General features: G+C 39.7%; 4 protein-coding genes across 10 annotated transcripts; 2 read left to right on the forward strand and 2 right to left on the reverse strand.

Annotated features, from left to right (window-relative positions):
- The first annotated feature begins 1,324 nt into the window (after positions 1-1,324).
- Positions 1,325-26,077, forward strand: trpc4a (transient receptor potential cation channel, subfamily C, member 4a). Its single transcript, XM_033978390.2, has 14 exons — positions 1,325-1,483; positions 2,811-3,029; positions 9,468-9,608; positions 10,081-10,257; positions 10,820-11,020; positions 19,796-20,141; positions 20,619-20,758; positions 20,845-21,045; positions 21,405-21,526; positions 22,209-22,404; positions 22,500-22,694; positions 23,023-23,064; positions 23,819-23,908; positions 25,371-26,077. The coding sequence occupies exons 1-14, from the start codon at positions 1,325-1,327 to the stop codon at positions 25,974-25,976; spliced, it is 2,835 nt and encodes a 944-aa protein (XP_033834281.1). The 3' UTR covers positions 25,977-26,077.
- A 3,887-nt stretch (positions 26,078-29,964) lies between these two features.
- LOC117381012 (periostin-like) lies at positions 29,965-52,233 on the forward strand. Of its 6 annotated transcripts, none has more exons than XM_055226410.1 (26): positions 29,965-30,212; positions 30,740-30,838; positions 37,864-37,928; positions 38,399-38,556; positions 38,693-38,857; positions 39,439-39,585; positions 40,106-40,247; positions 41,322-41,534; positions 41,736-41,870; positions 42,153-42,301; positions 42,923-43,059; positions 43,923-44,053; positions 44,133-44,263; positions 44,916-45,018; positions 45,117-45,184; positions 45,265-45,310; positions 45,382-45,417; positions 47,266-47,493; positions 47,679-47,702; positions 47,971-47,994; positions 48,585-48,692; positions 48,770-48,793; positions 50,575-50,625; positions 51,046-51,132; positions 51,221-51,256; positions 51,878-52,233. In XM_055226410.1, the coding sequence occupies exons 1-26, from the start codon at positions 30,091-30,093 to the stop codon at positions 51,931-51,933; spliced, it is 2,685 nt and encodes an 894-aa protein (XP_055082385.1). In that variant the 5' UTR covers positions 29,965-30,090; the 3' UTR covers positions 51,934-52,233. The 6 variants fall into 6 exon arrangements, with proteins under 6 accessions (XP_055082385.1, XP_055082387.1, XP_055082386.1 ...); XM_055226412.1 differs by having other exon boundaries at positions 48,609-48,692; XM_055226411.1 differs by lacking the exon at positions 47,971-47,994 and having other exon boundaries at positions 29,966-30,212.
- An 8,971-nt stretch (positions 52,234-61,204) lies between these two features.
- On the reverse strand, positions 61,205-65,316 carry LOC117381364 (UDP-glucuronosyltransferase 1-2-like). Of its 2 annotated transcripts, none has more exons than XM_033978320.2 (4): positions 64,308-64,335; positions 63,564-63,856; positions 62,567-63,280; positions 61,205-62,492 (listed from the first exon to the last, which is right to left on the reverse strand). In XM_033978320.2, the coding sequence occupies exons 2-4, from the start codon at positions 63,849-63,851 to the stop codon at positions 61,908-61,910; spliced, it is 1,587 nt and encodes a 528-aa protein (XP_033834211.1). In that variant the 5' UTR covers positions 63,852-63,856; positions 64,308-64,335; the 3' UTR covers positions 61,205-61,907. The 2 variants fall into 2 exon arrangements, with proteins under 2 accessions (XP_033834211.1, XP_055082469.1); XM_055226494.1 differs by lacking the exon at positions 64,308-64,335 and adding an exon at positions 65,247-65,316 and having other exon boundaries at positions 61,652-62,492.
- A 136-nt stretch (positions 65,317-65,452) lies between these two features.
- On the reverse strand, positions 65,453-68,245 carry LOC117381013 (UDP-glucuronosyltransferase 1-2-like). The gene is made up of 4 exons (XM_033977847.2): positions 67,764-68,245; positions 67,378-67,676; positions 66,598-67,302; positions 65,453-66,522 (listed from the first exon to the last, which is right to left on the reverse strand). Exons 1-4 carry the CDS (start codon positions 67,780-67,782, stop codon positions 65,944-65,946), a joined length of 1,602 nt encoding a protein of 533 aa, XP_033833738.2. The 5' UTR covers positions 67,783-68,245; the 3' UTR covers positions 65,453-65,943.
- Between the last annotated feature and the right edge of the window lie 3,571 nt (positions 68,246-71,816).

Below are 71,816 nucleotides of genomic sequence, written 5' to 3' on the forward strand. Positions count from 1 at the left end.
TTCTCTCCTGATTACTTTTGGTGGTGTCAGTTCTAGGGGGCTGTAGGTCCTTGCAGAGTCCAACACAGAAATTTAATAATAATAAATTTCACCACAAAAGATTCAGTTTTACGATCACAGAACCAATTTACAGACCTTTACCCCGCTGTAACAATGACAGGGTAATGTCGACAATCAGCATCTATTTTAGCTCCATCTTCCATAGCCCACATAGACTTCACCTGCTCTGTGATGGTCCACTGTTGCTATGTGATTCATTCAGTGTTGGTGAATAAAGGTTTTCCCCTGGGGCAGTTCCATATGTGATTCCAAGGAAATTGTTTCACCAAGAGGCACCATAAACCATGAACCGCTGGATAAAAAGGCAGCTGATGTGTGCAGTGTCCAATGGGAATATAGAGGTGGCATCATATTTTTACAGTGGGTCTCATTGAAATGAAAGGTCCATGGAAGTGCTCGTAATGGCAGTAATGTGGCAGCTGAGGGGAATAGAATGACAGTGTATGAATTTTGGATCAAAATGTCCTAAAAAAAAAAAAGCAAAACAATGCTATTACTGTGGTATTAAAGTGCACTTGGGAGACGGTCTGGTTGGCAGCTGCAGTTTGACAGATGTACAGTTTCCTGGCTTGAAAGCATACTCCTAATATATTTTATAATTTAGTATGATTTCAAAGCCAGTGGGTTTCTACAGTCAATTATTCTTCTGATATAACCACTGCACTTTTAGTAAGGTGTGGAACATAAATTTTAGGTCTCTATCAAATAGCATTGTTTCAGATATTATTCTTTTTAGGTTAGAATGGAACAAATACTTACTATAGCGGTAAAAAGTAGTGGGTATGACCATTAGGGCCAGTGTAGAAGTATGAGGGCTAACAAAAATTGGTCTGAGGGTTCTTGGTTTATATGTAGTCCTGGGCTTACAAACTTCACTCACTTTGCCAACTCCATTCATATGTCGCCTGCCAGGAGAGCATTCATCATAAAAAATGACAATGGTTTGTTTGTTCTCAGATAACATTCTCACCTCTATAATCCAACATAATATTTGTGATATTTCAGCCTTTAGTTGTGTCTAATCAGACAGTAAATATCAGCTCATTTATCTTCACTTGCAAAATATTTGCCAGACATCCAGTCACTTTCATTCAATGGACTCAGATCTCATTCTTCTGTAGCTCATGAAAACCTGTTTGCCTGTAACGCTAATCCTGTCCTTTTGCCTCTGTTCCCTGCAGACTGTCCCCATTGGGGTTGGGACCAGCTGTAGCCCTGTTAGCCGTGTTCACAGGTTAGCGCTACAGAGCTGAAGCCTGAGGAGATGGCACAGCTGTACTACCGGCGGACCGGTAGCTCGTCATACCGGGACCGCATCCCGCTGAGGATCGTGAGGGCCGAGTCGGAGCTGTCCCCACTGGAGAAGGCCTACCTTGGGGCTGTGGAGAAAGGGGACTATGCCAGTGTCAAACAGGCCCTGGAGGTGTGTATGTGTTTTCAATTAGATAGATTTGGTCACTGCGATGGATCTATTTAAAGTGTGATGGAAAAATAGATGAATGTTAAAGCTACACTATAATTGGGCTGAGATGGAGGAGATGAAGGAGCTTTGCCAGGATGATTTGATTTGTTTCGAGAACATCTGGGGCCTGAATGATTTTCCACAAATGAATTAACAAATTTGCAGATTATGATCAAAATAAACTGCCCTAGAATATTTTAACTGTATTTTATTAAATCTGATCAAATTAAGCAAGAATTAAGTTGAATGTGTTCTTCTGGGTAACTCTTGTCAGATATGAGTAGCAATAGAGTGGTGTCAAAATATGTTTTAAAACTATTTTTCTATAATTCTTTAGAAACATTTTACATCTTTCAATACAACTGTTTTGATTTGTTATGTAATATAACAGTCGTTTCTCTTGATGATGTCCCATATGTAAGTTTAAATGTGTGGTATAGACTGTAGACTGTATAAAGTGGACAAAGGGAGTGTGACATCACCCATTGCATTCAGTTTCAGTCAAATGAAGCTCATCGAGGCTAATTTGGAGCCGAGTTTCATTCATTCTGACCGCAGTATCATAGCAACTAAAAAGCCAATTCAGAACAAGGCTGTTCAAAACTTAGCAACGCTTTAGATCAGACCTGTTGCTTATGCTAGCGGGAGCAACCTCGGGGAAAGAAGGTCCCTGGTTTGTCCATTATGTTCATATCTTGATTTGCAGACACAATAGCTAAATAAAAATACCAGGATCTTGTAGAGCGGGTTAATACGAACATTTTAAGACCAAAATGACAAGTCTGACAGCTGCAGTTACAGTGAGAGGGGTGACAGTTTTTTTTTTGTTTTTTTTTTTATGTAAACTGAATTGGAGTCAGAGTCAATGCAACCAGAAATGCACCCATGGTGCTTCTTGTTTGGAACAGAGTGGCTAGCAGGTTAGCTATGTCCATTTATACATACACTCTATAGTTGATGGTTGTTCTGTTAAATAAAGTCTAAATTATGCAAACAGTAGAACTGAAGAAGTTCCTGTGTACCCCCAAAAGGACCCTGTGTATCACCAGTGGTACACACACCATTGTTTGAGAACCACTGTGCTGTTGCAAACCTCAAAACAGTGGTCACACTCTTGAAATGGGTTTGTGAGCCCCAAATAAAACAAGTCCTTTGCTTTTTTTTTTTTTTTTTTTAAATCAATAGTTACCTCCCTACTGGGTAATCCATCAATATCTTAAATGCCAATGCCAGTGAGGCTTTTATAGGTGAAATGTCTGACTTTTCCGTTACAACCTCACTTTGTCAGGAAGCAGAGATCTACTTCAAGATCAACATCAACTGTATCGACCCACTCGGCCGCACCGCACTCCTCATCGCCATCGAGAACGAGAACCTGGAGATCATCGAACTTCTGCTGAGTTTTAACGTCTATGTCGGGGATGCCCTGCTCCACGCTATCCGCAAAGAGGTGGTGGGTGCTGTGGAGCTGCTGCTGAACCATAAGAAGCCCAGCGGTGGCATGCAGGTACGGACCGGATAAGGGGAGAGAGGAGGGGGTGATTGGTTATTTTGGGATACGTGAGCGTGTCAATGCTGAGATCCAGCTCACTGCCCACACAAGCAAGCCTGACATTAACCTATGGTGCAGTCATGTAATGTATTGTTCATGCATGATTCAAGTCCATGTCTATTAAGTTTATTTTTAACTAGATTGGATTGTATAGCAGCTCAATTACAGAGACACCTTCAAAAGTGAGAATATTAAAGTCTATACTATAATTCTCAGAGCGCACAGATGTGTTATCCTGTCTATTTGAAAAGAGTATGCAACAATGTCTAACATTTGCCAATCCCCATTCCAGATAAACAGAGCAGTCTGCAAAATGAATAAACATAAACAGAACAATAAGGTGCTTGTTTCCATGGAGATGCCATGCCTTTGCCTGGAATGTTCTGCTTCTTTAGCCACAGCTGCCCTGGGGCTGACTGACAGAAACATGGCTGTCAATTTGCACCTATAGCTCTTACAACTATAACTCTTATAATGGTAATGTCAGTGCTCTGTCATATGCAAGCTTGAAGCTGGGGTTAAACCTCCAGTCTGAAAATGCCCTCTAACAGTGCCATACATCATTATATAAACAATTGCATCACAGAAAATGACAGCTTTGTGTTTGCTGGCTAAATGAGAAATTCACAAATAATATATCTGAACAATCTAGTTCTGTGTTGGGCATTTCCAGGAGTTATAGTGTAGAGTTATAGTAGATCTTGTAAGCCTCATGTTACTGCCTACAGTTTCTTGTACTACCCAAAATGATAGCTCTATATTGTTGGCTGCAGCAGAGGCTGACACTTGAAAAAGCTGACTGAATTAGCTTTCGTCTGTCGTTTGGAGAAGCATAGATCTTGCACAAACAGGGATGTAACGAGCCCAGTCAAAAACAGAAGGAAGTGCATGCCGAGTGTGTTCAGGATTTGGGTAAAACCTTTGAGTTTGATGATTCCTAAATAAATCCCTCCTTTGTGTCGTTGAGAGCTGCCTATTTATCCACTTAATTATAGTCATCAAAAATAAATTATGCTATTAATTTTGGATTGGTGCCCTTTAGCGCTGATTGCTCGCTACTCAAGGAGCATTTGTTCAGCAGTGATGTGTCTTATTAATGTGCATAACTGAAACAGTATTGTAACACTAATGACATGTATAATGGTACATACTTTAATAAGCTCTAACTTTGTAATAAGTACACTGTGTTTAGTACGAATGTTCAGGATCAATTTATTGCCATAAATAAGATAATACTAACAATAAAATGATAGAAAAGGAAGCATAGGGCCACCTCCGAACCAACAGTACTAAGTGAAAAAAAGTAGTTAAACAGTAGTTTTCTTAAAAAATAGACTTATAGACATGAGGCTTTGGTTAAAGATACCACTAATAGCAGTGACTCATGGTTACTGCTGAAAAGAAAACTACTTTAAATAAAATTAGCATTGTGTTAATCAACAGTGGTTTGATAAATCAGACAATTGATTAAAAATATTGAATTTCATCCTTTGTGTTTAGAGGTCTAGAGGAAAGGAAGAGACTGTGGCTGTACTAAAAGGGCCTTGTTCAGCTAGATTGAAAGAAGATAAATGTTTTTTTGTTAAAACACTAAATTAAAATTGGGTGTCAGTGTTAACACTGCAGACGATGGAGTCAGATGGACGCAGGTGTAGAACAGTTGAAAGGAGAAGAAAGTCTTTTCATCATGACACCTGTTTGTGAGTGGGAGCTGTTTGAAGCTGGAAAAATGAGCAAGCAATACTCAGTTTGACAAGGTCGTACTGCATAATACAAAGGTCAGAGCAAAACTACAATCCGGCAGAGTTCTTCACTGCTTTTAAAAAAAAAATAATAATAATTTTTCTGTCTCTCAAAAGCAATCTAGGCAAGAACAGCCGGAGAGATTTTTGGAAAAAATTTTAAATGTGATTTTTCTGACAATTATTGGAAGTATGATTAGTCCAATGAGGTTCATCTGGTCTTCCAATAATTTATTACTCTTCGGACATGTCACAACAACATCACCTGACCACAGGAAGAGAGTGGCCACGTGTCCAATCAGCTGATTTAACAGGCTTTGGCCTGTCTTCCTACTGGTGGAGGCAGGACAACAGCGCCATCTGTAGTCCGACTTCTTCAGGACAGTAACCCAGGTGTGTGAGAGCAAAAAGGCCTCCCTGTCCCGCTTTAAAGTCCCATGGCCACATTTCCGTATTTCGATTGCCTCCTTAATCCAGCCATGATGTCTGTTGTCCTTTGAAGATGGAAAAAACACCAGATACAATATAAACACACCAGTAAAACTGGCAACTGAAAACCCAGGCAACTACCCATTCAATGTAATGTCATATACAAAATACCTTGCATGTCTTGCAATAAAACATACATCAAGGAGGGCATTCAGTACATGGAAGAAGGAACATAGGACAGAATGTGAGAAGGAAACAGCGAAGGTGTACACAAAAACAAAAAAACACAAAGCAGAACACATCGCAGCAACATCATGTGATCACTCTGAGGAAGACCTCTAGTGAGCAGTCGAAGCTGTCAGCTATGAAAACAAACTAAACCTTGGTATTGTGATTAGATTTGCACTATTTTTTTTTTTACTTGAATATTCATGCCACACTGCACATTTGAGAAAGGACAACTAAAATTAAACTGATACAAGAATCATTTCAGAACATGTTTTTACATAATAAGAGCCCAGGGAGCTATAATATTTCGTTGTTGGCAGAGGACATTACCTAAATAATTGCAGCCTTTGCGATTTGCTAATTGCGATCATTCAAATTGTAATTTTAATTCTATTCTATGGAGAAAAATCCATCCCTAAACAGTGGAGATATTTTTTATTTATTTATTTTTATCCATAAAGGAGTAAAAAACAATCTGGCTTGTTGTATTTGGGAACATGAAAATGGTCCAGGTGTTTGATCGTACAATGAGGGACAGATGAATCTTGTTTATCTGCTCTGGATGTGGAGCTGGCTGGATATTTGTCAATCCAAAACGCTTGGCTGTGAAGTCTATCAGCCGGCACATTTCCTCTTTACCTAATGTGCTCATAAGATAGTGCCTTGAGCCATCACATGAAATGATGAAATAGATCACTCCTCTGCCACTGAATCTTCAGGAGAAAGTGGCACTCATATTATTAAACGAGAGGTCAGGAATACGCATTATATTGGCTCTTGCTTTATGATTATAGAGATTTATTTTTTATTGCATAGTCTGGTGCGTTTGCCATTTTGTGAGCTGCCTCGTAGACATATTTGTTGCATTATTGCAGTTGCTCTGCTCTATTTGTTTCGTGTTTGGGGCTTGTGGAGTATAGATATGCATCGGGTAGACCGTACTGTGCTTCAAAAACAAGTGCTTTTGGGTTACGCTGCAGCCCACATAGAGCGCACATCAACGAGGTTATGTAAGGGATTCCCTGATAGATTTATATATAACACAGACGACCACATAGACATAATTGTGCGTGCAGTGGATGCTCGCAAATCAGTGTTTTATGCTGTGTCATTCAAATACCAGTTACTTTATGTTCCATTGTTCAGGAATAGATGTGAGGTCTGGTGGGAACGCATGTAGAAGAGTGTGCAAACAAAATCAAATCTCCCTGTCAACCCGCTATTCTGCCAGATGCTAATGCTGCATTTTTAATTAAAATGCTAATGGATGCTCTCCATTCTGACACGTGGAACAAATATATATTACATGTGTGAGTGAGCTGCATGCTGTTTGGCCATATCATTATGACTACTTGCTTGCTCAAATGTAATGACCACCTGTTTAATGTGTAACTCTATAGGCAAAAACATCTATCTTATATATAGACTTATATATGGAGCATAGAATAAACTTAAACTCCCCTGTTGTACAAAGAAATGTTGACTTTGAAACATATAATATTAATAAAAATAATAAATCATCATTATTATTATTATTATTTAATTTTTTTTTCGTTTTAATATTTTTGGTGAATTGAACATGTACATTTTCAGTATAAGTCAAACAATCTTACTACAGCCTACTTGCCAAAAGACTATTCTTATCGAAAAAGAATATTGTAATTTATCTTGTCATTTTGCAGTGTATATTTTCACCAGTTACTTGTTCAATCATGTGACACATTCTTGGATTATGTTGTCAAGAATGTATATTCTAATGCATTCATGCAATCATAGATGAATGTGTTTTGAAACAGCAGAATTGCTGTGTTTTTTTCTGTGTGTGAGCTTTTGTATCCCTTCAGTATCACCTGTCACTTCAGGTTTATTCCTCTTTCGTCGTTTATACCAAGCTTCCACTGTTCACTGTAGACATGTTCTGTGAGTGAACACAAATATTCACTTTGTGGTTTCTCTGCACCACTGTTATCAAAGAGGAGCCGCGGGTCCTGTGGAGGCCTGGGCACTGGCCAAGCTTGTCTGATCCATGTTGTGTGATGTCCCTCCCATTTCTCGCTTCTTAGATAATCCCTTTTTAGGCAAAACATGACAAATGTCTCAGAGTCACTTTCTGGAAAGAAGGTAAACCACTTGTGTAATTAGTGTCCCAATGATACACCATCTGTGGGTTGAACATTAATGCAGAGCTGAAGGAATGTCATTGCTCACTGCTAAGTATATAACAAGAATCTAGTTACCATGAGTGCTATAGTGACGTTGTTTCACTGCTGCTATTTCTGCAACTGCCTTTAATAGATTTAGTCAAAGCTACGGCATACTTCTTTAATCTGCTATTTTACTGTCTCTGATGTATTGGCAGTGTCAGTGAAGTGACTGAGTGCAGGGAACAGTGCCGATTCTACCTTTAGGCAAGACAAATCAAATACTTTAGTAACCAAATCAAATTTTCTACCTAATACCCCATTTTTTAGGCAGGGAACATTTTGATATTTTGGCCATTATAGTGTACATTTAAACAGGCTCAACAGGCTTTTGTCAAACAGACAAAAATGCACAATTGACATTTTCTAAGACATATATTTGTCTGCTTATGGAATGTACACAGTATGGCAATAAACATATCTGTCAATTATTACATTTTTAATTGCTAAAATGGCTTTTTACACATCTCCTCTCCACCAAATTTAACCTGTAGTCCGGTAGCATCATGTGCTTGTCTCCACATATACATAGATTTAATGACATTCTGGGCAACATTCCAGTTAAAATGATAACATCTCCATGGAGACAAGTTGCTGGAAGACCCTCCTCCAGAAAAGTTACATAGTACAACTATCAGTTTAGCTCATCAAATTGTCTAATGCTAAACAATATGTCTTGTCTATCCACTGCACTCGTCCTCTATTGGCCCATGCCCTTTGCCTGCTGTTGCTTTAAGTATCTTATTTGCGCCGTGGTGTGTCCATGGCCACTTGCCTTTTTCAATGTACTGTTCTTGTTCTTGACTCCCTCAGCACCAAATCAGATAGATCAGACCTTCAATTAAAAACGACCAATAGCCAGGGTTTTCCTATAGTGCTGCAGGCTGTTGAGTGACATGGGAACAGCAGAGGAGCTTGAGCTGGAGTGGGTGATAAGGCACTGAAGTAGAATGAGTATTGTTCACTGCATGTTGATTCAAAGTGAAATCCCTGACATGTTATATTGTGCATGGATAAGGGGGGTGGGAAATTGCTTACCAAATTTCAAAAGGTGCAGATTTCATTATAGTTTCAACCCACAGCTACAAAACACCATGACACTGTCAGCTTTTCCCAGAGGCACACCGCAAATAAAAATCCAGTAGGCTCAAGTAGATCCATAAACCAGGTTCTTTATTTCGGCACATTCAAACTGATTCGACACAATCTCCTGATTTTACATCTCCAGAATGGGCTCTATATACTAGTAGCACATGTCACATTCTCTTAATAATTAGCTTGGAATATACAGACATGTACATGTTATCTGGGTTCACTGAAGACAAAGTCAGCATGCTGATCTGGTCTTTCTTAAGAAACACACGTCTTGCACGTCTTGGTACAAAATGCACATAGCATAACACTTCCACGTCCATGTATGTTCCAAGTACATTATGACATTATGACACTGGCACCTATGAAAACACACAGGTCAAAGTATAATATATCATATATATTAATCTCACAACACCAACAACTGCTAGATTCATTTCAGTGCCAAACTCTGAGGTGAGATGAGCTTTTGTAACAAAATCAGTTCCTTCCTCTGATCTTGTCATTTAACCTAGCAGGCTAAAAAGAGAATGTTGTATAATATGTCTCTCGATTATGTAAAAAAAAACAAAAAAAACAACAACTTAATTAAAGTAATACTTTTTTAACTATTGGATTTATTATAATTAGAGAATTCATTAAATTCTGTCCATTTAAACTTTAAAGTCTTTTCATTTGCCCCTTTTTTTTTTTTTTTGCAGGTTCCGCCAATCTTATTGGACAAGCAGTTCTCTGACTTCACCCCTGACATCACTCCCATCATCCTGGCGGCACACACCAACAACTATGAGATTATTAAGCTGTTGGTGCAGAAAGGTGTGTCCATGCCTCAGCCACATGAGGTGAGAAACTGCTACTTCACCACTCAACTACTCCTATAGTGGCAGATATCGTGACCAGTTCAGTGCTAATATTTACTGTGTCATAGGAAATACAAATTATATGTAAACACTAGGATATATTGCTATTGATTTAGGATTAAAGATTCAGTTAAACATTTTTATTTGAGTAATTTTATAGTGTCACAATCATCATACCAGAAGAGCTAGCAATTTGGAGCTCACATAAAGTCAATAATGGAGGCTTACTCATCCGTTTGTGATAAAACAACAATGACATGAAGATGGGAAAACTAAGCAGCGCTGCGGCACAGTGCTGCTCTTTAAAATGACTTCCAAATCCATTATTGCAGCAGTTCTAGTAACATATGCTCCTATAACCACAAAATAGCACACAAACATATAATTGCATCGGTGCTTCGCTGAGCAGTGGTGAATGCTGCTCATTAAACCTGTGCTGTGTTTGATGTTGCAGGTGCGCTGTAACTGTGTGGAGTGTGTTTCCAGTTCAGATGTGGACAGTCTGAGGCACTCGCGCTCTCGCCTCAACATCTACAAAGCCCTGTCCAGCCCCTCGCTAATCGCCCTTTCCAGCGAGGACCCCTTCCTCACAGCCTTCAGACTGAGCTGGGAGCTACAGGAGCTCAGCAAGGTGAGGGCTCCACCGGGTCAGTGCTGACTAAGACTTAACCTTTAATGAGTGCTTTATTTGGTGAACTAAGGGTTTACCAAATTACCAATATAAAAGAATATGTAAAATTATTCAAATCAGGCCTCTAATGGTGATGCCTAAAATGTGCACCTTGAATTTATTAGGCTCATATTTTCTACATGTTACTCTACTATACTCTATATTGCCTTTAGCTATAGTCAAGAGGGTAGGTTCTTATTGCCAGATATAATGTAGACAATACTGCACACGGTAACAGCATTTGTGGTATGGTGGCTGACTGGCCCTGGTTTGCTACCTGTACTGCGTGGGACCATTTTGTGTGGAATTGTTCCCCACTCATCTACATTGGTTTCAGGCCAGTGCTGTAATGTGCTCAGAAAAAACTTGTTCTGACCAAAACCTGATCAACATATGGAGAAGTGAACTAAACTGTCATCAATCTGCTGCTCAGGCAGCTTTGAACAGAGGACCATTTTCCCTCCAGGGAGAATAGTTACTTTATTGTTCATCAAAAATAATAATACTCATCATGTGTTTTAAGGTGGAGAATGAGTTCAAGTCAGAGTATGAGGAGCTGTCCCATCAGTGTAAACAGTTTGCCAAAGACCTGCTGGACCAGACCCGCAGCTCCCGAGAACTGGAGATGATCCTGAACTACAAAGATGACAACAACCTCCTCGAAGAAGAAGGCACCAACGACCTCGCCCGCCTCAAACTGGCTATCAAGTACCATCAGAAAGAGGTAAGCATTTGTTTAAGCCTGTACTGTCTCAGGCCAAGAGACTACAATCTTTTTTTGTGTAATCAAATCAGAAAATCAGCACAGTCACAACCTGAGAATACCGAGTTAACTTGGTTTTGGAAAACTGTACAATGCAATATCCACTTAATTCCTACACATGCTAGTAAGCTACTAATGATGGAATAAATTGAGTTAAGTGTCTTGCTCAAGGATACAATAGTAGTAAGGGGTAAAGTCTCAACAAACTAAGCATCTCCTCCTCTACTAAATAATATGGGGATGTTTTGGGACCATGACGACTTTGGTATTGGTGTTGTTGTTTTGGGCACAGGTATAGTTTGCGATCATAACTGTTAACAGCTGAGTTAGTGATATGTTGTTGCAGATTGCATTTCCCATGGTAGTATGCTGAAACATGCAGCTTATTTATGTATCAGTGCACGTCCTCCCCTGTTGTTACTTGGACTAATGAGAATCACAAAGTTTTGACAACAGACAGTTAATCATGCCGGCTAATCAACAGCTAATTAAAAACTCCCAATTATATGAGGATTTGCACAGCACCTGTTGTGTATACTGTAGAGACCAGTGACTCTGTGTAATTATCTGTTTCAAGTATTTTACAGGTGCCCATAATGGTTTTAATACATGTTCAGGAATAGCACAGTGACTACATACACCAGTTTAAGAGACATGTTTTCCCTGTTATCACTGTTTGTATCTCAGAGCATCTCCATAGGAACAGCTGTGATAGTATTATACATGATGCATGAGTGCTGCTCTTGTCGCGTATTCTCTGGTCTTTTGTGTTATAGCTAGAGGCACCTGGAGTCAGTAGCAGGGGGTTAAAGAGATATTACACTGCACAATTGTTCCTCTGAATATAAAGGTGAGACACTGTGGAATGGTGTACGTTACTCTCCGGAGGACGAATAATTCATCCATCGTTTTTCGCTTCCAGTGCTTTGTCTGGGCACATGCACTCGAGCACCTGGGCCATTTATTCTTCAGTCTCCTCTGTTATAGGACTTAAGCGTGTTGAGCAGAGTTGGACATTATGAAAATCTTGTTTTGGCAGTATCAGTGCTAGTGTTGTCACAATACTAAAATTTCAAACTCGATTGCCAAAAAACACTAGCCTTGGATGAAATTATAAATGGTGTGAATTTTAAAAGCTTGTAATCAACAGATGAAAAAGGCAAATGAAAGAAATATATGAGGCGTACTTAACATTTTAGGATTCATTTACATGTCTCTCCTCATCAAACATGTATTCAGCCATAGTTTTTTTTTTTTTTTTTATCTAGTCAGCTTTGTTTCTGTCTTTAAGCTTTGAATTCAAGTTACTAATCCAAGATCACAATGTACCACTGGCAATGTTACAACTATCTACTACATGGTTCTACATATTACTTTCTTTCTCATCCCATCCCTACACTCATTGACAGACAGCCCTGTTTTACAAGATCTGTTTGTGGTTAGCTGAAGTTAATCCTTGCTCACAGGTCCTCAGGCTGCAGCAGCTCTTCAGGCCAGGCCCACGGCTGTCTTCATTATCCACTCTTCTCATTCATTACACAGCAGCCTTCGATCACACACAGACAGAGATGGAGGGCTGTGTCTCTGATGACTAAAAACCTCTCCAGCTGCCCTTTCAAAGACAAATGACCCCAGTACACAGACTTGGGGGCAGTGCAGAATCACCGCCTGACCTACTCCTCCTGCAGTAGTACAATACAGTAGGTTCATATTATCTGTCTTGGTCAAAGTGACTGACTGTCTACTGTTAAGGAAATCTTTGAAAAAATATGTTAAATTATTTCAGTGGTTTAAACGTTAGCCCACCAACCCAAAAGTCAGTAGTTCGATAGCAGCTCTGACCTCTGACTTGTTGAATCAATCAATCAATGTTTTTTTTTTTTTATTTATTTATTTAGAATCCAGTGAAATTGATGGCCAACAAGCTCTGCCGATATTTATGAGCTGATAAGTATTGCCAATTTAGATTATTTTCCCCTAAATTTGAAATGACTACATAATCATCCACACACATTGATTTACTACAAAGTGGATTCAAGACCTTTTTTGCAGTGTCCTCTTTCTGTGTGCTCAAATAACACATGATCTATATTCTTTAGGCGTATGATTGACCAAAACAAAATATCAACCTCCGAAAGAGATTAAAAGCCAATAGCCAATATGCTAAAAAAAAAAAAAAAAAGTGCAAATGTCAGTATTGGCCTGTCTCTAGTGTATATATTTGGGGCTGATTGTGCCCAGTAAAGCTGAGGCTAGAGAAGAATCTTACTAATAGCTGTAGACTAAATGAAAATCCCAAAGCAAGGTTGTTTGAGTGTCCACAGAATAACTATACAAATGAAACACACATAACTGTATAACTGACAATATTTGGAAAATGTAATGACAATTGTTTTTAAGCTTTAACTATGAAGAGTATTGGCATTTACCATTTGAGCATACAGCCTCTATAATATTACTTTGGCAAGGTAATTTAGGTTAAAAAAACAAAAAAACTTTAATCACTTACTTAATTACACAATTAAAACAAGCTGTGGACTACATTTAGAAATTATTTGAGTCATCTTTCAAACTTTCATACAGTGGAAGTTAACTTTAATGAACTTAAACTTGTATTTTCTTTTCTGGATTGCATTTCATTTTGCTGCAGTAATGAAGACATGAATTATTTGAAAGGTGAAAGTCCTCACAACAGATGACCAGAATGATTCTAGTTGTTTCTTATAGATTGTGAGCAGCATGTGAGCAGTCTAATCACAGAGAGGTACAATGCCATTTGCTGTGATTGCTTTGTTGCTGTGACAGACACCCTTTGGTCCAGACAGGGTCCAGCTCCTGTGATGCGCTCAGGGTTAAGTGGACATTTAGTTGCTGGCAAAAGCCCATTGTCAGTTTTCGCACAGAGCTATTATTGTTGGATGTTTTGGTGAGAGGCGAGGGTCACTGTCAGACTGTGAGAGCAGGTAATTATTGTGACTCCAAATGCATTCAGCCTGTGGTGATAAAGCTGTGTGATTTTAACCTTATCCCATGTTCTGCAGCCCTGCTCTTAATTGTTTGCCCTTTGAGAGAACAGAAATCTATTTAGTTTCCACACAAACCACCTGTGATAGTAAAGGCAAACCACTGCAGTAATAATATATGGATTTGAGAAGATTCAATCTATGACCTCAGGTGTTACGACTGTATTTTAACATCACATTCAAAGTGTTATTGTCTGTGTATCATGCAAATAATGAAAGCATAGAAGATATAACTACAGTAAAAACTACTTTCCCTCTGGCATGCAACAACTTTGTACTTTAAAGGTCCTATATTACATAAAATTGACTCTTGTGAGCTTTAATGTTGTTACCTCCTCAAAAACATACCTGGAGCATCATTTTATTTCATTCATATGTTTAAGTAATCTTGCATTATTAATCAGTTTACATCTCCAAAGTTCAAAATGCCCTGTTCCACCTTGTGATGTCATGTAGCATTAGTTTTCGAGTTAACAGCTCCTTTTACCTTTAGTTCAGTACAGATGGGCAATTCCAGGGCTGAAATTCTCCAACTGATTCTACTGAAGCTGTATGGAGTTTAAAAGCATAGCAGAGCACTTCATGTATCGCTACATGACATCGCAAAGTGGAACAGTGTTTTCTATTTAGAGGAGAACTTAGCTGTAAATATGCAGGGTTTGTGTGTTGAACATGTGTGAATGAAACAAAACACAACTCTAGGTCTGTTTTTGATGAGGAAACAACATTATAACAAAGATCAGAAAATAGTGTTACATACCGTAGGTCTTTTAATAGATACATTATACACAGAAGTAACTTTACTGACTCAGGTTTTTATCACCCAAACAGAAATAATAATAATTGAAAAACATGCATTCTTAATGTGAACTGGCTTGCCCGTCCAAAGATGTGATCTAGAACTTGGCAAGGAGGCACCTGGAGAACCACCCATTCAAATAGTCACGCAGTGCACCTTTAATAGGGCCTGGGTTACAGTATAGCAAACCAAAATCATATTTGATGAGTGATATGAGTGTTGTAATTAGCAGATTTGCAGTTTTCGGTGTGTTTTTCAGCTTGTTTTTTTAGCGATGTGTGTATAAACAATATGGGACAGTCTAAATGGAAACCTCCACAGGCATTTATCTGAAGAGCTGCACTGCTCACAGAGAGATGGGCTCTGATGCAGCGTGAAACCAAATCAGATAAAGCTGATCAGTAACTCACACAATCGGCCATTATCCTCCCAAAGGCTTTCCACATGAAGGATGGGGCTTGAGCTGAAGTCACGGTGAACTGAATATTTGCACTGGGGCTAAATCCTTAATCCTGAGGGCTGCTGACTGTGATTGAGTAGTTTGACATTGCCCCCTTGTGATACTCATCAAAACTGCATCTGGATTTAAAGTTGTATGTTTTCTTTATGGGCTCTGAAATGCCATTCATATTTTTGTAATGCACAACATTTAGCTCACAGTTGGGTGTAAGAAAAACATCACCATTAAAATGTTAAAAGCCTGATCAAGTCAAGCATACGGCATAATATTGTCATTAGTTGTCCAAATCAGTCTATATTTTAGTTATTCATTATTCTCGTTTGAACACAGTACTTTGTAGCTGAACAAACAAAATGAAATCACTTTGCAGAAATGACCATATCTTTACGCCATATGCAGAACAAACCAGTCTAATGGATTCTGTATAACTGGAGAGCTATTACCACCCAAAGCAACAAATATTACTCTTTGTATAACTTATCCAAACGTTTTATAAAGTCACGCATTTTTTAACTGAATCCAAATTTTGTAGAAAAAAAAACCCGATAAAAATAAATGAATAAAATACTACTACTACTACTACTACCACTACTACTACTACTACAACTACTACTACTACTACTACTAATAATAATAATCTAATTCTAAAAACATCTACTCACTTGTGCCATGTTTAGTTGAAAAGTAATTACACTTTTAGTTAAAAAACTATTTATAATTCAAATATACAAATTTCTGGTTTTAAAACATGAGAAAAGCATAACTCATTTGAAAATAAATTATAGTTGGCTTCTCCTTGGATCCAATTTGTATTCTCCTGGGTCAGGCGTGAGCTCTCTATGAAGATAAGTTATGTTATCTGGGAGCAGGACTACACCTCACACTCTCCTGTCCCTGCCCTATTCATACCACCCTCTTCATCCCTGTCTTCTTGTTTAGTGCCCAAACCCAGCTTTCGATATCACTTTGTAAATATCACTTGTCTACCATTATGTCTTGTCTTAATAAAGTCATATTGACGCTGTATTCTGAGGTTGTGATCCTAGTGAAATCTTCTATATTGTTTTAGTAGGCATGCCGGTATCACCTGTTGGACTCTGTGAGTACATTTTTGGAGTTCTGAGTCTGTTTAGTAGCTGACTGGAAGCAGGTTGTTTTACGTGGTTAAAAATACAGGGGAGACTTGGATCCACAGACGGGAGAGGGACTGCCTCGGGTCCTTCACTCAGACAGGCTCTTCCCTCTCTGTTTTAGGACAGCTTTAACTTGATATTGGCAGAAAGATTGTACAGACGCTCATCCAAACTAGACCAGAGAGAGAGACAGAGAGGTTATGTAAACAACACCTCAGGCTGCTCTGGTCTGTCACGGCTGCAGCCATTTGTAAAAAACAATGTGGCAGAAGAGAGGTGTTTTCTCTCCTTCACTGTAATATGAACTGACTACTCGCTGAAACACACTTGAGCACTTTACGTCCAAGTGGCTCAAAGTAAGAGTATATCAAGCACAATTTGTCTATGTCTGATCTAAAAAAAATACTGTTGACCAGGCTTGTCAGGTGGTTATTACAGAGACAGATAAGAACAGTTATATATCTGTATGCATGTAAGTGTTAACTGTGTCTCTATACTTTTTGTATACTCTGTTTATATGATAAGGATGAGAGGAAACACACGAAGAAACAAGACACAAGATTAGATGAGATTTTTATTTTCATCATTTACAGTACATTTTAGCCTTACAATATTTGATTCATTATATATGTTTTTGTAGAATTGCAGCACTGCTGTTAAGAACTACGGCTTTTCAAGAGGTGTAACTCTTTGTGCCTCATCCCTATAATTTACACAAGTATAAGTATGCAACATCCTTGCTCAAACATATTTTGTGAGGCATTATCTGTGTGTGAGTGTGTCAAGCTGATTAAATGATCCTAAATCTTAAGTGGCTCTTATCGAGTGTTTACTCACAGTCATCTCCTCTTTCAACATTTGCAGCAGTAATGTGTCAGTTGTTTTTTACATTCAACGATATCTGAAGTTTTCTGTTTATCAAAGCTTGAGTACACAACAGCCTTCCTGTAAATGAGTACATTTGGTTTTGTTTCCCCCATAGATTGTATCATCTAATATAATCAAATTGTAAAACATTTTATCAGTTGCATCAGAGCCCGTGATGTTGCTAAAACTTTATAGTAGTATAGTTTTGGTAAGTTAAATGTGTTATCTTAATTTGCGTAGATTTATCTTGGCAAGTAAAATGCTCTACCGATGGAACATGACTTTTGTACTTTTTTTCTAAATTTTCATCAGCAATAAAGTAAAATAAGTAAAATAAAGTAATTCCGAGTTTAGGCTAATTCTGATGAATAGATGACAAAAATGCAGCCCATGAGTTCCTGTTTGTAGTGAGGGTGAACAGGGTTGAACTGGCCACAGGTGTAGCCGTTACTAAAGCCAAAACTAGTGGAAATGACAAAACACATTCATTTAGAGTTTATAGACTTAATTATTAGACAACATCTGGACACATCTATTTTCTGCATTTTTCCCCTTAACTGCTGAAGTGTGGACAGAGGATAGAGTTCTGTCTTTTGTGCTCTTTTAAAGCTTTGATAAAGTTATTGGAATCAATCAAAAACTTGAAGACCAGGGTTGTTGTGATATTGTTGTGATATAATACATTGAATTGAAATGTTATAATGTTGGATTAATTGGCTGCTTTAACCTTAAAACCAAATCGAACTCATGGCAAATACTTTATACTTTTAGTTATAGTAAGTATATTTATATTATAGTTTATACTAGTAAATATGTTTTCCCTTCTCTTCTAAAATCCTCTCAAAGTTTTGAGGGGATACTGTTAAGTGTATGTAAATTTGAGCTGTCGACACCAGACTGACGCAGACTGGGATCTGGGGTTTCCATGGTGACGGGCAACAGACTTGGTGAATTGGCAGCGGCTGTTACCGGTCAACACCGCGCCTTTAATGAGTTCTCACGGTGAGATTTCACACGATTTTTGGGACGCACTCAAGTGTTACTGCAAATGAATGTCATTTTACTGAACCAGACATTATCATAATCTCTTATATTCATAAAGCAGATTATAATATTAGATTTTTGTTGTAATGGCAGGTGCGGACCAAGGAGTGCAGACTCAGGGCAAGTTCACAGTGTTTATTCACAATTTGTGCAAAAATATGAGGCAATAGTTCATTAATCACACACAGGGAGCAGGGAGCGGGAGGCCGACCAGACAGGCATAGTGCAGAGCGGGGACGGGAAAGCCAGGACCAGAGCGAGGACAGGATCGGGATGAGACCAGGGCAAGCCGAGCAGGATTAGTCCAGAGAGCGTGGGCCAGGGCAGGAGACGGGAAGCAAGCCGGAGACCAAGACAAGACAGGAGGCGAAGGCAAAGGGTGGACTGTACCGGAGCTGGGGTGTGGAGTCAGGAGCAGGAACGAGCGGGAGAGCAGGAATCTGGAGAGTAGTAAAAATTCCAATTAGCATCGAAAAAGTCAAAATGACAGAATGCAAAAAACGAAGCAAGAGTAGTCACGTTGACACGCGGACGGTCTGGCACCAAGTGTCTGAAGCTCGTCCATCTTAAGCTCGCAGGTGGAGGTGATTGCGCTGATGCAGGAGGAGCCAGCAACTCCGCCCAGCTCCAGACTCAGGCAGGTGTGGGAGGGGGAGAACACACAGGGAGACAAAAAGAGAGACAGATAATGCGTGCCTCATGACAATTTTTTTTAAAATGGGGAAAGATTACACTGCAATAAGTAATATCTTGGTAAGTTTAAAAAAATAAATAAATCTTGAATTAAGAACATATTATCTTGATTTGAGCAGATGTGACTTGGCAAGTAAAATTATCTACCAATAGTCAAGTCAAATCTACTCAAAACAACATAGCGTGTTATGTAATTAAAGATATCTTAACTTACCAAGGTATACATTTTTGCAGTGTTTTCATCTGTGCATGTATGATTGTGTGAGTGAGCCTGTAGTGGTCAGAGAAGACAATGTTCCGATTAGAAACACACTGGTCAGCTTATAGTTGCACTTTTTTAGCATATGTTATTAAGCTATTGGTCTTCAAGCTTAAACATGGGACAGTATTTGGTTCCTGAAAACCTGATTGGAGCTGCTTGAAGCTTTGTGTGAACACTGCTGTCTTTTTTGGTTGTTGCTGCTGTGGATGTCTAAATGTCATTGCTGCAGATATTATTTTATCTTATTATAGTTTTCTTATGTGAAGAGTGGTACACTGTAAAGACACTGACTGAGTTTATAGTTCCATATTCTACAATTTGGGAATGAAATACCCAAATTAGCATAACAGATTGGCCTCACATCACATAATATTTACTTCTAACCACTATGTGCATCTCAATTACTGCTTAAAAGAGGCAAATCACCTCTCTCTGTCCCTCCCCTCCCGCTGTAGTTTGTGGCCCAGCCGAACTGCCAGCAGCTCCTGGCCTCGAGGTGGTATGATGAGTTCCCAGGCTGGAGGAGGCGTCATTGGGCAGGGAAGTTCATCACGTGCGTCTTCATTGGTCTGCTCTTCCCGCTGTTTGCCCTGTGCTACCTCATTGCTCCAAAGAGCCGCTATGGACTCTTCATCCGAAAACCCTTCATCAAGTTCATCTGCCACACCTCGTCCTACCTGACCTTCCTGTTCCTGCTGCTGCTGGCCTCACAGCACATTGTCACCACGGAGCAGGACCGGCAGGACCGACAGGGTCCCCCGCCCACCACCGTGGAGTGGATGATCCTGCCCTGGGTCCTGGGTCAGTAATGAGGGTAAAAGGGGCCACATATAGTATCTGATGCCATATCATTAGATTATATAAAGCTTGAAAGAGAGACGTTATGGCAATACTGAATACAAAGTTAAGTAAAGCAGGGGAAAGTTAGGGAAAGTTATTTTTATTTATTTTTTTCCTGTAATGTATCAGTTGAATATGAATTATTCAGACAGATCTTTTTCTATAAATAATTGATTAGAGTTAAATACGCGTCTGTCTGAATTTCCCAAGTTGACATTTTACAAAAGAAAACACTCCACTTCTCTAAAGGTGTCCTCACTGACATTTACAACAGTACTCAGAAATGATGACGTCTAAGCTCAACCACAATGCACTCTTTATAGCACACTTCATTTCTTTTAATCAGTTCACTTTCTCGCTTCCTTTTTTGCACATTATGATTAATGTCAAATTCACCTACTTTTACACTTATATAATCTAATATAATTTGTATTTCAGGGTTTATCTGGGCTGAGATCAAGCAGATGTGGGACGGTGGATTTCAGGACTACATCCATGACTGGTGGAACCTTATGGACTTTGTCATGAACTCTCTGTATTTAGCCACAATATCCCTCAAGATTGTAGCCTACACCAAAGTAAGTCAGTGGCACTTGCACACAAACCTTATTCATGTGCAACAGGATAATTATTGTTTATGTTTGCTGCATGTCTTCTCATCCAGTACAGTGGCAGCAAACCCAGAAATCAGTGGGAGATGTGGCACCCGACTTTGGTGGCAGAGGCAGTGTTTGCGATTGCTAACATTTTCAGCTCTCTGCGGCTCATCTCACTGTTCACAGCCAACTCACACCTGGGCCCTCTGCAGATCTCACTGGGCAGGATGCTGCTGGACATCCTTAAGTTCCTCTTCATCTACTGCCTGGTAAACAGCAAAGACAAACATGACTGACAGATCTCAAAATACCATATTAACCTGTTCTCTCTGTATAACGCAGACTTAATTTAAAATATTTATTCTGCCAGGAGCAATTGTTTGCATATTTCATGAAGTGGGATCTGTTTTTAATCCACTTTTAACTTGATTGCTTGGGGGTATTGTGCAGTAATTATCAGTATCGCTCTTGCATAGTCCTATTATATTGCTTTTAATGAGGTTATAGAATATTCTATTCACCAATTACACACAAAGCACAACAAAGTTATGTCCAGTATTTTCATAAAATCATAGCACTGTTAAAATATTGATGCATCTTTGCACACTTAATTGATTCTTCTTTGCAGGTGTTACTGGCCTTTGCCAATGGGCTGAATCAGCTGTACTTTTACTACGAAACCAGGGCTGAAGACGAGAAGGGGAAGTGTAAAGGGATCCGCTGTGTGCAGCAGAACAACGCCTTCTCCACGTGAGTGCACTTTCTGTATAGTGTTTGCATGCACCAGTTTTTTCATCAGAATGGTAAAAACTGGAAAATATTAGTTACACACATGCAATTTCCCCTCTGAGAAGAAAGAGCCTTAAAATTGAACAAAAATTGAATTTTATGAAAACAAAATACACTTACCAAAATTTGTATGGAAAAATAAAATACACATGCAATTAAAGTTATAGTTTTAGAATACAGTTATAGTAAGTAAAACAATTTTTAAAATGATAAGTAATGAACATGAGCCGTAAGGAAGGAGGCCGAGGACTAGTGAGTGTGAGAGCCACTATCCAGGATGAAACATAAGTAGATCCGTAAGTACAAGTAAGTACAAGGCCCCATCAGATGATGTGCTCAGAGAATGTCCCAGACAGTGGAGCACAGAGGAAGAGCTGCTGGAAGAACCATCATGGGAGGACAAGCCCCTGCATGTTTACTCCAGGAATTAGATTTGGTTGTGGACGTTGTTGTTTGTCAACATACAACATACATTTATCAACATACAACATACATTCCTCATATTTCATTCTAAACAAGAGTAATCACCAAATGTGATGAGTCCCAGTTTCCCAGACGATATTTAAGAGTTTATTGTTCAACCTTTATGAGAAACAGGGTTCAACACATTTGAATCTGCTGTTTTTGGTTTTATTTTTTACAGTTTATTTGAGACTCTTCAGTCCCTTTTCTGGTCTATTTTTGGCCTCATAAACCTCTATGTGACAAATGTGAAGCCTGACCACCAGTTCACAGAATTTGTTGGGGCTACAATGTTCGGGACTTACAACATCATCTCTCTGGTGGTGCTTCTGAATATGCTGATCGCTATGATGAACAACTCCTACCAGCACATCGCCGTAAGCTCACATCAAAGACAGTCCGATGAATAAATAAAGCCTTTATGTTATTCTGTGTTGTTGGCAGCCCTGTTTTTGAACCTTCTCCTTTGTAGGATCACGCGGATATCGAGTGGAAGTTTGCCAGGACAAAACTGTGGATGAGTTACTTTGAAGAAGGAGCCACTTTGCCCGCACCATTCAACATTATTCCCAGCCCCAAATCCTTCTGGTATCTCATGTGCTGGGCCAAGAGGCAGATCTGCAAGAGGGCAAGATCCAGAAGGCCGGAGAGCCTGGGGTCACTGGGGGTAGGTGCCTCACAGTTTATTAGTTTATTTTGTAGTATTTTAAAGCTTCAGCAAGAAAAATGGACAAAACAAGTGAGATGTGTTGAGGTATAGAGAAGTGGTTATCAAACACAATGCAAATACAAACAGTGCTCTCTAAAATTATTTTTATTTTATTTTTTATTTTTTTACATTAGAGTAGTACTTCTGGTCAGTGGAGTTTAAGCCTGTCTAGAACCTGTTCTATCCTTTAAGGCTTTTGTATGAGAAGGCCGTCTGAGTTTGGGGCATCTGCAGTCACGTGACTTGTGAGCCTGGATGGATTGTATTTTCCTTGTTGTTTTTGCAGAGACGAGCAGCGGAGAACGTGCGGATAAACCATCAATATCAGGTAAGTCTCGTATTGATCCATCCACAGGTGGTTCTACTGTATCTTTTTGTTTGTGCTAAAGAAAGTTACAGATCAAACACTCCTGTCTTTTGGTTGTCACTCTACATTTACCTACAATACCCTGACAGTCGATACAAAGCATTAGCACTGTACCATATAATAGGCCTAAAATTACACTCAGTAGGGTGTTTTTGCATGTTCTCGCTGCAAAGAAATCTATTTGTCCCGACCAGTGGGGGGTTGTCAAAGTGGCTTTAGAAGAAATGTAGACTTGAGATGTTTTTCTCCTGTAAGTGGGTTTCTGTTCTGACTCATTGACTTGGGCTTTAGTGGAGGATTGTGTCAGTATTAAGATTAGATATTTACTTCTGTTATGCTCACTGGATACATCAGACACATCAGATAACCCTATTATAAGATGTGATTGTTTTGTGTTTACATGCAAAATCATCAAAAACACCTGGTGACGCATTCGATTTTTTGGAAGACAAAATACAATACATTTTCAAATAACTCTTTCAAATACAAGCACTTTCACTTCCATTTTGTCTTTGCTGCATTATCCTGCCCTATTTATCATAATTGTCCTTGTCAAAACCTGCACAGGCGTGAACAATCAGACAGAAATCAGATTACTCACATCAGATGAAACTATTAACATTTCAATAATCTGATTACTCCAGAAATCAGACAGTGATCAGATTTTGGCCACGCGTGCAAACATAGCCATTGCTTTTCTCTGTTGCTGATGTAGGAGGTACTGAGGAATCTGGTGAAGCGCTATGTGGCCGCCATGATCAGAGACGCCAAGACAGAAGAGGGTCTGACAGAGGAGAACTTCAAGGTACGTGCTCAGTTTGTGCAGAACAAAGAGGAATTATGTAAGCAGACACTGGCACTGAGCTTACAGATATAAATATACAACACTGCTGCAGTCTGAATACTCTAAAGTCCTGAAAGAAACCATACAAGAATGACGTGATTTTTGTTTTTTTATATTGTAACTATATAGGCCATTGCAAAGAACTTAGCATGAAGGATGGACGGTTATTAGTCTGTGTATGTATCTAGTGTAGTGTTCCTTGTTACATTGTGATGGGCCCTATTTCCAAGATAACTACATGGGATATTACAAGCTATAACAGTAGGCAACTAGCCAAATGGATTTGATAACTAATCCAACTGATTGTTAACTGATCCAGCACTGGTTTAATCTTTGTTTAGTTCTTGTTTTAGTTCTGGATTAGTTTAGTTTGTGTGGGCTGTTCTTATTTTCTTGCTGTAGTCCTTTAGAGAGGTGTACATTTTATTTCAAATTATGATTATGACAAACTGTTACTGCTGCCAGTTTTAGTAGTTAAAACCCCAAGTAATAGTAGTAGTAGTAGTAATAGTAATCACTTAGAAAGATTAGCTAAGTGGCCAGTGAAAAAATAATACGAAGAAAGAACAAAGCAGATAAGATTATTCAACTGACTTCTTTATCTGCACTTCTACATCAAGTTATTTTCCATGTGCTGCATTGTTAAAGACATAATGATGCAATAGGCTTGTTCCTCAGACACAGTCTTTAATCACAAAAGCCATAAATCTCTCCATAGTAAAAAAGAACCTCATCACAACTCATTAAGACTCATTAATCTTTCTTTCACTTTGTGGTCCTTTGTGTTTGGAGTAAAAACTTTTAGGTCTGCTTTCTATTCACTGTCAGAATTCTTGATCAAGATGTTTTCCCCTGATGTGCAACAACACGGAGTGATTTCATTTTGTTCTGACTGTCACATTTATTGAACCTCAAACGAAGGCTGCATTCACATATGTTCTGCTTTGGTCCTGGTCTAATCCTGGTTGTCGTGATATGGACTTGGTTTAGTCCAGCTCTAGTCCTGGTTTAGTCTTGATCTAGTCCTGATTTAATCTTGGCCTAGTCCTGGTTTAGTTAGTTGGTTTAGCTCCAACCTTAAAACAATCCAATAACTGACTTTTTGGTTTCACTTTAGTTAACCTTAATAAAGTCTGACCAACATCAATTGTTCATAATTTATAATTAACAAATACTTTATTAAGAATGATTCAGACTGAATAATTACTTAATTAATGCCATAACTCCTAACCTTTTAATTAAGTACTAAGCTTGAATCATTATTACTATTTGTTCAAGCTGTATTAAGGCTAATTAGATGTAGTTATTATAAACCGGTACAGATTTCTTAATTTGCGTGCCTACGATAATAATTTTATTATTTTTTTTTTATCCAAATGTCAACCTTAAAAATGTGACTTACAGTATTTCTTATGACCCCCAGGAGCTGAAACAGGATATCTCGAGTTTCCGTTATGAGGTGATGGGGATGATGAAGACCGTTAAACCTGCTCTGCCTGTGGCTAAAGCCGGCTCCAGCTCCATGGACTCCAGTCTTGCCTATCCCAATGCATCTCTCAAAGTCTCCTCCCAGACCAAACCCAAAATAAACCGCTTCAAAATGGCAGCCTCTATCCTTAAGCAGTGCTGTGCCGCTTCGCCAAGACCACCAGAAGCTTCAAACGGTCTACCCAATGGACTGTTACCACTCAGTGCTGCTGAAGATACAGGACCAAGGAAAAGTGAGTTCAGCTTGTTCCAAAAGAGACACAGGAGCAGCGAAGTGGATGATACAGCTAGTTCTGGAGGTGAAACTTCCAGGAAAATGTACTCTTTATCAGAGGAGGATGTCGAGTCTGGGAGCTCGGATGCAGAAGAGACTCATTCAAAGTTATCAGCGGACAGTAGTGTGAGCAGACCACTCCTGGAGCACTGTAACGTGGAGGAGGAGGAGACACGTATGAGTGAACATATAACTGAGAGCGTAGAAGAGGAGGATTGTGGGAAAAGTGAGGAGACAGACGACACTATGGAAATGACTATAATGTAATGAAGCATGTTCTGGAACAGCCTAAGCAGATTTGTTTAAGTTTTTCTTTTTCAGTACTGTTTTTACATGTAGCATCAATAATGCTTTGGTTTACCGGAACCTACGAGGACTTTTTTAATTAATGATAGTTTCAAGTTTGAAAATATATCATTGAAAAGGTTCAGACGTACAAGAAAACTGCAACTGTTTGTACATGTCATAAAACTACATTTTATTCACTATGACATCAACGATACATCATAGCTAGATTTAGAGGAAACATACAAACTACTTGCTTGAGAACATAGACTGTGTATATATATATGTATACACATGTACATGTATGTATAGATACATGTACACGTACAGTCTATGCTTGAGACATAAATCTGTTGTTAGATAGTTTGAAATGTGGTTTTATGATATTTGGAAATTGCATTCTGTCTTATACTGTATTTTACACATTGTACAAACTCAAAGTTAGCTGTAATTTGTAGTATTGGGAAGCTTTCTTGAAGGATGTAACTTTTTATTTATTACCACCCTATTTAACTCATACTACTTATTTATAACTTTTCATGTGAACAGAGGTTGACTGGACCTCAGCTTTTTAAATTCCAAATAGTAGTGTGGAAAGAGGGGCTGACAATCACAGGTCAGATAGGATCATTTCTGTGGCATTATTATTGAAAGAGTCTTATACTTTTGAACTATGGGATGTTCAGAGACTCAGGGAGGCAGTGGCTTAGTCACATTTACTGTACGAGTGCTTCAGTGGAGTTATCGTAGTGACAGATGAATATGTGTGGATGGCAAAGATTTAATATAGACTCATTTCACAAAAAATCAAATATATCTGAAACTTTTATTAATCTTTCTGATATTCACCAATAACATTATGACCACTGAAAGCGAATAATGCACAGGGATTTATACATGAGCCCTGTTTGTGTTGACTGTAATGGGAAGTAATGGGATACTTTGCTGGAGTGTTCATACAAAGTGTTGAAATAAGAAGCCATTGAAATTTGAATGTGTAGAAAGAATATTCCAGAATATTCTAAACAGCAGTTTTTGTGAGGTGCTATTGTATTTATATTCAACATCACAAAAATGATAAACAATAGAATGTAACACATCAATTTCTGTATACATATTTTATTCTAGTCTTATACTAGTTTTGATATATATTCAAATTATTACAAAACTCTTCATTCATGTGATGTTTTCCAGTATTGATACTTGTTCAAATGAGTAGGATATTTTAATACTGATCTGGGAACCCAACAAAGGATGAACAATTATGGTTCACTCCGTAATGCTTGTGTTTGGCCTGTGTCTGACCTGTCCATTCACTCTCAGATGGTCATAATGTTACGCCTGATTGTTGTATGTCCTCTCTTCTGCACTACCCTTTCTACCTCCCGAAATGTCCAGTTTTTTATCCCTGTTTCTTTCTCCTGAGCAATATGTTTAGTTCTGGTCGACTCTCTGCCTTACTCTGTCTGTCTCAGCACTTTAAACTTTACGCCGGCATGCAGTCCTCAAAGACACAACGTTTCACTGTTTTTCTATGCAAAAACCTAGGATTGTGATTGCTGCTGTTAGGTCAACTATTTAAGATTTAAACTTAAGGCATTATATTTAAAGGTAGAGTGGCCTGCCTAGAACATATTATTCGTGGTTTACCTACTGCTCAGCTCAACAATAAAAATATTATTTTCGTCAGAACTGCATTTATTGTTTAATTGAGTGTTTCTACTGATAAAGTATAAGATATGATAAATAGATTATTTTATATAGCCATCCTGCAGGATTGTAGTCACAAAAATTAAAGATGCACCATGTAACTTTCCTGGTAGAGGGTCTGATGGCTTACCAGCTACCAACCTATTTTCTTATGATTCATGCAATATTGAATTTGAATGTCTGAAGTGAGCAGGGAGAGAAAAAGCTCATATTCTCGAGTCATGTTTTGTCTGAGCTCTTCAAGATGAAACCTGGATTTTGTTTGAAGTCATGTGTGTGTTTCTCTTTGTCATCTGCCTCTGCAGCACTCAGCACTTTTATACTGAACAAGTGACCAGGCATCTGAAAGCAGATGAAATATTCAACACATGATGAAACTGAGTGTGATCAAAAGACTGTGCACAGTGCTCCCGGGGTGAACATGGAGCTTTTAACTAGGCCGCTACAGGGTTTCACAGGGAAAATGCAACACACAAGGTTTGTAACGCAAACCACAGGACTTCAGTTGCATGTTATCATTTTATGATCTGGCTTTTAGGTAAGAAAGGAAGCAGATCCAAGCATTCACATAATCACCTGCTGGACTTCCATCAATCTCAGATGTACATCACACATGGTAATGGCATTTTGATTCCACTAGAGGGAGGTGCTGCTACAGGAAACATGCCGCTCATCTTTTGTGCTCTATTGGTAGTTTTCATGCTGAATTCTATAAAAATGGTAAGTATTGTAGTATGGTATAATATTTGAATATCTAAAGAGATTCCTTTACAATGAAATGTGCCCATCATCTGCCATTGTTCCATGTAATTTATATATATATATATATATATATATATATATATATATATATATATATATATATATATATATATATATATATATATATATATATATATATATATATATATATATATATATATATATATATATATATATATATATAAATAGTTGTATTTCATGGTTTTATATTGCATGTATGTAGGCTATAGTTTTGATGTAACCAATTAAATGAGTTCGTATTTTCTTACTTGGTCATGCATAAAGCTTTAATACTGCATAGATTTTAAAACGTGCGCATGTCTTTTCAGCGATACTTATTAAACGTCAAAAAGGGATTTACTTCTTTTAAGCACTGTCAGATTTGGCCAAAGTCAAGAGAAAATATGGGAGTTGATGAACGGTGAACATGACAGCTGAGGAAGAGACCCAAGAGGATTCAAGCACTAACAGGTTAGAAGGGGAGGACAGGGGGATTCATCTGATTTGTGCAAAGTAAAGAGCAGTACATTACTGATAAAAAACTGTCACGTAGATATTCCATTTAACTTCAACAGAGCCTCATTACTCAAACTTTTTGAATGGGATTTACTCGCTCTAGATCCCAGCTCATTTATAGGACATAAAGCCAAAGTTACAGCCTAACAGTCTAAATGTACCAGGCACAATCTGACTTTTGCATTTGGTAATTGCATGTATAAATATGTGTAATGTGTAATGTGTAATATCTGTGTGTTTTGGCCTGTAGTCAGTTAGTGGAACATTGTGGATGCAGGGTCATTTTAAAAGGACTCAAAGCTCCACAATGCCCCTACTGGTAGAACCCAAAATAACACTCCACTGCTGATGGTGTTCTACAGACTTGTGCTTCTACAGAAAATCTTCTGCCTCCCAGTGTGTGCTATATTGTTGGATGCTATAAATATTTGTTGCTTTATTATAAAACACTTGATGACTTTGCTGACACAAGAATGTCATTTATCCGAGCTTAGGGCTGCCTCAAAGAAAACAAAAAAATATGTTTATTACTATATTTGTATATTCAAGCGGGTCAATGCACAGTGAGCAGATCTATATCCACAGCAGGGTGTTTTTGTAAACAGCATTGCAAATATACTGCTGGAAATGTGTGGCTGTTTACGGCTATTATACACTCAGGTTTAGAAATAGTTCAAATCTAAAAAAAAAACTACTATTTGGTTCACTTTTAATGTATGTCCTTTTATAGTCTGCAAAGTATAGTTTATAGTCTATAAAGTATAGCACATTATGTAGCTCCTGGGACACATTTCAAAGCAGTCTGGTGTAGTAGTGGCAGACATCCCACATTTGAACATTACTATGATGTAAACCATAACTTAAAAGGAGTGTTGGGCGTTCTGGGACGACACGGTGCAAAGAAAAATCATGATTGAAGCACGTGTGTAGGAGGAGAGGGGTGTGATGCTGCCGGGACGTATAGAGGAGGCAGTGGGTGGGTGCAAGGACCTGTTGGTATAAAGCCTCCCTCTCCTTCCTCTCTTATTGTCTATGTGTGTGTGATTTGAGTGTAGGGCACAACTTTGAACAAGCCTATTCTGGACTGTGTATCTCTGGACAGGGCAGGATGCAGCTGCTGCTCGGGGTCTCGATGCTGGTGGTGGGCGCGCTCTGTTTTTTGGGAAAGGCGGACTCATCGGCCTACGACAAGATAGTGACACACAGCCGCATCCGGGCCAGGAGTCAGGGGTAAGAAACAGGAACTTATGATGGAAAACATGCACAACCTGAAATAGCTGAATGAAAAACAATGTTAGATGTTGTTTTGACATGAACAATTCTGCTTTTTTTATGATACATGATAAGAACTAGCACAGCAGGCTAGAGCACAATATTAGTCAATCTAAAATCTGGGGGAAAGATTGTCTAATAAAATATCAGGTAGATAAATAGAGGGAAATAATATTAATTATTCACATATATAATGAAAATGTATTAGCTTTATGCAGTTAGAAACTAAGATTATGACGTGATCTTGCAGTTCAACATAGACTTTAGACTATTCCAACTATATTAAGATTTATCTGAGGTGTTCTTCATCCAAGTTTGCCCCTTTTATGGTATGTTTTTCTTTTACTCTATAATGCTGCATTGCATGCTGTGTACTAGCTCTAATTTTTCTTATACAAGCATCCCTTTTGTTCTTGGCATTGCTCTTTGACCTCTGCCTCCTGTTCCAAATGTTCACTGTTTCCTCTCTGCCTTTCATGTTTCAGGCCCAATATGTGCGCCCTGCAGCAAGTCCTAGGGACAAAGAAGAAGTACTTCAGCACGTGTCGAAACTGGTACAAAGGTTCCATCTGTGGCAAGAAGGCGTAAGTCCTGACAAATCCCATGAATCATGATCCGTGCTACCTTTCAGTTTAAATGCTCTATACCAGGGGTGGGCAAACTTTTTGACAAACGGGCCACAATGGGTTCAATTATTGACAGAGGGGCCAGGCCAGGATATATATTACATTAGAGATTTGGTCTGTAACATGTAGCAAAGCATGAATACACAAGGCTCATTGTACAAATTGTTTTCCAAATGCATTAATTAAATTAATAATTAATTACATTTCAGTTAAATAAACACAGCAGAAAAACTCATATTCAGTTTTATCAAGTGCCAAAAGATCAACAACTTGTTGAAAAGGTTTACCCTTACCTATTTTATATGTTATTTGGTTACGTTCGGCGGGCCAGATTAATAAGTCTAAAGGGCCGTGTGTGGCCCCCGGGCCGTAGTTTGCATTGGCATGTCTGCTCTTTATTCTTACAACATTTGACACTTTACACAGTTCACACAGGTTTTTGTTGACATTTAGAGAAGCCCTTTTACCTTTAAACAGGTGGCTGAGACAAGAAGCCATTGCTGCTGGGCTGTTTTAAGTTGATTATGATGGATGGACAGGTTTCCCCTTATAGTGTGAAACACTATAAGGGGAAACCTCAACAGCCAAGGGATTTGTGTACTTGGCTGTTGAGTTGAATTATAGCTTCTATTTGTCTTGCTTGACACCAATAGAAAATAAATGACTTTTGTGTATTGAGTCTGGAATAGACATTTCATTTCGTATTTACTGTGGGAAAAATGTAGTTAAAGAAGCGAGCAGACTGTAATGGTAAAGTGGATTGGATGTCCCCTTAACATTGTTAAATCACACTTAAGGTTGGGATAGTTAATTGTAGTTGTGGTTAGATTTACAGTATGTAGTTGCATCTGATGGTGGAGTTTACTGTGGAGTTTGTTCCATACAAACAACGTGCATATGTATACATTTAAAGAATAGCTAATGTAGGTTAATGTTTACTTACTTGTGTACTTCTATTATGTAACATCCACTTGAAGGGATTTTTAGAAAAAAGTTGAAGTTGGGTATGATTGTTTACCCTGATCCAACTCATTATCTATTATATATTTTTTCACCACAGATGAGAGAAAAGGTGGGTGGTTGGTAGTTACATTTACTCAAGAAACCCTTTTTATAATGTGGTACTTCTACTTTTACTCCTACTAAAGACATATTTGACAGTGTAGTGGAGTTACAGTTTACAGATTCAGGCTGTCAGTGTTAACTTATTTGAAAGTTTTTGTTTCTTGCACTACTCTTACATATGATTTAGTGTCCTTTTTAATATTTATGACTATTATTTTTGAACAGTACTCTTACTTGAGTACAACGCTTGGCTCCTCTACCCACCTCTGTTTGAGAGATAGTAGGTCAGAATTCGTGCTTGCTTTCAGAGGTATTTTGTGCAGTATTTTTATTTAGTATACAGTGTAGCTCGGTGACGGAGTGATGACGGGTCTTTGCTGCTGTTGTGTGGATGGAGTGTAGGGCTCACATGGAGCAGTGTACGCACACATCCCTCTCTGTTGATTCAAATACACCTGCCTTTGCTGTTTAAGCCTGCTGTTCAGTGCTGAGTGAGAACAGATGGGTGTTGTATTTAATGTTGAAAAATCTGGACGTTGATAAGACTTTGGTATTTTGGATTCTTTCAGTCGGACTTACTAGTGAGGGGCTATAAAAACCCAATGTGCTCATAAAATTTTATACCAGCTGACAAGACATGGCAGTACTGAAAGAATCTTATTGGGGATATCAAAAGAAATGACCTGTTAAATTAAAGTTCTCATTAGGGATTGTGCGTGACTTTTGCACTGCCTTGAGGTTGTTTCATACACAGTAAGAAACAGTAATAGCAGTAATAGTAGCAATAATAGTAGGTTTAAAGATACATCTCTGAACTCGTAGCTTGGATGGGTGCCCTCCCCACAGAGAATGCAAATAAGGGTGTCAGCCCAACTTGCCCAAGGTGCCATCTTTCTGTGCTTTACAGTAGTTACCTGGTCTGTTTAATTACATTTTGATTAAGTTAGTAAATTAAATGGAACAAGTTAATTAAACTTGTTCCATTGTCTATTCTAGCTACTGAACAGGAAAATATATAAATAAACAGTCCAAAACAAGCATAGATTACATAATGGTTTAAATGATTCTCATATGTGGCAGAATAATGGATAGACAGTTTTTCTCCTCACATTTTCTCCATCTGCTTTAGAGATTGTTGAGGGTCAGTGGAGCAGAGCCAGAGTCCGGCTGGAGTCTGAGCTGATGTGCTGTCCATCAGGGTCTTCAGGGTCTGGGCCTGTGGGACCACTCAAAGCCAGGTTTCAATCAAGGCTTGTTAATTAGCAATAACACTAGCCAACAAGCAATATGCTGGTAGACTTTGGATTTTGGATACATATGCATTCAGTCCCACTAGAATCCACTATACATTTTCTTTCTTAAAAATATTGCATAGTCCTTTTTTATTTTCCATTAGAAAAATGGAAAAATCCTAAAAGTAAGAGTATTTTAATGACACTGTAAAGAAAATGGAGATTGTTTTTTAGCTATGCTTGTTCTTGTATATATTGTAATATTCAGTGTCAATGTATTTAGAGTATTATCTTAGCTATGGATCACGTGTTTGCGCCTGTGTCCTTAATAAAGGTCAAATCAAACCTTTTGTAGAGACAAAGCTACCAGGATGCTGTTTGCTCGCACTACTGGACTCATAAAAGTTTTACTAGTAGCCAGTGACCATTTCCACAGCTGCAGTGCACATCTGCTTTAGGTCATTTCACCACTCCACTTCACCTGCCATCATCTGCTCATGATGAATGTTCCTTTAACTTATTTATTTATTTATTGAGATTTGGGAATATAAAAAAAAAAAAAAAAAAAAAAAAAAAAAAAAAAACAACAACTACTGGAATGGGATTTATATTATTGTTGCGTTAAGTATATCATAATCATCAATATATCATATCATATCACTTAACTTGAGAGACTTAGTTGCTGTCCTACACAGAGGCAGTAAGTGATGAATCTAAACTTAAAGGCACATTTTAGCACATTTCTCACAGACTGTACAAACATAACATCTGATCATCATCATAGTCAACAATACTCAAAAAACTGTGATTTATTTATTTTCATATTCAACTTTGCCTGTTAGATGCTGTTTATTATTTAAAAATCCCTTTAGGTGTTTATTACTGAGGTAATAAATGTCAGGAGTTTTTCCTGTTTGTTTTTGTGCATAGGCAGCACGGTGGCTGAGTGGCAACACTCATGCCTCACAGCAAGAAGGTTTGGTTCGATTCCCGGGTCGCCCAGGCCTTTCTGTGTGGAGTTTTGCATGTTTGTCCCCGTGTCTGGATGGGTTTCCTCCGGGTACTCTGGTTTCCCCCATCAACCAAAACATGAACGCCCTTCGAGACAACTGTTGTTGTGATTTTGGGCGTTACAAAAATAAAATGAATTGAATTGAATTCTTCTGCTTTAATGTGCTCCCAGTGAAAAATCAGGTGGAAACAATTACACTGATGGCTGGAGATGACAGACAGAGAGCAGGTGGTGATGCTAGAAAAAACACTGACTCAACGCTTATTGTAAAGGAAAAATAAATAACTACTAAATAATTACAGTCAGTGTGTAAATGTTAGACGCATTATATGTATTGCATAACAACAGGAAAATGTGATGTTTTCCCATCCCTGTGTCGGTACTGTTCGTATAGGTCACATGTGTCTGGCACGGGTTTTGGGATTTCTCCAGTGGGACGGAGCTCAGGCCTGGCAACACGGAGCACCTGTCAGAGTGACTTCATAGGCACTGACAGCCAGCTGCTTAAGCACATTCATCCTCTGCATGTCTAATACCTCCATGTGGGAAACTATTGTTCTATAGTCCAGAGCTCTTTTCCACTATAGACGTCTAAATTTACAATTATAGATTAAATAACACTAACAGTATAATAATATACCATCCATCCATTTTCTTCCGCTTATCCGGGGCCAGGTCGTGGGGGCAGCAGTCTAAGCAGGGACTCCCAGACTTCCCTCACCCCGGACACGTCCTCCAGCTCCTCCGGTGGGACCCCAAGGTGTTCCCAGGCCAGCCAAGAGACATAGTCCCTCCAGCGTGTCCTGGGTCTTTCTCAGGGCCTCCTCCTGGTGCGACATGCCCAGAACACCTCCCTAGAGAGGCGTCCAGGAGGCATCCTGAGCAGATGTCCGAGCCACCTCAACTGGCTCCTCTCGATGTGTAGGAGCAGTGGCTCTACTCCGAGCTCCTCCCGTCCCAGCCTCTTGTATCCACGATCTTGTCCTTTCGGTCATTACCCAGAGCTCATGACCATAGGTGAGGGCAGGAATGTAGACTGACCGGTAAATTGAGAGCTTTGCCTTTCTACTCAGCTCCTTCTTTACCACGACGGTCCAATACAGCGACCGCATCACTGCAGACGCTGCACTGATCCGCTTCTCAATCTCATAATCCATCCTTCCCTCACTCGTGAGCAAGACCCCGAGATACTTGTACTTCTCCACATGAGGCAGAGACTCACCACCCACCCGGAGAGGGCTTACTGCCGGCAATGCAAACACAGCTCCTGCTCCGGTCATACAGGGACCGGACAGCCCTTAGCAAAGAGCCCCGGACCCCATACTCCCAGAACACCCCCCAAAGGACACCACGAGGGACACGGTTGATTGTCTTCTCCAGATCCACAAAGCACATGGGGAGTGGATGGGCAAACTCTCAAGAACCCTTGAGCACCCAATGGAGAGTATAGAGCTGCTCCAGTGTTCCGCGATCAGGACAAAAACTGCACTGCTCCTCCTGAATCTGAGGTTCGACTATCAGACGGATTCTCCTCTCCAGTAGCTTGGAATACACCTTACCGGGAAGGCTGGAGTGTGATTCCCTTGTAATTGGCACACCCTCTTCTTATACAGAGGGACCACCACCCTGGTCTGCCAGTCCAGAGGAACTGTCCCGACCACCATGCGAAGACAGCCAAGACAGCCCTCATCCACCCCCCGGGGCCTTGCCACCGAGGGGCTTGCTAACCACCTCAGTGACTTCAGCCAGGGTGATGGACAAGTCCGCCTCCAGATCCCCAGTCTCTGCTTCCTCCTCGGAAGACGTGACAGTAGCATTGAGAACATTTCACACTCAGATTGCCTGGCAAATTCATAGTGATATCTCTGTATTTTTATACAGATATCAGTCTGGTCCCCAAGTCCTCCGTTGTGTCTCAGGTCCGGTCAAATATGATCATACAATCAGATTTGATTTTTTCAGGGTCATATGTGAAACGAAGGAGCTCATTGGTCACCTATGATCTACAAATAAAATTAAATTTATCCCACCTTTGATTAAAAGAGTTTTTTAAAATAGGATTTTCTGCCCCCTGTGATATTTTTTTCCTTTTTTTTTTCCTGCCTGTCCCAGATTGTTAATCCACTCACTCCAATTTGAAAACAGGGAGTCACATCGTAAAGTACAAGAAGTGTGTATTCTGGATCCCAGCCAAACACACAGAGATTATATGGTTACAATTTTGAACATTGTACGAATAACGTAAGTATTCTTAAAATGTCTTAAAAATATATATAAAAAATACATATTAAAATAAAACAGAAAACTACAAGACAAGGAGTACAAGGAGACTAAACATGTGATTCATTTTAGGGAGTCGAGGATAAACTGATAGTGGCTATAAAACCAAAGGGAGCCATCCGTCATATACTATTAGAGTGGAGACAAGTGCTATTTGCTTTGGCTGTAACTGGTCTAAATAGCTCAGAGTTCATGTATAAATACTTTTTCCATGAGCAAACCCAAAGTCTAAAGACTCAGTGAATGTCTAATGAGGAATAAGCAAAATCTCCGTACTGAAACCTGCCAAGTAATTTCTCTAAAACCCCAATTACACTAAGTCCAGATCCCCGTCCCACTGTTGGATTATTTGGATCTTGGAATATGTGTGCTCATTTTGGGACAATTTCCAAACGTTGACTTTGATCACTGTCTGTGCGTCTGAGTGTGAAGATGAAGTTGAGAGAATTATTTATTGCTTCATTAGGCTCTGGTCTGTATGAAGTTCTGTCTTGGGTCTGCAGGCACTTCATTCTGTGTATGGCTATAAAGGGACGGCTGATTTCTCATAGGTTTACATCAGTCCTCATGTGAACTTCTTGTATGAGTGTTGGATGTAACTACTGTTTTCACGGTTTCTACTGTTTTTATTGGATTACCCTCCCACTACGTTACCCACTTAACTCTAACTTGTGGCTTTAAACGTAAGGTATAGGCTAAGGTTTAAGGACAAATAGAGGCTTTTGTTCCCATGGGATTTTTTTTATTTTTGTGATTTTTAGCTGTGCCTTGTTATTGCCGTTCATTGTTTACATCAACTATCATTCTTGAGTTCTTAAGGTAAAAAAAGTAAAACACAAGGTCTGTGCCAGTCTACTTCTCCAAACACTGGATGGTTCTCAAAAGTCATTTGTATGTTGGAAATTTAAACAGATGATTGGGTTGAGCAGATTAATAAGAAGCAGCATTTGGGTTAAGCAGAGACAATTGTTATTAAGTAATTTGACATAATTTGTGTTATTGTGTGTACCGTGACTCATTCTCTGTCCACTTTTTGACAGAAACCCCAGCGGGCTGTTAAAAGTAAATATCCTTGGCCTTGTTCTCATGCACACCACACTCCAGATTTGATGCATTTGGGAATTCTCTCTGTTTCTCTAGAAGCCTCATTGAACTTTTACGCCATTTCCTTGTTTGACTTTTTCACATTTCATTCTGAGACCCTTGGTCTTGTTTTTCTTAACTTGATTTGACCAATTATGGTTCGTCATGCATAAGGCAATATCTCATTTACTTGTTTGACTATTCCTATAACTAAATATTTAACCATTTTTCCCAATTAGTTTCTTTATTTTTCTAACCTGAACTATATTTACAATGTACATGAGAGTAATAGGTGTGTTATTTCTCCACAGGATGGTTGTGTATGAGTGCTGTCCTGGATACATGGAGCTGGAGGGCATGAAGGGCTGTCCTGCAGGTGGGATATGCACAACACAACCTCCTCCAGTGCAGTAGATGATCTCAAACTGTGGTACAGGGACAACTTTTAGGCCACATTTAGTAGTTTAGTCCTCATTTAGACCTGATTTAATCCTGGTTCACTCATGAATGTGTTGGTTTTAGCTGGTATAGCCCTGTTTAGTCATGGTTAAGACATCATTGTGTCACATGTCTAAGCCTTTTTTACGTGTAGATCTATGTTTTTATGCTATTTAAAGTGCACTCCATAACTTTTCTGGTAGCAGGTATGTCACCTGCTTGTCTCCTTGGAGGTGTTATTGCTTTTCCTTGAATGTTCCACAGTCTGACATTAAACGTATCTCCATGGAGACAATGTTACATAGTGCACCTTTAATTTATACTGCTTTGAATGACAAATATTTTGGATTTGGATCTTTGGATAGATAATTCATTCATACACTTTCTATCCACTTATTTCCCATATAGTGGCTCCAATTGACCATGTCTACGGCACACTGGGTCTTGTAAGGGCAACAACCACTCAAAGGTACGCAGATATGTCCAAAGTGCGGGAGGAGCTCGAAGGAAAGGGTTCCTATACTTTATTTGCACCAAGCAATGATGCCTGGGATGACTTGGATGCAGTGAGTAGACCTCATGCATACTATCTATACTCAGACTTTATTATTAAGGATTTCTTAACTTTTTCTTTGTATTATTTGCTGATAAAATAGTTTCAGTAAAATAGTTTTGAGATTTTGTACTTTGAATTTTCTCCAGGCTCAAAGGTCTGCTTTGGAGGGTAATGTGAACATCGAGTTATTGAACGCTCTCCACTACCACATGGTGAAGCACCGCCTACTGACCAAACACCTGAAGGATGGGCTCACAGTCAAATCTATGTACAATGACCTGGGGCTCCTCATCAACCACTATCCGAACGGGGTGAGTGCATTTACTGCAAGTAGCCTGCAATGGATTCTAATGATATACTATGAAAGATGCATTGTTCATTAATATAAAATACTAGCAAATGCATTATGGCAATTAGCAAAAAGAAAATGTGTTGTGTTATGATCTCTGTTGGCCATCTCTTACACCTGGTATATTATAGTATATTGAGCACGAGTTAAACAAAGCATATACTTTTACATCTTTCTAATATTGCTAGACAATATGGTGATAAAATGTAATCTAATGTAATCTCACTCCTCTGATATGTTGTTTTTGAGTAATCACCGTATCGTGATTCACTCATTTTCTTTTGAAGCTACATGTAGCTCTATGCCCAGATAAAGACAGTTTTTCCCATGTACTCTTCCTACTGATGAACTTCAGCAATACTTTGAGTGAGTGACACATGGATTTAACCAATTGCAATAAAGTGTGAAATTCAAGGTGAGATAATTATACTGATGAAGTGAGTGATAGTGATCAAATGGAAATCATAATCTGGCTCCTAGGAAACTGTCATACATTTGTTGGCACAGACCTATTTACTAACTTTGTATTGATTATGCATGTAGGTTGTGACAGTGAACTGTGCCAGGATCATCCATGGAAACCAGGTTTCCACAAACGGAGTGGTCCATGTAATCGACCGGGTCATCAGCACTGTCAGCAGCAACATTAAAGACGTCCTGGATGTGACTGATGAGCTCTCCTCCTTCAACGTATGTGACACTTACCCACAAACTGTACTTACAAGTATGTAAACATTATCTAGGGGTGCTTTAAAGGGCCACTATGCAACTTTTACAGCATGCTTGTCTCTTGGTATTGGTTTGCCTGCAATGTTCCACAGTAAGGCAAGCCCACCCACAATAGGAATGATTAGATTTGGGCAATAAAAGCACCTGTAATTGAATAAATGCAAGGTTAAAAGTTAAATCTCATTCAGTTGAACATTCAAGGCAATGTAATAACATCTCAATGGAGAAAAAGCAAGTTCCATATCCCACCAGAAAGGTTTCATAGTGCATCTTCAATAAACACATGGATACAGATGTGTTATTTTAGCAGGCTCTTATTTTTGATGACCTGACCTCTCTAGCGTTTCCATTGCATGCCAAGATCTGTACCTGAGCGTAGACTTATAAAGAAGTGCATTTATTTCATTTGGTCATACATTATTTCATTTCATTTTATGATGAGTCATTAATTCAGATTCCCCTTAAATGTGTTCCCTCTAAGGCTGTGGCTGTGGCCTCTGGTGTAATAGACAAGCTGGACCAGCCTGGACATTTCACATTGTTTGCTCCGACTAATGATGCCTTTGACAAACTGCCCTCGGGATACCTTGAACGCATCATGGAAGATACTGACATTATTCAAGGTAATAAAAATTTATTTTGGATCCCATTTTTTTCCTTTCATGGCTCTTGGGGTGATCTAACAAATTGAAAATATAAATGAATTCACAGTGAAATCATCAGTCAAAGTGGCACACTTTTTGGCACAATAGAAAGGACAGTAATATTTTCAGTCAGATGCTGAGAGCAAGTCTAGTGTTTTTAGTTTACCCCAAAGCTGCAGCAGTAGCCTACATATTTCCTCTGTTGTTATAAAGTGAAAAAAAAAGTGAAAAAAAATAAATATTTTTCCTTTGTTATCTGCATTGACACAGTTTGTTTGATTACAGATTACAACTTTAAACACACATGTGCTGTCCACATAGATAACAATAAGAGCTTTGCTTACAATACTTTTGACTCAGTCAGCATAAAGTTCGCTAACATAAAGTTTTCTTTGTCCATAGTACTGGCTTCTACCAGCAAACACTAAAGTCTAGATTCTGTAAATTCTCAGACACTGGCGCCCGACCACAGTGTGTTAACATAATCCAAAATAAAGATAGCTGCTGTGTTTGTCCAAGTACATGTTTGCCTAAGCTTGCTATGACACTAATTACATTTGAGATTCATGTGCGTTTTATGAAATTAAAACTGGAAGGCAAAGGCTAGCTAGAGCATGCCAGATTTTCTTTTTGTTTAACAGTTGGAACTCATCACAGTTGTAATCTCATTTCTAAACTCTGACTTTTCAAAAGACTTCCACCATTGTGTTTGAAAAATGTCCTGCATGAAGTTAGAAGGGCTATTTGATCACCATAAAAATATCCTTATGCAGTACTATGGATAAAGGCTATTGATATAATCTATGGTAAAATAAACTGTTGTCTTAAACTACAAGTCCTGACATATAATACCCTTTTTATTCATTTGTAAAAACACTTTCAAATGATCAACCGCACCAAAGAGGTCAAATTTAGCACATTTCTGATAGCTTGCATAAATATGATCATAGTTCTCGGGAGCATATACAAATATACAGAGTGCGTGGGTGATAATGATATATTCATTATGTCATTATCACCTACTCATATCATTATTGTTCTTCCACTCTCTAGCCCTTGTGAACTACCACCTCCTGACCAGCGTACAATGCTCTGAGGCAATCATGGCGGGAACACTGTACGAAACCGCAGAGGGGACAAGCATTGAGATCGGTTGTGATGGAGACAGTCTAACCGTCAACGGCATCAAGATGGTCCTGAAGAAAGACATCGTCACAACCAATGGAGTTATCCACCTCATAGACCAAGTGCTCATACCAAACTCAGGTAAATGATATACATCTGGACTGATTTTGCACATTTAACATTGAGCTAACAATATTTGATTAGCCAATTTCCATAACAATAATTAGCCAGATCTTCAACAGATGGTATTATGAATCTGAACTGAATGATGAACTAATGCTTTAACTCATGTAACATTATTATAAAGTGGCAATGATTTGCATATTTTGGTACAATCCACAGCCAAAGAAGTGATAGAGCTGACAGGGGAGTCGCAGAGCACATTCACAGACATGGTTTCTGAACTCGGCCTCGCTGCAGCTTTGGGGCCAAAAGCACAGTACACCCTGCTCGCACCGCAGAACTCTGCCTTTACAAGTAAGTCATTTCACTTTGTTTATGTAACTTTTGTTAAAGGTAAATCAGTACTTAAAAACTATATCATAAGATTTATACTTTTTAAAATGGTTATTAATGGACAATTCTGATTTCCAGTTACAAGTGTAGCTATTGACTTAGAATGGGTACATTATATGTGATTATAATGGAGGAGCTGATACTGCATTGTACGGTGCTTGCAATACTTAACAAGTGACTGCATAAAAAAAAAAAAAAAAATTTGTTACTGTATTAAATATGCATAAATACGTTCCTTGTCAGATGAGGTGATGAGCACAGACCAGAATGTGCTGAGACTCATTTTGGAGAACCACATCCTGAAGCTAAAGGTGACTCTGGGTGAGCTTTATAATGGACAGACTCTGGAGACACTGGCTGGAAAACTCCTCCGAGTATTCATCTACCGCACAGTGAGTTTGATATGTGCAGTTTTAACAGTTACAATAAGAAGAACAGCATACTTTTATTGTATAAATCTTTATATCAAACCAGTAGACTTTCAGAAATGGACAAAATGTTGTTGAAGTGAAGCCCAAAAATACAATGTAAGAATGAGCTTTTCGTCTTTTGAATTTTGCTCTAACATACATTTGATTTACTCATGTTTATCTTATCTTTATGTAAATCTAAATATTATCAATTACTGATACTGCATCAGTGATGTAATATAATAGTGCAGTGAGTTTTTGAAAAATGAAAAAAACAAAAGGATGCATTGATTGAAGAATGGAAAGACAAGGTCATTTGTTCAAAATTGAAGCCATCTCTCAGCCTCTTTATAACTGTCGATGTGGTTTAACTGCCTTTAACAATCAACAAATGTAGTAAACTATAATAATTAGAACGGTACAGAGAGGATAATTTCTTTCTAAATGAAAATCAGCTGTCTCATCTTTTTCCCATAGCAACCCAGAGTGTTTATCTCTAAATGATTGCAATTGGAAACGACAGGCTGGATGACATACTTCATGATTGAAATAGTTACCAGACATGTGCTTGTGCACATCAACAATCTTTATTTCTATTTTCAGGCTGTGTGCTTAGAAAATGCCTGTATGGTGCGTGGCAGTAAAGAGGGAAGCAACGGAGCACTGCATGTTATGAGATCCATCATAAATGTGCCAGAGAAAACCATCTATGAGATTTTGATCGCTGATGGACGATTCAGGTAAGTATCATGTTAAATACAAACCAGAAAATGACACTTTAATCTAAACATTTTTGCATGTTTTAATGGATATAGTATGGATATAGTATACCTGGGAGACTTTTTAATATACACACTACTCTAGTTATACTATTATGAATACTGAGTCCAGTTACTGCCACTGAAAAAGCTCACCCACAGAGAGTGCAGCCACGCTTTCATGTTGATTTGCTAAAATATTCCCATTATTGAAGCAGTATCAAAAATAGCAGCTTTGTGATTTATTACTTGTCCGCAAACTCTGTCCCTTTGCATCATTTTCTTGCACACTCAAAGCTATTTATTTAAAAATTGACTCAAGGTTGCACTTGTCACATACAGACAAAGAGGGTCTCCCACCTGGAGATGCAGATGTTATTGTTCTGCCTGGTCTACAGGATGGGATTAAATTCAATTCTCCATGGAGAAAGCAAGTGACACTACCACAACACATAATAAGTTATAGGTCAGATCTGTGGCAAGGTGACTCACATGCTAATGCATGTTTTTAAGGTATTTTTAAGCAATAAAACATCTTTAATTGAAGCGTTTTGAGATAAATTAGTTTAAAGCCATACTTAACATAAAAGCAAAGTAACATTATCTCCATGGAGACAAGCAGATGACAGATGCCCACCAGAAAAGTTACATAGTGCAAGTTAAGTTTTTTCAAATTTATTCCATGTAGGATTGTGTAGATCAATACAGTCAGAAAGAAAAGTTTTACATGTTTAAACTGAAAAGATGAAGTAGTAATACTTTCACTTTCCCACATTTTTGATGATATGATGATGGTAATGTAATTATGAGCCCAACTAACCCACTTCATTTGTTAAATTTCTTAGGATCTTTTTGAACCTGATGGAGACAGCAGGACTGACTGACCTACTGCGACAGGAGGGCTCCTACACCATCTTTGCTCCTACAGACGAGGCATTTAAGGACCTTTCCCCAGAAGACATGGCACTGCTGAAAAGTAGGTTGTCACAGTGCATCCAAATCAATATAAAAAATAAACTATATATATGCATCTTATTGCATTGTGTTGTTGACAGGTGATGTGAATGCTTTGAGGACCATTTTGTTGTACCACTTCAGTAACGGCATCTTCATCAATGGAGGGCTTGAAGGAGGCGTCACCAATCTGCTCAAGAGTCTGCAGGGAAACAACCTCCATGTCATGTCTGTGAGTACAAGCACTCATTATGATACAATGTGGGCTATAAATAACTATAGAAAGCTATATATATTCATCAGAATTTACAGTGAAAAGACTGGGAACGCCTATTGATGTTTTGAGAACGCCTATTGATCCTTTGGGAACGACTATTGATCCTTAGCAATGACATTACACTGGGGTGGTAACTTGTGCCACAGGTGCCAGGATAGCACAATGCACATATTAGCAAACACAATCTGACAGGTCACAACCTGAAAACTCAAGAAAAAATACAAAATGGCTTTAAACAACAGATTTTCAGGAGCCTGTGATCAATATGTTATTTCAATGAAATTTGTTCAAAAGTTCTATTTTCTGTTCTGTCCTATTTTCAACAAAATTAATTCTTTATGGTCAGATTGTGTGAAACAAAGCCCAGATTAAAGTCTAACTTGAGTAACAGAGCTTCAGACAGAGCAGTGCCCTTAGTTAGCTCCACTCCTCAAGGAATGTTGTTGACATCACTTGAAAAGTATCAATAAGCAGTGGCTTTATGGTAGAAAAATGCTACAGTGTTGTCTGTAGAGCATGTTGCGTGTTGAGTTTGTGTTCTATTTATGGAAAACTGGTTGTATATTTTTTATGTTTTTTCATTGTCCTCTTCTGTTTTACATTCTAGGCAAATAACTCCATCCATGTCAACTCTGTAAAAGTCCCTGACAGTGATCTGATGGCCACAAATGGCGTAGTGCATGTGGTGAAAAATGTCTTGTATCCCGGGGGTAAGTCAGGGCTTAGACTTCACATTAGGTTTCTCATATGGAAATCCTCATGTTTTGTCTTTGTCATAACTCTATATAATAAAGTGTATTATTCCCAGACCTCCCTGTGGGCCGTCAGGACCTCCTGGTTCTGCTGAGGAAGCTTATCAACTACATCACACTTAAGGTACTATAAATACGTCTATACAAAATATGGAAAAATGTTTTATATGTATGTCCTTTTTTAATTACTTTTTTTCCTTCTAGTTTGAAGCTGGATTTTCATACACAGAAATTCCATTAACTTTCATCAGTAAGTTATTTGTATTCTACAATTATGTGCTTTGAACAAATATGTCATATATTTTCTACTTTGCCTTACAGAGAGGACGATTACAACCACACACTATATTGAAACAGGTAGACCTCTTTTTCAGTATACTCACAAACTTGCGGTAAATCCCTACTACATGTTCTTTAAATCTTATTTCCATTGCTCTTCAAAGGAGACTATTGAGTGTTGTGTTCATATGATTGTAACTGTTAGACATTCATTCCAAAGTACCACATAGACTGAATACTTGGACTGGAGTTTTACATTTGGGATCACTCCAGTGGATTTGACCACAGACAATAACACCTTTTTGTATCGAGTGACATAGGAAAGACATAGTTCACTGATTTGTCTGTTACGCTGATTACACACTTGAAATGAGAACATCCAACATTTAATTTGGTTCAATTATCTCATTTTCCGTGACTTGGCAAAAGAGTGACACTGCCACTGAACTTACCCTCTAGTCTAAAACTGACTTTTAAAATTCACAGTCCTTTACCATTGTTTAACCGTGTATCACAACAGAGTACAGGGGGTACAGTGAATGTATTCATATTGAAAAGTTTTGAAATCCACACAGGATCTGATCTGGCTCTCATTACTGAACAAGGCCAAGTTTCAGAAAATCTCAAGCCAAAGATTAGAAAAGAGTCTGATGCAAGCACTCACACATGCAAGTCTTTAGCCATCATATTTCAACATCCCAGAAAAATAATTTTTGGTTTTATAAAAATGCACTTTTTTAAAATTTGCAACAGGATTTAGCCCTGTCCAAAGTTTTAGATCATTTGGTGTACCCTAATCCCAAGCCCAGATACATGAGTTTGTGTGCCAGAGAGACAATTTAAAGTGTATGTGTATATATATATATGTATATGTATATGTATATGTATATGTGTGTATATATATATATATATATATATATATATATATATATATATATATATGTATATGTATATGTATATGTATATGTGTATATGTATATGTGTGTGTATATATATATATATATATATATATATATATATATATATATATATATATATATATATATATATATATATATATATATATATATATATATATATATATATATATATATATATATATATATATATAATTATAGTATTTAATGGTACATTTTTTGTATGTTTTTGCAGGATGGTTTTGCACACAACACAAATGCCCTTAAAACAATACATTATAATAGTAATAATTGACAATGTTTTCCCACTTTAGAATGACAAGTACACACATTGCGCTTGAAGTGGGACACAAAGCTTAGGGTGTACTTAGTGAAGAAAAGAAATGTTGGATAGGTATTATGCCTATTTCACAGCCTCCAACAATTAATGATAAGAAGACTGTAATACGTTTTTTACGTTTTAGTTAATGTCAGTAGTGGGTTTTAATGCATTGTCATTTTGCCAGTCTAAAGCCCAGGTTAATCAGAAAGAGCATCTAGAAGTAATGCCAAAAACAATATCAAAAACACTGCAGACCGGGAAGCTGGTGATTTACTGCAGTGCTCCTTGAAGCCAAAAGCAAAGAAAAAGACTTCATGTTTTAGTCATCACTGCAATAATCCAAAGGGTGTAACCACAATGAGGTCATGTATTCGCACAGTTCAGAGTCAGAAGTTGCTGCTAACTTCAGGTTCATCACATTTAAATAGTTTTATCGAATATATACGCAATAGATGATTCGGTACATGCTGCTGTGCAATTATGGACAGTTTCTCACAACCATGAAGAAAAACTAAAATGTTTTCTGTAACCAAATACCCACTGAACATCACGTTTGATTTGTTTAGTCAGTCTCAATAGGTTCACACAATTTTGCCATATATTCTGAGCATAACCCCCTCCTCTCTCACCCTCTCACTATTGTATCTCCCTTCTCTTTCTTTCTCTCTCTCTGCTCTCTCTCTCCAGTGCCCAATATAACCAAGGTGATTAGAGTAATTGAAGGAGAACCATCCATAAAGAAGGTCACGCAGGTCATCGGGGGTGAACCGACCATCACCAAGGTAACACGTGTGATCAAGACGGAACCAGTGGTCACGGAGGTTCGAGTCGAGGCGGAAGTCACAGATCCAATCACAGTTACCAGGGTGATCGAAGGAGAGCCCACCATCACCAAGGTTACAAGAGTTATCGGGGGTAGGTCTGATTACAATAGCTCTAGGATCATAAAATGTATTGCTTTTCAACAATCACAAGTTGTTGTTTTTTTTATTACTCGATGCAGGGAATATAGAGATATCAAATGACAGTTCCATTGAGTTTATAGTGAATATTATTCTGCTATACCAGATCAGATACAGTAACATTTTGCTCTTTTTCAGGGGACTTAAAGAAAACTCTTACAGGTAAGTTTACGATGGAAATTTTAAATAAATGAATGTTTTGTTCTTGAATGGGTTACAGGGTATCTTGAGTCTAAAAACAAGAAAATGTAAAGTTTGGCACATATCAAGAGACAGACCAAAAACCATATGCTGATCTTTAGTCATTATTGGAACTGGTTTAGATTCTAGATAATGTATTCTTCATGTCTTTGGATAATGAGATGGGCCAAGGGACACAAGGAACACCAGGGATTATAAATTTTAATATTCTACTTTTTGGTTTATGTAGAGGAGATCCAGAAGACTATCTCAGGTGAGTTTGAACTAACCTTACTGCTAAAAGCCATTTATAGGAGGCCTGTACCAAAAACTGTGGGCTGAGTTGTAAGCTAAGTTAACCATGGATGATTCGATATACAGTACATGCATGACTGGACAGAAGGGGGAGGGTAAAAACACTGTAAGACTACAATGTCTCTACTTTGTTAATATAAGCTGCATCAAAGTTGGGACAAAATTAAAATGAGACTAGACCTGGACTAAACAGGAACAAGACTGAAGACTTACGTGGGCTCAAACCAGGACAGTAGGAACTGTTAGAACTTAATGTTACAGCAACCAATAAAACAATAATTTTGAATGCAATATGCCAATGCATGCAGGACAATTATGCATGCACCCTTAAATGTTCATGTATATGCAGATACATTTATTAACAACATACTTTTTGCTTTACATAGAAGAGGTTGAAAAGACTGAAAAGACTCTTTCAGGTCAGTGTAAACCTTCGTCCTTTTGGTCTCAAAGTGCATGTAGACATCATCCAATGGTCTCAGGACTAATGTTTTGATACTTAGCCAACCCTTCTCTTCTTAATGACCATTTCCCATCTCTACTGTACAGAGGCCAGTGTTACCAAAGTCTCAGTGGAGAGTGAGCCAGTGGTCACCAAAGTCACCAGAGTCGTTGAATCACAGCCCACCATGACCAAAGTTACTAGAGTGATTGAGGGTACGTCATTTGTCGCATAAGTACATTTTAAAAAATCATTTCATGTATATTTATGTTGCCCTCTGTTCCATGTACAGGGGCTGATGCACAGAAGATTGCAGGTCAGTCTGGTACAGTATTGTAAATGTAGTTCACATTGCCTAATGGGGATCTAACTCATTCCCTCATGGTCAACCTTTCCATGGTTTTTCATTCAATACCTTCAGGCATATGGTTTTCTTTGGTGCATCCTGCCAGTCGTTACTAGTACTATAACTGAGAAAAATTGAATGAATGAATGAATGAGTGAGAGAGAAAGAGAGAGAGAGAGAGAGAGAGAGAGAGAGAGAGAGAGAGAGAGAGAGAGAGAAATATTAAAGTTGCACTGTGTAACTTCTTTAGTAGAGGGTCCAAAACCTGCTTGTCTCGCAAGAATGCTCCGTAGTATGACATTAAACGTATATATCTTGCATTTATTTGATTACAGATGTTTTGTTTGCTTGCTTTTGGATTTTTTTTTTTCTCAAAACATGCATTCTCTTAGTGAGCGTGGTCACCTCTCCACAGATCTGACCTATAGAGAAGTCCCAGGCATTACGTGCCTCTCATACTGTGGACCACAGGAAAATGCAATAACATCTGTAGGCGTTCAGGGGGAATACCCTCGACCAGAAAAGTTATGTAATGAGTGCCTCTTTAAGCACTTGTAGCATTAGATAGAAGTGAAACTGTCAAAAAATACAGAAATCATTTGTTTTTTGTTAGTTTGTGCATTCATTGTATTCCGTCCGTTGGCCATTGACTTAAACAAAGCCTGATGCGTGTGTAATAGCAGGGCCCATTGTGCTGGTCCCCTCTGGAGCTGTGTGGGGGAGAAGCACAAATCATCTCTGAGCTCTAAACCTCATGCAGGACTGGAAGTGTTTTACAGAGAGGACATGCTCCGCTATGCTCTCTGAACACTACCACATTTTTAGACCTATGTTTGGCCTCGCTCCACTGGAAATATATATGAAGCTTATATGAGTTTATTGTGTTTGTACAAGCGACGTTAAATGTTGTATAAGTTATTGTACTGGCAATGGAGCACCTAGAGCTGTATGTCGCTTCATATTATAACACATTCATGATCTAATGCGTAATATGTGTTGTGTTGTGGTCATCTTTAATGTCCCATATTGGGAATCTCATCTCTCTCTGTTGCTTGTGGTTAAGGAGCAGGTGGACTATAACCAAACTGTCTTCACATATGGGCATGTGGTCTAACATAAACAGCAGGTTGCGTTCACATGACATCATAACATTCTCAAATATATTGCTGTGAAGACCAGGTCAGAATTCATTGGTAGAATTTGCCTTTAAACTGTCAGAATCCATATGTTTCCCCCGGTTTATGGTTAATAACTCCATAATTACTAAGGTGAATAGTACTGAGTTACATTTACTCAAGTACATAACTTGAGTCACTTTAATAAAGTTGTACTTTAGAGAAAGTTTTCAGATGTTTTTTGTTTTGTTTTGTTTTTCCCTTCAAATTGCTTTCAAATTATGAATCAGATGTTAAGACCATACCGATACTCTTACATTTATCTTTTTGAGTTGTAGTTTCCCAGAAACATTTGTCCTCTTACTTAGTTCTGGGTTATGTACTATATGTAAAGTTCAACATGCATATACACTTTTTTTGTGAATAGCCAGAGTTATAGAGTACAAGCATCTGAAATGATGACACTGGCATTGTGAACACAGCCTGTCCGTCAAATCACCATTCACTCTGTGCATCTCTATATAAGTGTTGTGCGACATTGCTTGGCGGTGGCGGAGGAGGTGTGTGTACTGTCAGTCTGTCTTTGCACAGTTTAATTTTAGCCGAGTTTGAACACCCTTCTCCGCTGCCCGCCAGAGCCCCGTGGAGACGGACGCGGCCTTGTCATCGAGCCTTTTATCATTGAGGGTATGGTTTTCTATATTAACTTTTTTTTTTCCAGGTTTTAACAAGATGGTTTTATTTCATAGATCTTTATTTGCTTTTGTGATTGTTTTTATAGCAGAAGATTAACTGTGCTGCACTGTTGGTAGTTAAAGCGTTGCTCCCGGCCATAGACTAGTGTTGCTCTGTTCACTGATTATCTCAAACACAGGGGGTAGAAAGCTACTCTCTTGATTGGTGCAAACGTCTGGGTAACTACATAGCATAAAGATGATTGTTTTCAGAAAGAACATACAAAACACCTGGGAGGCAACAGATTTTTGTATTTTGTGTTATATCTCTTTGTTTTTCAATTCAATGTGAGATGAGGCTTAATGAATGTATTATGCCATTGTATGCCCTGACATGCTTTGCCTATATCTAACATTAACATTTAATTTATAGGACCAGACTTTTCTAAAATCACCACAATACACGGCAACCCAGATTTGATCGAGGAGGAGTCAGAACGAATTACCAAAATAATTAAACGTTAGTAACTAAAGTATAATAGATGATTTATGATCAGATGTTTCAGATGTGTAAGCATTTTCAACATTTTATTGTGGTTTACTTACAGAAGGAGGGAAGTATGCTGCTGCCAGGAAGGCCCAAGGTAAGTGGGAGGCATCCATTAACACAATTTAATAACAGTTGTAAAAAAAAAAAACATTGCCAGCAACTGATTTTATTGCATTGTTTTTGATACTGTGTCTTGCCAAATATAATCCATAGTCTTAGTCTTAAACTCTTTTAGATGTAGTGTTTTTCAGACTAAGGTACAGATACATGCAGACTTCTTTTGGGTTCTTGTCTTAGCTTAATTTAAATTGAATAGCATATTTTGATCCCTTATTGGTTATTCATGTTTAGATCTTGTTTAGAGGAAGTTATAAAGCCTTGCTATTGACCTGGTTTAGATCTGGTGGTACTAAAATAACCAAATCATTTCTTGGTGTGAAAGGTTTTATAACCAATGGTCTAGAAGCAATGGGTGTAGCACATGGGTACAAATCATCTCGGCGACCCACTCTACATGTTCTCTATATGAAAAATGCACATTAGAAAGTTAGAGAGGGCCCCTTCCTCCTCTGGGCCCTGGATAAACCCAATTCTGGAAGAATTTTTGCCATTTTCTTCTGGATAATTTACATGCAAGGCACAAATGCACTATCTATACACAGTCTAGGAATGTAGTTAGATATTCTGCTAATCTTTTTGTTGACTCTTTTCACAGCTGGAGCACGGAGGAGAGCGAGGCTGGTCAGGCGTCACCACAAACCAAGGGAGTGAATCGGACTGAGACCAAACAGAGACTGAGCTCATCGACTGTGCTCCTGGATGAGCACTTCAACGTTAAAGTTTATTTAGCTTAATGTGTTCTCAAAGCAGGACTGTTCACTACTCCACCAGCTTACTGAATGGGATGTAGAGTGCTGTGCAGAGGTTTATGAGTAGTTAAAATAGCTGAAAGGGGCATCATATAAATTTTCTGAAAGGTCTGTTACCTGCTTGTCTCCACGGTTATTGTTTGCCTGGAATGTTCCATTAAACATATCTGTCTCAGACCAAGTTACAGGTCAAATCTGTGAATGCATGTTTTTTTTAAAGCAATAAAGAAAACTATAACTAAATATATGCAAGATACTTTTAATGCCATACTGTTGTGTAACATCCGAGAGCAATAAAATATCTGTGGAGACAAACAGGTGTTGGACCTCCCACATAGCGCACCTTGACTAATACCATCCTTACTCTACTTTTTTTTTGGGGGGGGGGGATTCTGCACCAAAGACATAAACCAAAGATTTAACTCAATAATAAGTTACAACATAATTTACAAGTTAAGATAAATACTATATTGACTCATTGGCGGCTTTTTGAAACCAACTGGGTACTAGGAGATTAGTTTAAGTTTCTCTTCAAATATACATTTAACATCTTTGCACAGTACTGTATAATACCAATGTAATAAGTTACCTTCATGACTGCATGCATAAAATGGTGGGGTGAACGAGGTCACAAGAGGTATTGCTTGACCACTAAGATGTGTTGTTATTTTATAATTATGATATTTTGTAAACTTTATTTGTGTACGCGTTTTCTGGTGCTTGCAATCTGCACTACAGTTGTATTGTAAAACAGGGTTGCCCAGTGAATATTTTTGCAGCTCAAATGTGTTATCAAATGTTTTGAATGTAAGCTTGAATCATGATGGTGTATGATGGTGTACAGCCAAATGCAAGCTTTAAAGTTGTGTTTGTTTGTTTTCTTGTTTTGTTTTTTGTTTTTTTTTACCTCAGAAGTGGGAAATAAAAATGTATGAGATAATGTTTTATCTTGTTTATTTGACATTTGCAGATTTTTTGTGTGAAAAAAACATACACAGACACAGCAGTGGCTGTTGCAACACCATTATGTTGTTGTTGGCAGCAGCATAAACAGAGGGGAATTTGAGTTTGTCCAGAGTTTGTTGACCCCATGCCACTGAGCGCAGATAACAAAGAGGTGAAAGGAGGCAGTAGTTCAAGTTTCTTTATGAGGTGACCTGTGTAAACTACAGAGGGATAAGAGCATTTGGCAGTATTAAAAATCACACCACTGTAAATTTAAGTTTGTAGCATTTAGCCTTTCACAAGTTAAAAAGAGGCTTGTGTGACTACTTTTTTTTTTTATATACATAAATACTGTTCTTCAATAGAAAATAATACAAAATAATATTTTAATATGTCAGAGGCCCAGAGAGGTGCAGTGAAAAAACAAGTACCCTACATGTACAGCCAGATGTCCATACCTGCACTGGAAACTGCCAAACAAAGGCTCTCAGCCTTAGCCAGCCACCTAAAGAGGTATGCACAAGATAATGAAGCCAGATGACTAATCTCGCTGTTCCCAACACAAACGAAATGAAGCAAAAGTGTACGCTCAATGGCAGGGCATTAACACCAGAGCAGACCCACCAAGGCAGGAAACTGAACAAAACTGGAAAGGTAGAGAAGGAGGCATCACATAACAGCGATGCACAGTGGCTGGTAGCTCTGAGAGAAGACCACAGCAACCTCCCTGAACAGAATCCAGTCACCATCACAGTGGCAAACATTCAGGTAAGAAAAACTGGACATGATCCACGCCTAAAGAAGCTCAATGCTCTCCATGAGCATCTGGCAGCACAAATAAACCAGATGCTAAGGGACAGGACTCACCCTGAATGGCTAACTAAAGGGCGTACAATCCAGATCCAGAAGGATCCCTCAAAGGCTACAGTCCCATCCAACTATCGGCCAATAACCTGGCTGCAGAACCCATAAGACCAACCTGTGCACTGCCTGGATTGATTACAAGAAAGCCAGCGACTCATGGGCTCGACACACGGGGAGCAACGTCGCTCGCTCTCCATTTATTTTCAATGTTAACTGTGCGACACTGCGAAAATCGCTTGTCTCTCTCACCTCCGTAACAAGCGAAAGTCGTGCACGTGAAAACCTCGCGCTCGTGCATGTCGACGTGCACACGCGGGCCTGCGATGCGACTAATGAAAGTTGAAAAATGTTCTACTTTTATCGCTGTCGCCTGCACAACAGCCAATCAGCGAGAGTTTGATTGACGAGCCAATGCACTGTCCACTTCAGAAACATCATGGAGGAGAAAATTATACTCACGGATTTCCCAATTCTTTTTGACATATCTCAAAGAGACTACCGAGATATATCAAAAAAGCTGCATGGGAACTCGTTGGTGCCAGGGTGAATATGAGTGGTAAGTTAACATGCGCACATTTGTTAATTCAGATAAATTTATGGAGGCTAATAACCAAATGTATTAAAGACTGATTCAACATTAAAAAAATATATTTATTTAAGGTTTTTACATTAAACAGAATTAGCTGCAGAATAGGGTGGACCCAGGATCGCTTTTTTTTGTTTTATAGAGTGCAACCAATTGTAATATTTTAGTCAAATGAAGCAAAACTTTATGAGATTTCATTTTAGCATCTTTTTCCCATCTACCGCTATTAACCTCAAAATTCCCTCCAAATAAACAGCCAATCAGACGAGTAGGAGGCTCGCGATCTGCTCTGGAACAGAGCGCGACGTGACAAGCTGCCGCTAGTCCCTGCCCGTGTGTTCGATTTTAAAGCCTATGCGATGAGTGTCGCTGCACGCTGTCGTTAGTCGCTCCCCGTGTGTCGAGCCCATCAATGCCAAACACATGGATCACTGAATGCCTGGAACTTTTATTGCAAACTCAGTGAGGTTGTGGAAACCAACATTGAGGCCAATGGCAAGCCACTTGTACAAGTGACCATCAAATGTGGCATATACCAAGGAGACACACTGTCCCCACTGCTCTTCTGCATAGGTCTGAACTTCCTCAGCCAAATCATCAACAACACTGATCAACAACACTGGCTATGTTTACAACTCAGGAATGGGGCCACCATCAGTCACCTCCTCTACATGGTTGATATCAAGCTGTACGCTAAGAGTGAGTGAGACATCGACTCACCGATCCATACCACCAGGATGGTGATGAAGAGAAGGAAGGTAGTCCACACAGAAGGGGTCTCATTCCCAGAAAGAACAATAGCAGACATTGAGAACAGTTATGAGTACCTTGGCATGTCACAAGCAAATGGCAACCTTGAAAAGGAAACAAGGAAAGCAGCCACAGCTTCTCCACAATTCACCAATATGCAAAATATATTAAAACACCTGCCCCTTAAAATAGATACATCAGTGCCCAAAAATACATTCAATACTCACACGTTCTCTCTCTCTCTGTCATACTGCCTATTTACAAGTGGGTACAGTTTTGACTCATTTTCAGCCAGTTCTTAACCCTAGAGGTGAACATAATAATTTACAAAAGAAAATTTAACATAGCTCTGTCCATGTTTTTGATTTATATGTTCCAAATATGTGCAATGCTATTTACTCATTAAAAGCCTTCTTTTTATATGAAAATATTGATAGCTCTAAATTTATGATTCTTTCCTCTTCACCTGCAGTGTCTTGATAACATAGGGTTGGTAAAGTCTGGTGTAGAGTGAAACTACTATGTTTTTTGTCACAGTCTAGTGTGCAATACTGTATTGATACAGCTGTAAGAGTGTAAATGGAAAGGAAAATGTTGAGAACTGAATAAAAAATTGAAATATTTCATGGCTTACTAGTCACTAGTGGTTTAACATGTCATGTCTGCCTTCCATTAATGTGTGGCTATTGTAGCACAGAAGAGTACATGCCATCATTGTTTCCAGCTGTGAACCTGTAATTTGTATAGTGTTACGTAACAAGTAAATACATGTGACTTCAATGCAAATAAAAATCACTATAGTAAACTTTAAATGTGTGTTTGGGGGTAAAAGTGCACCAGAAGAGGTATCCTATCAAGGTTTATATCTGTTTGCCTCCTAAAAGGCTAGCAAGACCATTTTAAACACATAATGTGTCTAGGCTGATGTTTTCTCTTTTGGAAGGAGATCACATAAAATTCACCACCTCAAGATGTTCACCTTTGGCATAGGCCCTGGCAGTGCTGACGTGGAGTGGCAGACAGTGGACAGTTTTGGCACTGGTTCCCCACAGCCTTCAGGTAGACACTTACGGTAGTGTTGAGTTTCTCAGAGGTGATGTTGTGAATGATGGAGCTTGGACAGAGATGCGGGATAAACTGAATAGATGGGTTAAAAGAGGACACACCAAATTTGGACACCATCTACTGCTCATAAATACAGTTTATGAGCAGGAGATGGTAAGGGGGTGAGATGCCAAGGGATCAAGATGCATTTAGTTGTCCATTTTATTTATTTATTTATTTATTTGTGTCACATAGTTACATTAGAGCATGTTCTTATGGCTTGTCCAGACAATTGGCAAAAATAAACCAAACTAAAACCAAATAAAATGTGGTATTTAGTTGCAAAATCTGGAGCCTTTTCAGTAATGACATATGTTGGACCGTGTCGCAAAAATGAAACGGTCCTTAATTCTCACTTTTTCACTCACTCTCTTCTGAGCCAAAAGCCAGACACTTTTGTTGTGCTTCCTCAAAATGTGAATGCAAACCAGCTGACTGAAGACATTGTGAATTTATGAAGTGTTTCTATGGAATATTCATGATTTCAATGAAATACTGTGGAAGATTATCACCAAAGGAACAACATTTCTATGGAAAGTAGTAAAAAAAAAGCACAAAAAAAAACATGCTTTTATTTTAGTCTGTTTGTAGCTAAAAGGTTACATACTGTGGTTTTAATTGAGTCATGAATAATTTAGAGCTGCTGAACTTTGTGAAACGGCCTAACATGTATTTCTTTAAATGAGCAACCAACTATGTTTTTGTCAGTATTAAGCGAACTGGATGGGTGATGTGCTAAGCTTGGAGGAAACAAACATTACTCAAGTACGGTTAGGGTTTCCATGTTTCCATGGGGCAACCAGAACGCTACATGTAAACGCCCAATAACACACACTACAACACTACTGCAGGCCAGCAGTCATCTGCAGAGACTGGGTGAAGTTAGGGCTGTGCTATGGATGACATTTTAACTCATCATTTCAATTATTACTCTGTTCACTTAAAAAACGTATTCAAAACACAGTGGTAGAAAAAATATGTACATTACAGTTACATGGCTAACAATGAACAAGTACTGCTGCCAGAATTGTACTTAATTAAAATTAAAAAGTACGCATGAAAATTACTATTCAGAGTATAAGTTTTTTAAAACCATTATAGAAGCATTTTAGATCACATTTTATACCAAACCTGAAAAACGCAATCCATGTATTCTCTGAGCTTTGGCCAATTGAAGCAGGTGATGCAGTGCTCTTGGATAATGGATTGGGGCAGTTGGGACTTAACATACATAATTCAGTGACTTCTGTGATTTACAATGACATTGAATGAATTATACTCAAGTACAAGTACAGGTTTAAAAACTTACTTACTTTCCATACCTGTCAAAAATCCAGTTATACCTTTCCCTTGGGACTTGTCAGCCAACGCAGGAAGGGTTATTTGCTTGAAGGTCTTTTATCATTGTTTATAAGCACCATTTTCAATTTACACCTTTCAAAAGCTATTCCTTTGTTTTGAATAATTAAATGCTATGACAACAGTACATATTTTTTCATAAGTCTGAAACCATTGATGTTCAGAGAGACATGCATCAAGTGTTAAAATCTATAATGAATCAAAAATTTACTGCCGGCAATGCGAACACAGCTCCTGCTCCGGTCATACAGGGACCGGACAGCCCTTAGCAAAGGGCCCCGGACCCCATACTCCCAGAGCACCCCCCAAAGGATACCACGAGGGACACGGTCAAATGCCTTCTCCAGATCCACAAAACACATGTGGACTGGTTGGGCAAACTCCCAAGAACCCTCGAGGACCCGATGGAGAGTATAGAGCTGGTCCAGTGTTCCGCGACCAGGACGAAAACCACACTGCTCCTCCTGAATCCGAGGTTCGACTATCGGTCGGATTCTCCTCTCCAGTACCCTGGAATAGACCTTACCGGGAAGGCTGAGGGGTGTGATTCCCCTGTAATTGGAACACACCCTCCGGTCCCCCTTCTTATACAGAGGGACCACCACCCCGGTCTGCCATTCCAGTGGTACTGTCCCCGACCTCCACGCGATGTTGCAGAGACGTGTCAGCCAAGACAGCCCCACAACATCCAGAGACTTGAGGTACTCAGGACGGATCTCGTCCACCCCCGGAACCTTGCCACCGAGGAGCTTGCCAACCACCTCAGTGACTTCAGCCAGGGTGATGGACGAGTCCGCCTCCGGGTCCCCAGTTTCTGCTTCCTCCTCGGAAGACGTGACAGTGGGATTGAGGAGATCCTCAAAGTATTCCTTCCACCGCCCGACAACATCCCCAGTCGAGGTCAGCAGCTCTCCACCCGCACTGTAAACAGTGTTGGTGAAGAACTGCTTCCCCCTCCTGAGGCGTCGGACGGTTTGCCAGAATCTCTTTGAGGCCGTCCGATAGTCCACCTCCATGGCCTCCTCGAAATCCTCCCAACCCCGAGTTTTTGCCTCTGTGACTGCCCGAGCCTCGGCTTGCTTGGCCCGCCGGTACTCATCAGCTGCCTCAGGAGTCCCACGAGCCAACAACGGGCTCGATAGGACTCCTTCTTCAGCTTGACGGCATCCCTTACTTCTGGTGTCCACCACCGGGTTCGGGGATTGCCGCCGCGACAAGCACCACAGACCTTACGACCACAACTACGAGCAGCCGCATTGACAATAGAGGTGGAGAATATGGCCCAATCAGAGTCCATGTCCCCAGCCTACCCCAGGATCAGGGAGAAGTTCTCCCGGAGGTGGGAGTTGAAGACCCCTCTGACAGAGGGCTCCGCCAGACGTTCCCAGCAGACCCTCACGATGCGCTTGGGCCTGCCAGGTCTGTCCGGCTTCCTCCTCCGCCAGCGGATCCAACTCACCACCAGGTGGTGATCAGTTGACAGCTCAGCCCCTCTCTTCACCCGAGTGTCCAAGACACGCAGTTGGAGGTCAGATGACATGACAACAAAGTCGATCATCGACCTCCGACCTAGAGTGTCCTGGTGCCACGTGCACCGATGGACACCCTTGTGCTCGAACATGGTGTTTGTTATGGACAAACTGTGACTAGCACAGAAGTCCAATAACAAAACACCACTCGAGTTCAGATCGGGGAGGCCATTCCTCCCAATCACGCCCCTCCAAGTGTCACTGTCATTACCCACATGGGCATTGAAGTCCCCCAGGAGAACCATGGAGTCCCCGGTTGGTGCACTGTCTAGTATCCCTCCCAGGGACTCCAAGAAGGCCGGGTACTCCACACTGCTGTGTGGCCCGTAGGCCGACACAACAGTGAGAGACCTGTCCCCGACCCGAAGGCGCAGGGACGCGACCCTCTCGTTCACCGGGTTGAACTCCAACACGTGGCGGCTGAGCTGTGGGGCAATGAGCAAGCCCACACCAGCTTGCCGCCGCTCCCCGCGGGCAACGCCAGAGAAATGGAGAGTCCAGTCCCTCTCAAGAAGTTGGGTTCCAGAGCCCAAGCTGTGCGTGGCGGTGAGGCTGACTATATCTAGCCGGTAACGCTCAACCTCTCACACAAGCTCAGGCTCCTTACCCCCCAGCGAGGTGACATTCCATGTCCCCAGAGCTAGTCTCCATGTCCGGAGATCCGGTCGTCGAGGTCCCCGCCTTCGACTGCCGCCCAGATCTCTCTGCACCCGCCCCTCATGGCTCCTCCTGCAGGTGGTGGGTCCATGGGAGGACGGCCCCACGTCATTCCTTCGGGCTGGGCCGGGCCTTGCCCCGTGGGGAAAGGCCCGGCCACCAGGCGCTCGCTGCCGAGCACCAACCCCAGGCCTGGCTCCAGGGTGGGGCCCCGGTAACGCCAGTCCGGGTGACATAAACGGCCTTGTTGTATTTTTCTTCATGAAGGGCTTCTGAACCGCTCTTAGTCAGACCCGTCTCCGAGGACCTGTTTGCCATGGGTGACCCTACCAGGGGCATGAAGCCCCTGACAACATAGCTCCCAGGATCATTCGGGTGCTCAAACCCCTCCACCACATTAAGGTGGCGGTTCGGAGAGGGGTGCATGTTGGACTCCGCCAGGGCTGCCCTTTGTCACCGGTTCTGTTCATTATATTTATGGACAGAATTTCTAGGCGCAGCCAGGGGCCGGAGGGGGTCTGGTTTGGGAACCACAGGATTTCATCTCTGCTGTTTGCAGATGATGTTGTCCTGATGGCTTCTTCGAGCCAGGACCTGCAGCAGGCACTGGGGCGGTTTGCAGCCGATTGTGAAGTGGCTGGGATGAGAATCAGCTCCTCCAAATCCGAGGCCATGGTGCTCGACCGGAAAAAGGTTGTTTGCCCTCTCCGGGTGGGTGGTGAGTCTCTGCCTCAAGTGGAGGAGTTCAAGTACCTCGGGGTCTTGTTCACGAGTGAGGGAAGGATGGAGCGTGAGATTGACAGGCGGATCGGTGCAGCGTCTGCAGTGATGCGGTCGCTGTATCAGTCCGTTGTGGTAAAGAAGGAGCTGAGCCCAAAGGCAAAGCTCTCGATTTACCGGTCAATCTACGTTCCTACCCTCACCTATGGTCATGAGCTCTGGGTAATGACCGAAAGGACAAGATCACGGATACAAGCGGCTGAAATGGGCTTCCTCCGTAGGGTGGCCGGGGGCACCCTTAGAGATAGGGTGAGGAGCTCGGTCACACGGGAGGAGCTAGAGCCGCTGCTCCTACACGTTGAGAGGAACCAGTTGAGGTGGCTCGGGTATCTGCTCAGGATGCCTCCTGGACGCCTCCCTAGGGAGGTGTTCTGGGCATGTCCCACCGGGAGGAGGCCCCGGGGAAGACCCAGGACACGCTGGAGGGACTATGTCTCTCGGCTGGCCTGGGAATACCTTGGGGTCCCACCGGAGGAGCTGGAGGACGTGTCCGGGGTGAGGGAAGTCTGGGAGTCCCTGCTTAGACTGCTGCCCCCGCGACCCGGCCCCGGATAAGCAGAAGAAAATGGATGGATGGATGGAATCAAAAACTGGTGTGTTTATATTGCATTTTATTAACCTAAAAACATTTAAGATTATAAATGGCTTCTCTTATCAGTTCAGAAGAGTCAAGTGTCATGTAATTACCTTGTACATGTATTTAACAGACCATGCTCACTTATCCTATAACTCAAAGCATATGCTGTTGGATTTTCTGGGATTGCACTCTTCCAGATGTTAATTGTTTTGATAAAAAAAAAAAAATTAAAAAAAACTTTAAGGTGGATGCTATTTTTAAAACTGTATTTTTTTTAGCACTGATGATGTTCAGAAGGTGATGTCATTCACAGAGAGCATTATCAAAATCACAATCAGAGTAGAGATTATACAAGAAAGGGTAAATTGTTTCCCCTGGAACCAGAAACACACCCAAATATATACTGTCCTTGTATCTAAGAACACACTGTTTGACACATTGTCTGTCTCAGTCACAAGAAATATGACAGGTTAACCTTGGAACGGTGATAAAAAATAAATTAGTAAAAGCCTACTCATTCACTGTGCAACTGTGTTGTGGCAAATCATGCTAAAGGATAAAATACAAGCAAACACAAACACAAGTACATATCTCAAATTCTGTCCTTTATAAAACATAGATTTATTTGTATAAATATACATTTGGTTTTACTCACTAATACTGCTTCAAAAAAGAAGCCATAAAAACAGTTGCTTTGAATGGACCAAGTGAAGTGTGCACTATGATCATTGCTTCTTGTCTTTGATCTTGGTTCTGTTCCTGGAACACAGAAACCTGAACAGAGCCACCACACAGAGCACTGTCCCAATGACAGCGGACAGTAGCAGCAGCAGCACATCCACACAGTAGTAGGAGTACCAGGGCATCTTATAGGCCTGTGTGCGCAGGTGAGCAGCCCCTTTATGTCGTATCACGTACTCCACCCAAAACACAGCCTGGTCCATGGGGGACAGGGGCTGGTCCCTATGGAGACGGGACAGTCTCTGCATGTTGTCCCTATAGTGCTCCTGGTGGAGCAGCTCCCTCAGGCCCTGCTCAAATGTCTCTCCATTCAGCTCATTGAGCCTGATGATTGTCCCCGCTCCCCTCGCCTGCAAACGGAGCAGGTTGTCAAACTGGTCAAAGAACAACGGGATGCCCAGCACCGGGACACCATGGTAGATGGCCTCTTGAACACCGTTGGTCCCACCATGAGCCACGAAGACTTTGGTCTGAGGGTGTCCCAGCAGGTCCTTCTGAGGCATCCAGTCCACAATCAGAGTGTTGTTGCCCACAGTAGAGGGACGTGCACCAATGTGCCTCCAGATCACCTGTAAAAGTTCAAACTGGAGATATATGATTTTTTTACAATTTGTTTTATAATTCTGAACCAATGAGTGCTTACCTTTTGATGCAGTTTGGCAAAAATGCTGGCTATTTCATCAGCCAAGTCAGGGGGCAAAGCATTGACTAAAGTGCCCAGAGTCATAATAATAACTCCATGTTCTCCGGCACTCTGCATAAAGTCTTCCAGCTCTGCAGACAGAGGCTGGGCCTGTTTGCACTGAAAGCCTCCCATGTAAATGACATTAGGCATTGTAGGTCGAGGAAAGTCAAACACAAAATCAGACCTGAACAGCCAAATATCTGCATCCTGCAGAAGGGAGATGATATCACATCCACCCTCAATATACTTCTCGCATACGGCATCATAGCTTGGCCCAACCAAAACATACTGTTGAAATTGTGTAATACTGTAATAAAACAGATTTTGAGCTCTCTGTAAGAAGTCCATTTTGTCTGTGAAACCTGACCCTGGTACTGGGATGTAGGACAGAGGGGAAGGAGCTAACTGAAACTGTCCATCGCCACTTGTAACCCAGCGAACATTTAAAACTACAGGCAGTTTTAAATGCTTTGCCAGCACCACTCCTGGTGCTATGGCTGGATCCGTGAGCATCAAATCATATTTTGCGTCCAATAAACTCTTGACCATTTTATCATCTTCCAGTATTTTTTCCAATGCTTCACACCAGATCGCATGAGCATGGCTGATCATGTGCAGAAAATCCTTCGTGAGTTTGAGAAACGTGAGGGCTGAGGCCCCCTCTCTCTGTGCCTGGAAGGAGCATAGGAATGGACTTTAGAGACCTTCCCTTTCATAAACAAGATTACACACACTGGAAACAAGGTGTTAGTACTAAAGAGTTGTGTTACTACATCACCCACTATGGCCTATTATAACCCCTTTTGTGTAAGGAAACTTTGCACACTATTACAACAGAGGATTCATGAAAACTCTGCATGGACTTAATGAACTTTTTTCACATTTTTTATGCAATTGTAATGTAATGTAACTGGTAATATAAGTGCAAATTCCAGTAGTCAAATGAATTATGTACCTTAATTTGCTTTTCAAGAAAGATATCAAAAAAATCCTCGAAGGCTTCCTCCATCTGGAGGTTGACAGTGGTGTAGAGAGGGGATTGCTCGGGGATGTACCAGCTGTTGGAGGCTCGTATCACAGTTAGCTTGTGTCCGCGAGATTGAAGCTCCTCCATCAGCACCTTCATATTGATCCAATGACTGCCATCCACCGGAAAAACCAGGATGCTCCCTCCATCACAGGATGGTGCCAAAGACATCACATACAGAGACAAGAGGCAGGCTATCCCATAATATTTGGACATTTTGTCTGAAAGGACAGATAAAAACTACATGAACCATTTTTATTTGTATCGCAGATTACTTTATAAAGCCAGACACTCCAGCTTTCTTTTTGAAAGCTGAATGGTCAGAGTTAATAAACGCTCCCTCAAGGTGGCAGTTGAACCAATAAAAGCTGTTTATCTGCGTAACATCATTAACTATACCATACAAGTTTTATTCAGGCAATTGTTGAACTTGTCAGAGTAACTGTCTCCCTGCTCATGTTTAAGCTGCATTGTTCCGTTTTGGATGTATCTTACTTGTAAACATTATTAGCTGCCTTTCAATTATCCACCCAAGGAAAATTAGGGGATAAAGTATTAAGATCATTCACTAAAATGTTGTTTATCATTGGTTGATTAGGGTAAGTAGTTTAAGATAAAAAACAATAATAGGCACATTTTATCGATTTTAGAAGCAGAAATGGTGTTACATACCTGTGGTTCCGGCCTGTCTTCTCTCTTCTCCCTCACTGAAGTTCAACCAGACTTTTTTTGAGTGTTTAAGTTCAAACTCCAAGTCAAAGTCCGATAAGATAAAAGAGTTGCATGTGGCGCATGTTATCATAATTGAGTGTGTGCAGTGTGCAATTATGCCATATATTAGAAAGTATTTTCAGGCAAGCTGAGTTTTAGCTTGCCTATTCTTCTTCTATTCTTTTGAAAAGACATAACAGATGTAAAATAACAATATCTGATGCTGCTTTTGTCAATAATTATTTCTGCCTTATTTCTGCCTTACCTTTTATCAAACAAATAGAAAAGATTCAGAATACTAACGTAACCTTATCTACTGCTACAATAAGTTTTAAAGGGAATAATTAGACATGTTATGTGCGGACGTGTCCAAATTATATGTAAATGTTTAATCCTTATCAATCCTTAATAATATTTTACATGTAATATTTGTTTACTTTTATTATAAATTTCAAAATACAGTGCCATTAAATATTTCTGTCCAGACAACACAACTCTGACAAGCTCTAACAAGATCCACAGATATCATATTTCAAAATGTAATACAAAAACAAGTAAAATGGATTTTCCCAATCTGTGAACAGATAAATCAGGTGTGCAACAACTACCATTCAAAATGTTCACTGAAATCAACTCACTTGATGAACAAAGACTACAGAGTTGGGTCTTTATTTGTATTACAATACATACTTCTCTAATTGTGTGTACAGGTTTGGACTAACGTGACGAGAAGAGAAAGTGGGGCATCTAAGGATCACAAATAATCCTTATTTAATCTACCTACAAAGCATTTTAAAAGTTATGCTCCAAAGAATTAGTATAGCGCATATCTAATACTGGGTAATCTTATTCTGCATTCTATGTATTTATTTTGAATAGAAATCTTTCAAATGCACTCACATTCAGGTGCTCCAACAATGTGTTTCTTACAAACTTGGATATTTTCCAATTTCCTGTTTCAGCAAAGCATATGGAATGAATGACCATTTAGAATTACAATTTATATAAATCTACCATATCCACAAGTAGACTGATATAAGGTATTTAACGCCACGCAGGCAAAAGTGTTTATGTCTTCATTGGATTTCCTTGCCTTGGTCTCCTGAACCAACCCCAAAATCTGAAATAGTTCTCCAGAGAACATTACAACACAACACATCTGCTGGATCCTACTGCCAGACAATTTTTGGGATTTCCCCCTCAGTGGGTTACCAAATAAAATCATGGGTATGGTGACTATTGACCTATTATAGAATACATACTGTGGCTTTAATTCCCTTTTAAACATTCTTTTGGTCACATTGGGAAAGGTATTTCACATTTTCTAACTTAAAATATTGTCTACATTGAGAGAAAACACTTTTCCAAAGAGGTATTTAGATATTAGAGTTCTCTCGGCTGTCAGCAACTGGAATGAATTAGAAAAGAACAAATTAAGCCCTTAGGCCACAGGAATGCCATGTGTCCACTGTGAGTACAATTTGAAAGCAGAATGAGTCCACTACTACCTTATGAACTTAAAAACTATGCAGAAGTCTGGATTTTTACCTCTGCTTTTATAGACACTCACAGGCACTTTACAAACAAGAATATAAGGTCATTGTTGTTTGATCTTGGTTCTGTTCCTGCAACACAGAAACCTGAACAGAGCCACCACACAGAGCACTGTCCCAATGACAGCGGACAGTAGCAGCAGCAGCACATCCACACAGTAGTAGGAGTACCAGGGCATCTTATAGGCCTGTGTGCGCAGGTGAGCAGCCCCTTTATGCCGTATCACGTACTCCACCCAAAACACAGCCTGGTCCATGGGGGACAGGGGCTGGTCCCTATGGAGACGGGACAGTCTCTGCATGTTGTCCCTATAGTGCTCCTGGTGGAGCAGCTCCCTCAGGCCCTGCTCAAATGTCTCTCCATTCAGCTCATTGAGCCTGATGATTGTCCCCGCTCCCCTCGCCTGCAAACGGAGCAGGTTGTCAAACTGGTCAAAGAACAACGGGATGCCCAGCACCGGGACACCATGGTAGATGGCCTCTTGAACACCGTTGGTCCCACCATGAGCCACGAAGACTTTGGTCTGAGGGTGTCCCAGCAGGTCCTTCTGAGGCATCCAGTCCACAATCAGAGTGTTGTTGCCCACAGTAGAGGGGCGTGCACCAATGTGCCTCCAGATCACCTGTTAAAAATTTAAAACTGGATGTACCAATTTTTTTACATTTTGTTTTGTAATTCTGAACCAATAAGTACTTACTTTTTGAGGCAGTTTAGCAAAAACACTGGCTATTTCTTCAGCCAGCTTAATGGGCAATGCATTGACAACACTTCCCAGAGTCATAACAATGACCCCATGTTCTCCTGCACTCTGCATAAAGTCTTCCAGCTCTGCAGATAGAGGCTTGGATGGCTTGCATGAATACCCACCAATGTAGATGACATTAGGCATTGTGGGTCGAGGAAAATCAAACACAAAATCAGACCTGAACAGCCAAATATCTGCATCCTGGATAAGTGAGATGACGTCACATCCGTCCTCAACATACTTCTCACAGATAGCATTGTAGCCTGGAGTGACTAAGTAGTGATGAGCCTGTGCCACACTGTAGTAAAAAACATTTTTAACTCTCTGAAAAAAGTCCATTTTGTCTGTGAATCCTGATCCTGTCAGTGGGATATAAGATACAGGAGATGGCGCTAATGCAAAGTGGCCATCCATAGCAAGGAACCAGCGAGCATTGAGCACCAATGGCAAGTTCAGGTATTTGGCCAGGATCACCCCTGTTGCCACTCCAGGATCTGTGAGTAACAAATCATATTTGGCATCCCTTAATTCTTTAAGAAGTGTTGTATTATTAAGTAGATAAATCAAATCATTATGCCACATTTCATGAAGTGTCAATAAAAGGGAAATAAAATCATAGGTCAGGAAAACTAGAGCAGAACCTCCCTCTACTTGTGCCTGTAAACAATAAATACAACAGTATAAGGAATAGGGATTTTTGTATCAGACATTACTGAGACAAGAGATGCATACCTGCATTTGCCTTTCCAAAAATCCACCAAAAAATTCTTTTAAATTAATCTGTGATGGGATGTTGATCACAGAGTACATGTGAGATTGTTCTTTGATGTACCAGCTGCCGCTGGAGCGTATAATGGTCAGCTTGTGTCCATGAGAGTGCAGCTCATCCAACTGCACCTGGATGTTGATCCAATGACTACCGTCTAAAGGCAGCACCAGGATATTCCCTCCATCACAGGACGGCACAACGCCCATCAGGCAAAGACTGAAAAGCAAACCTATGCCCCTCATATGAAGACAAGGTGTGATTCCTAGCAAAACAACAATATCACATTCAGGTTACTGTGAGTTTTAATGTAAAATGCCTATTTCATGTAGTAAATCACTGCCATACATACCCATGCTGAGAACTGGCATTAAAGACCCGATCACTGAAGTTCAAACTCCAGTGTTGCTCCAAGGCGGTTAATAAGTTACAGACATGATTTTATATGATGCTAATATGTATGGAATCACTCCTTTAAAGTTTACATGATTTTGTAGTGCATATTCTAGGTCTTCAGATTGGTCGGTCCAGGCGACCTCCAGGGCAGTTTGTGATCTGAATGCGAACTGGTCACACACAACACGTACTTGATTTAGATTTAGACGAGCATTAAACCCCACAATATGGCGTCATTTGGCTATCTTTTAAGTTGCAACGCGTATACAGAAATCGTAGCGCGCAGTATCTAAAAGTGAGCGGTGAAAATGTGAAAGCAAAGCGCGCATGAGTCTGACCGCGCGCTGTTTATCCTCCAGCGCCCGCTCTCTTTCTACCTGTGCGCGCTACGGTTTTTATTTTCTTCAAAGCGCCTGCTTTGGTTATTTTTTCTGCAACAGAAATACGTCATCAGAACAAGACTTGAACAGACGATCACAGATTTATCGTCAGCGTCAGACTCAGAAGTGAGACGTTGAGTTGATATCGAGAAGTCAAGGACAACCCAAACGTAAGTTTATTCTTTATCGCAGAATTTGTAATTTTACAGTCTGTACAATTTAATATCAGCATATAGATACAAAATGATCATGATATCATGTGATATTTAAAACGAGGATCTAAAGTAGAGGATCTATCCACTTTTGCGTGTTGAGATAGGCTATGATACTGATGCTGGCATGAATTATGCAATATGTATACATGTCATATGTGTATTTGAGAAAGGATTATTGCAACAAAGATGTAGACCTATGTGTGTTGTAAAGCATGAACTTTGTATTTTCTAGGAAATACTTAATGGAATACTGGAGCGGCTAAAGATCAGACTTCAGTGGGCCCTGCGTCAGCCCACTGTGGATCTGGATTATCTGGAGAATACGTGCAATCAAGAATGCATCCTGATTGATGCAGCTTCCCGCCTATTCCACGTTCCTAAAGCCATTATTGAGGGTCTGGAGCATTTAGGTCGACTTGTTCAGTCTGCCATTGAAGATGAACAACGTCCCACTTACTTTAGTTTGGAGCAAGGGGCATCTGACTTCCTTCAAAATCTCCTTGAAATATCTTTCTAGCCTGTAACGTGTGTGTGGCCAGTCTTTTAGGTGTTTGAGATGAGGTGAGATTACCATTTTCAGAAGGATGAAAGAAGAGGGCATTTCAACCAAAACAGCATACTTGTCAATGTCTGATGAAGAACTGGACAGCAAAGTTGCTGCTGTTGTTGCTGTTGTCTGGAGGCCTTTGTCACTGGTGCACATTGATACAAATCACAAACTAATAAGGTTTGCAAAATGCTTTACCTAGAGAAAACTGTGTGTATACATAGCTTGCACTACTCACTACAAACAGCATAACATATGTGCACCACTTCTACAGCAATGATAGAGTACACTGAATACTAACATACTAATCTACTGATTCTATCAATCTAATAATCAAACTTTATTTATAAAGCACCCACCCCCCCTACACACAAGCACCTACACACACCCACCTACACACAAGCACCTACACGCACCCACCTACACACACACACCTACATACACCCACCTACACACAAGCACCTACACACACCCACCTACACACAAGCACCTACACACAAGCACCTTCACACACATACACATACGCACAGCCACCTACACACAAGCACCTAAATACTGTAAGCTGCAGTTACTACTTTTTTTTTTTTTATCAGGTATTTTTATATCTGCCTCAGAGCAGCTGTGATACATAAGTGTGATTTTTAAACCAAAGTCGTGTGTTTTTTAATCTGATATTCTCTACATTTATAAAAAAAAATATTTACTTTATATATAGTAACATTCCACAAATGTGGATGGCTACTCCAGAAAGGTGAATTTGGTGATGAAATCAAACAATTGTGCCTTTTAATGTGTGTAGCTGCATGCGGCAGGTACAATGTACAAAAGCAATAGGCCGAGACAGTACAATCTGACCTGTGTATAAATCAATATAATTACACTAATGTAATTTAGAAAATAATCATGGTGTAGTGCACAAATATATACTTTATAATACAAATTCATGGTGTAGAACTGGGCTGGAGGGTAAACAGCGCGTGGTCAGACACATGCGCGCTTTGCTTTCACATTTTCACCGCTCAATTTTAGATACTGCGCGCTACGATTTCTGTATACGCGTTGCAACTTAAAGATAGCCAAATGACGCCATAATTTTCCGCAGTATTTGCGCTGCAGCGCCACCTCAGAAGAGGGCTGTGCTCTGTTTTGACCACCAAATGTAAACTGCAACGATCTTTGAATTTTAGTTAACAGTCAAACCACTTAGGCGGACTAACAGGTGTGAAAGCGCTTGTTAGCTCATTCAGCGCATTCACTACAACCAAGTCAGGGGGTCATTTACTAATATATTCCATAATAGAGTAGAGAACATACAAACAGAAATCAAGATTAAGGCTTAGTTTGTAATACAGAAACAATATGCGGCCCATAGGTCCTCTGTGTGGGCTTAGGCAAACATGAAAGTTAGCAGTTATTGAATGAAGTAACTGAGCTCATCAGCTATGAGCCTTTGGTGGGGTACACCCTAGACCAGGGGTGTCCAAACTTTTTGCAAAGAGGGCCAAATTTGGTGTGGTGAAAATGTGTGGGGGCCTGATCATTATTTGAACCATTAATATTAAATGCAAATGAAATATTTAATTATTTTTTTTACTTTTTATTGCAAATGGCGTTCACCTTTCACAACCAAAATGAATGATACACAGATTATAAATATGAAAAGCAAACATTTAAACTGTGGTTTTGATAATCACAATAAAATAAATTCATTGAGATTTTAGAATTTATTCACCTCAGAAGTCTGACAAGTAACTGGCCTGCACTAATGTGACGGGTGAAACTGAGATCTGGACTGTAGTAAAGGGTGAGAGTCAGTTAGTCTTGTCCTCGCACGTTTCTTAATAAAGTTCATAACCAAAAATGTCTTCTCACATAAATATGTCAAACCAAACAAACTCAGTACTTACGTAGGTTTGAATTTCTTTAACCCTATCTTTATCCAGTTGGCGATAAAAGTCAGTGAGAGCGTGGCCTCGGATTCTGCCATCTTCTGATAAAATATAATATTGCTTGTACATTTGTATTTTAACACTGGCCAACAGTGCGAGGGGCCACACATAATTATTTTTATTCCAGAGGCTGGGGGCCAGTGGAAATTTGTACACGGGCCGCAAATGGCCCCCGGGCCGGACTTTGGGTATGCCTGCCCTAGACCCTGCATTTAATCTTTCACAAGCAATTTATACTTCCCCGTAAGTGCAGCTAACAACCTCAGTCTGGAAAAACACATGTCGCAGTTAGAGTATCAAAGTGGTTATTTCAGTTACATTCTCTAGACAATGTAATGAGCCTTCAAAAAGACTGGTGACGCAACAGCAGTGAGGGGTCCAGTGACATCATGGTCCAATGCTTAAGGGCAAGGTTAACACAAAGTTTATCATTAAAATGTTGTTTTGTACAGTACTTAAAGCTGCCATCTTTAAGTTAAGGCCTGTTTTGTTTTGGGGGTTTTTACCAGTAGATGGCCGATATGAAATATGTCCCCCCTCACATGGCCTTTGCTCAGACTCACTTGTGATCTCTGGTCTTCAACAACAAAGCCAGTTTGGCCACTCTAATTAGAAATGGTCCCTTTAACATGGTGCTAAATTGGATGGACGCCAGTTTTTAGTAAAAGATGAACTCTGTATAATTTTGGTTAATAGGCGAAAACTTTGTAAAGATTTAAAAGTATAGTTATCACATTAGTGTAATAAATGAGGCTGTGAATGGCACATTTAATTGTTTCATGTTGTGTTCAACTTTACAGTAGCCTACTTTCCTAGACCAAGGAAAGTAGGGACCAAGAAAGCTAAATGTTTTATTTTGTCAATCCAGTTTTTTAAGTATTTTATTGGATACATTTTTGTATCAAACTTGAGATAGAC

The sequence above is a fragment of the Periophthalmus magnuspinnatus genome, chromosome 14, assembly GCF_009829125.3.
Source record: "Periophthalmus magnuspinnatus isolate fPerMag1 chromosome 14, fPerMag1.2.pri, whole genome shotgun sequence".
Classification (NCBI taxonomy): domain Eukaryota; kingdom Metazoa; phylum Chordata; class Actinopteri; order Gobiiformes; family Gobiidae; genus Periophthalmus; species Periophthalmus magnuspinnatus.

Excerpts from the sequence above, each read along its gene's own strand:
- trpc4a (XM_033978390.2), top strand. The coding sequence starts at position 1,325 with ATGGCACAGCTGTACTACCGGCGGACCGGTAGCTCGTCATACCGGGAC. Across the intron at positions 20,759-20,844 it reads AGATTGTAGCCTACACCAAA|TACAGTGGCAGCAAACCCAG; the intron begins GTAAGTCAGTGG and ends CTTCTCATCCAG. Across the intron at positions 22,695-23,022 it reads AGAGCCTGGGGTCACTGGGG|AGACGAGCAGCGGAGAACGT; the intron begins GTAGGTGCCTCA and ends TTGTTTTTGCAG.
- LOC117381012 (XM_055226410.1), top strand. The coding sequence starts at position 30,091 with ATGCAGCTGCTGCTCGGGGTCTCGATGCTGGTGGTGGGCGCGCTCTGT. Across the intron at positions 45,311-45,381 it reads AATTCCATTAACTTTCATCA|AGAGGACGATTACAACCACA; the intron begins GTAAGTTATTTG and ends TTTGCCTTACAG. Across the intron at positions 47,494-47,678 it reads GGTTACAAGAGTTATCGGGG|GGGACTTAAAGAAAACTCTT; the intron begins GTAGGTCTGATT and ends GCTCTTTTTCAG.
- LOC117381364 (XM_033978320.2), bottom strand. The coding sequence starts at position 63,851 with ATGTCCAAATATTATGGGATAGCCTGCCTCTTGTCTCTGTATGTGATG. Across the intron at positions 63,281-63,563 it reads TTCTTGAAAAGCAAATTAAG|GCACAGAGAGAGGGGGCCTC; the intron begins GTACATAATTCA and ends TGCTCCTTCCAG. Across the intron at positions 62,493-62,566 it reads TTGCCAAACTGCATCAAAAG|GTGATCTGGAGGCACATTGG; the intron begins GTAAGCACTCAT and ends GAACTTTTACAG.
- LOC117381013 (XM_033977847.2), bottom strand. Across the intron at positions 67,303-67,377 it reads TTTTGGAAAGGCAAATGCAG|GCACAAGTAGAGGGAGGTTC; the intron begins GTATGCATCTCT and ends TATTGTTTACAG. Across the intron at positions 66,523-66,597 it reads TTGCTAAACTGCCTCAAAAA|GTGATCTGGAGGCACATTGG; the intron begins GTAAGTACTTAT and ends AATTTTTAACAG.